At 42.1% G+C, this 72089-nt stretch overlaps 1 long non-coding RNA gene across 1 annotated transcript; it reads left to right on the forward strand.

Annotated features, from left to right (window-relative positions):
• The first annotated feature begins 6766 nt into the window (after positions 1-6766).
• LOC309531361 lies at positions 6767-56383 on the forward strand. The gene is made up of 5 exons (XR_014219249.1): positions 6767-6876; positions 23376-23479; positions 52583-52693; positions 54782-54845; positions 56008-56383. It is a non-coding gene; the product is annotated as an uncharacterized lncRNA (long non-coding RNA).
• Positions 56384-72089: the final 15706 nt, after the last annotated feature.

Here is a 72089-nt window from a genome sequence, read left to right on the forward strand (position 1 = left end):
TGCATCCTGAAATCTTCTAAGGGGGTGGGGTAGGTGGGGAGAAGCACATGATAAAAAAGACCTTGGTCAGAATGAACAGTCGTGGTTTGTTTGCAAGCTGCAAAATGGGCAAAGAACATAGTCTGAGAGTTTTCTGTATATCCTAACTCTGCATCTGCATACACAGAGCTTAGTCTTCTCCCACTGCACAAGAACTGTATTCTGTAAAGCAGGACTGGACAGACTTCAAGCTTGTCAATCTAATAGGTTTTCCCCTAGAAACCTGAAATATATCAGCAGGAATCAAATGTGAAACAGTGACTTAGAAAGTTGAATGGCCGTGGAATTAGAGCATGGCACCATATACATACCAGTTGCCTCTTACAGGAGCCTGGCAAATATGACCAAGGTGGCTTTATGGGTGAGATCCCATGGGGTCTTTAGATTTTGTCCCCACTTGAGTATCACCTTCCAGTACTACAAAGCAAACTGATTTTGAAACCCAGAATGATTTCGAAACTAGTTTATAAAATGGCATAATATTAGTTGTTCTGGTTTTTTTATTCAACACAGCAATTTGTATTCATTGTGAGCAGCAATTCATCTTAATACCAGTTTCTGGAGGCCACAGGAGGGGAGAGTGCTATTGTGCTTCAGTGCAAGTTTTCCACAGGTATGTGGCTGGCCACTGTGAGAATAGGATGCTGGACTAGATGGGACATTGGCCTGACCCAGCAGGCTCCTCTTATATTCTCATGTTAAAAACAATACTAACAGCAACTGAAAAAAGCATGTCAGCTCCTTTCGTTTTTAGCCACTATTATCTACAGATCTCCACAAATTTTCACATTTTATAAAATATATGTCAACAACACAAATGTCCCTTTGAGGTGTTATTTGGTCTGTGAATATGAAAGTTGTGTTTTCTGCTTGAATTATACAAACTGAACCGTAAAACCTAACACCGTTGATTTTTAGAAAGCTAATATATTGGGGGGGGGGGGAGTTGAGGAGCGGGAATGCTGCTCAATACCAAACTGAAATCTTTCAAGCTCAAGATTTTTGGTCTGAAACAACATTCAAAGATGTCCAGTGACCTGAAGCTAAATCGTGCTGATGTGTTGCAAAATTCCTGATCGCTGTAACCGGCAACTAAGGAACTGACAGTCACAACTCTAAAGATATAGCAAGTTGCTCCTAAATCACTAGGGCAACAGGTTGGAAACTGCCAACTGCGGTGCTGCTATGTGTTACTTGCTCATTTCATCACATTGCTAGATTAGTTCAGACCACTGCACCTGTTTGGTTTCCCTTTGTTCATTCACTTCACTGCAGGAGCTATAAAGTTGTTAAAATACCAAGAAAGATAATGGGCTTCAGCAAGTTGGGTAGGAGGGGGGTGAAAAATGTTGCTGTATTGTCGTATTTTTTAAAAAGCGCTTTTAAAAAATGGGCTAAAAATCTTTACTTAAGCAATTCCCAGAAAAGGCCCCAGAAGATTCCTGTACCAGTCAGGAATGTACATGGCAACTGGGAAGTCAATGGATGACTTCTATCATGTGACATTATGCTATTTTGTAGAATGACACAAGAGAGTTTTATGATATGCAGAGTATCAGCATACTGAATCCCTTTGAGGAATTTCTTTTTCAACATGAGAGGGCCTTTTGGGTTAGACCAACAGCTCATCTAGTCAAGCTTCCTGTTCCCACAGAAGCCAACCAGAAGCCTATGAGAAACCTGCACGCAGGATCTTAGCAAGGGAGTCCTTCCCTTTCTGTGGCTTCCAGCAGCTGGTAGTCAGGTGCATTTCTGCTTCCAACTGTGGAAGCAGCTGTAGGTATAATGGCTAGTATTGCTATTTTCTAAGTGGGCATTTGAGTACACAAAGTCAAAGGAACAGTTTTCAGAGGTTATGTGGCTCTCTCACAGGAACTTGTTACAATCTTTACAAAGTCCTCCACTGCATAATGTGGGGGCACCATTCATCAGAGTGAGGCGGTCAACTCTGGAAGCAAATACCTGGTGACAGTGAGGAGCAGAAAGGTATTTGAGAGAAAAAAACTGTTCCACACAGCCTGCCTTAGAGTAATATTCGACTGCCACCAGTCTGGTTGGCTTCTGTCTGTGGAATTGGAAAGGAGAGAAACTTGTCCTCCACCTCAGGCAACAAAATGCCTTTGGCAGGTTTTGTGTGGCACAAAGATTTATGGAGAAACATAGAGAAGGATACAGTGGTAACTTGGGTTAAGAACTTAATTCATTCTAGAGGTCTGTTCTTAACCTGAAACTGTTCTTAACCTGAGGTACCACTTTAGCTAATGGGGCCTCCTGCTGCTACCGCCACCACGTGATTTCTGTTCTCATCCTGAAGCAAAGTTCTTAACCCGAGGTACTATTTCTGGGTTAGCAGAGTCTGTAACCTGAAGCGTCTGTAACCTGAAGCGTCTGTAACCCAAGGTACCACTGTATTCATTTTCCTGCCTGCAGTTTCACCCCGGACTTTGCTTAGCCAACCAGGCCTCAGGATGCAAAGATGATTCTAAGTATTCTCATTCTAAATAATGCTGATATGTCTCAGATTGTTGGCGTGTCTGTTTATAGTAAATGTAGAAGCAGGGGGTTCTGATGGGATATCAATACCTTTGTATTGGCAAGGGAAATAAATTCTCTGCGGTATGTTCCCCACTTTTTGGCACAGGAGAATAGAATGAAAACATTTTATGAGCCCTAGCCATTCTTTTCTCTGCCCCTGCTTGTCAGTCAAGCATCATTTTTCACACATGCTTTCTAACTAACCTATGGAATGAACTATCATATGACGTGTTGGTGACAAATGGCACTGGTGGCATTGGAAGAGGGTTAGACCAGTAGCAGAGGAGGTGGTGGGGATCTTATCAGTGTGGTGTAGTGGTTAAGAGCGGTAGATTCATAATCTAGGGAACCAGGTTCGTGTCTCCGCTCCTCCACATGCAGCTGCTGGGTGACCTTGGGCCAGTCACACTTATTTGAAGTCTCTCAGCTTCACTCACTTGACAGAGTGTTTGTTGTGGGGGAGGAAGGGAAAGGAGAATGTTAGCCACTTTGAGACTCCTTAGGGTAGTGATAAAGTGGGATATCAAATCCAAACTCTTCTTCTCTTCTTCTAATTTGTCAGACCCAGCACCAGATGACACGATGGGGCAGCACTGCTTACCTGAGTCACTGTTGTGTCCCATGATGGGGAGGAGCTGGAGCAAAGCAGCAGTGAAGTCTGCATGGTGCAAACATATCTTCAGAAGCACTAGATTGGCTCCACTGCTGTGCTTGCAACAACCTTACCTTCTGCCTTACCTGGAGGAGGGCCAGGTAAGTGGCACAGCCCCACTGGGCCATCCACTCCTGGGTTAGCCAAATTAATGATAAGAGCTTCCATATTCAGATGCAGTATACTGTTAATTACCAGAAGCTGAATATAAACAATAGGAATGTTAATCCCTTGTTTACAAGCCTTCAAAAGCATCTTAGCCGATCACTCTTGGAAATAAAATGTGAAACATTGGCTCTGATCTTGCTGGCCAGTCTTTATCCAGAGCCCTTTACAAAATATTATAGAACCAGGCTTGTGTTACCACTCTACAAGAACTATTTTATTTATACTTAACAACCTCTTTACACTAGCTACAAAGGACTCCCAAACCTAAGAGCTGCTTGAGTTTTCATTTTAGAATAACACATACCAGGGGTGCCAACTTGCAACGGTGATGGGAGGGCAATGGCAGGAGCTGGAGGTGCAGCTGAATGTGGCAGATGTGCAACTTCAGTGGCCAGTGGCTCCTCCTCCTCCTGCTGGTTCCACCACTGCTTTGACCATCCTTCCCCTCCATGGCAGGAGGAAGAGAAGGAGCCAACTACTGGAGCTACGCCACACTTAGCTCCGTCCTTTGCCTCCATGCTTTTGGTTCAAAAATATTGAGGAGGTCCAAAAGTGCTCAGCCCCCAGGAGTTGGTGCCCCTGACACGTACAATGTGAATGTGTTTATGAAGATCAACCTGTACCTGCAAGGTGCTTTCCGTATCAAAAAGGGAGAAGATTGTATTGTGTCTTTCAGCTGTGTTTATGCAAGTGGTTTATTAGACTACATGTTGCATATTAACTAAAAATGCCTGCCATTTCATAGCTTATCCTCTAGTTAAAATAATAATAATCAGCATTAAAAATGGAGATTATTGTATCTCTTACATGACCACTTGAATTTAATTAAGCATTCAGTCCTAATTCGTTCCAATTCACTTTTTCTGGAAAAGAATCAAAATGTTTGTGTATTTTACATGTATATTTTTGCTTTGGATGAATAATCAGCCCAACCAGCTACTGATAACAAATTTCAATTTACATAAATTTGAGGAAATTCTAACCTAATATATCAACCAGTATCACAATGGTAATGCATCTGTCATTATACTTCCACATTTTTAGATCTGAAAGTGAAAGCAGGAAGCAGTGTCAGAATCTAGTTCCAGAGAAGGCAAGTGTCTCAATGGGCATTGGCCAACTCAGCCGGAATCTTTATTTCAGATCTATATAACGACCACTTAAGAATAATCTCTAAGTGATGTGCATAAAATAATGTAAAATAATGTCCATTATTACACAGATCAAATAAGCAAAAACTAATAGAAAATACTGAATTATATATATGATGGGCTTGTTAAAATAAAAAAAAACACCAAGTTTTTAGCAGATGTCTTAAACAATGTAGTAAGACTGCTTGCTTAATGTTAATAGCTAGGGAATTTCAAAGTATCGGTGTTGTCACCCTGAAACTTTAACTTCTAACAAATGTGGAACAAATACTACATGCTATTTTTAAAAGCGCAAGTCCTGCAAATGAAGTGGTTGACTGGCTACTTATGGGGCAAGACTATCATTTGGATGAACTTGATCCAAGCTCCTAAGGGCTTTATTAGGGATGGGTGGAATGGTCTTAATCTAATTTGAGCCCAATGGACACAACTTGAATGATAAGTCCTTTCTGTCAAAAATCTGTGCGTGGAATATTAAGGTAAAATTTTAAACAAAACAAAGCATGCTAATAAAATGATATTAATTATATAACTAACAAGGTGGTCCAAGGACTTTCTATCTCTTCTCATACTTTCTTCTTTGGATAGCTTGGAAATAAAGTGTTTCTCAGAGTCATTTAAATGCTTTGCAGAAAAAGCCCCTGGAAGTGACAGTATGTTGCTACGTGGTGCCCTTCCTAGTTAACTGTATGGAGAGAAAGAGGCAGCCGTGTCCCGTCCCGTCCCGTCCCGTCCCCCCATGCAATGTCCTTAGTAACTTTACAGTGACTTAACTGGAACTTCCCTTGTCCCATTCTTGATAAAGGTAATCCATCAGGACAGCCAAGGCCATTTCCGTCTTGTGAACAGATTGAACACAGAGTGGAATGGATCTAGATAATCCGTATCATCCATGAATGCCTATAGTGTGCTGCCACAACCCACTCTAACATCTTCCTTATAAAGGAGCTTTTTGTGGCTGATCAAAATCACTGGGTCCAGAATTGGCTTTTTAGGAGTGGCTCTACCATGCTCACAACTCAACCAGTGAACCCTTCTGTTAACTTTAATAAGGGTGATCAAGGGGGTACATAATCAAGTATAGAGATGCAAGCAACTGGGCTGAATGAACTGAAAGTGATCCAACAACACGTCCCAAGCTGTGGCATTGAGCTCTTTGATTGGAATGGTACCAACTGTGCAGTTAGTTTTCCCCACGTTGAACAACTTTAGCCTTGAAATGTGAAGCCTGTTTGTCACAGCAGGTCACTGAGTGCTCTCTGGGTCATTCCCCCAAAAGGTCAGCAACCTCCAGACCACTTGAAAGAGCTCTGCTGGCCAGCTGCTTGAGGATACAAGGTAGGCTGCAAAGAGCACCTTCCTTGAAGTATACTTCCACATGGTAGACATGACTATCTTTCTTCATATGGAGGAACATGAGGTGGAGGGGTCATGTGAACCCCATTATAATTCAGGATATTATTTATTTATTTTTATTTGACAAAAATTATATGCTGCTTGGGGGGGGGGAGACACCCTCTAAGATGTTTATAAACATACAAATGTTTTTGTATAAATATTCATATACTGTCTTCCATATGAGAATTGGGTGGAAGAAAATGGTAAGCCAGGAATGAGGTACTGAGGTCCTCCAGATGTTGCTGGAGTCCATCACCCCAACAAGTATGGCTAGTGGCCCAGGATCATTCAACCTGTGGAGAGCTACAGGATCCTTGCCCCCATCACAGACGGACAGATCACAACTACAATGCTGGCAGGTTTGTTCTTTTCCAACAAACACAAGGTAGTTCCACAGTCAGAGAACAGCACTTGTTATCTACACTCCCTTTGAGAATAATACCTTTTATCTATATTCTAAGGACAGTTTGCTTTTGCATTATTTTACTGAGTTCTGCTTCCTAGGAAACAAGCTGCTATGCTGCCCTATAATAAGAAAGAGAAAATAATTGGATCCATATCCTGTGAGGAGTTGGCTGAGGTGAGATGTAGGTGAAATTGTTGTGTAGAAAACAGAGGTGTGCTTCCTGGAGGGGTGAGAGCATTCCTCTGTCATACACACGGCTCTTTCACCTGTGAGGAACAGTATTGTATGCCATTCAGCAGAAGGGACAACTCTGAAGAAAGTTGTGCATGTGTTAAGTCTATGTAAGAAGCTTGCAGCCTAATTAGCATAAAGTTCTATTCAGGGGGAAGGACCTTGTAATTTTGAAGTTGGTTGACAGTTGAAGTGACAGTTGAATGGATTTGCTGAATGCTGAGACACTGTAAGTGAGGATTTCCCTACCTCACCTAAGTATATCTGAAGACTAAAGAATGCCTTCATTCTGTCTGGTGAGGGAAGAGATCTCTTAAGTGATCTGAAAGTTGTGTTATCTCAGGAGAACGAGGTCCACTTCTATGAGGGAAATCTCAGGGGGAAGCTGAGTAATAATTTGGAAGCTGTTACCTGCCTAACTTTAATCTAAAGTTACTTGAATCCCACAATAGCAGCCACTGCTAAGTGTTATGAATGCAGGTGAAGAGATGGAGTTTTATCCAGTGGTAGTCATACTCAGGAGGGAAACACTTCCATTTCCACAAGGCAAGAAAACAGAATTTCACTGATACAGCTACCCACTGCAGCACCACATGTCCAGAAGTGACTGGTGTGGTATGGAGAGGTGCTGAGGAATCACTCTCCCAACAGTGGTATCACTGCAGCTTACATTAAATGGTGCAGGGGTAGGGCAGGATAGCAGCAATAGCTGCTGCCCCTGTCCAGCCCCGATCTCATTGCCACTGTGCCCTGACCTATTATCATCCAGGTGAACTGCAACAATGCTGGTTGTGTCCCTTGAAAAACTGAAAAACGGGTGCTTTGTCTTGCATGAAAAGAACCATCAGCTATAACCCATGGAAGAAATGCATAATGGGTGGTGATGGTTGTATATACAGATTGTATAGGCATGGTGGTACTAATTTTCACAATCTTTTGAAACCTATTTGGACTTATCTATTTCATATTTACTGGATATTTATTTCATATATACTGGATACTTTATTTGAGAATAGGGAAGGGTCATAGTTCATTGGTGAAGCACCTGCCTTCATGTTAGCAGGCCCCAGGTTGATTCCTCAGCATCTCCAGATAGGCCCAGGGAAGTCTTTTGTCTGAAACCCTAGAGCAGCTTTCCACAACCTCTTAAGTGCTATATTTTGCTGGACTACAACTCCCATCATCCTTGACTATTGACCATGCTGGGTAGGGCAGGTGGAAGTTGGAGTCTAAAACATCTTGAGGTTACCAGGTTGAGAAAAGCCAAAAAGCTGCTGCCAATCACTGTATAAATGGACAAATAATCTGATTCTGTATAAGGCAGCTTCCATACACTCAATACTGCCATATCTTAATTTGAATTAAAAATTTGTATGACTGCTCCAATGTGAGATTTAGTTTAGCTTTGCTTTTTGTCACACATGTGAAGCAGTGATTTAACATGCTTAAGACACATTTTAATCCTCATTTGAACTTCTCATTTGAACTTGGCCCACATTGTTCGTGATGCATCTTTCACAGAATCTGGGTTGCATTTGGATGTATATTGTGAAATGTGGGGTGAGTTTTATAAAATGCACTTTGGAATCATCTTTTAATTTCATAGATAAGTACAACCATGGGATCAGATTTCCTTGAGGAAATGTCAGTTCTTGGAAAATGAGAATTACACTCTAAATTATCTGCCAAGCTTGATAGATCTCCCACCAAATATTTTCTCCCTAAATACTTCTGAGCCCTCTAAAGCATGGGCAGAGATTTAGGACCAAGTACAGGGGAATATTCTGCAGCCCCAATGAGGTAAGTCGATCCTGTATCACAATTTACTCCTTTTCTCTGGAAATACAGTAGGAAGGCCTTCCAGTAAAAAAATAGTTTTGACACTTGATTTAAGCACGTCACATAAATGATGAATGAGTGGCAGATGCCTGAAACAGAAAAAAGAAAGTGATTTGTGGAAAGCCTCAGAGATCCTACATTAGACTCCCTTTCTTTCTTTACTACTGATTCCAAAGTCATTATAACTGGATGCCTTGTTGTATTGTAGAACACATTCAGGAGCACAGAATATGTGGAGAATGTTTAACATCTATGGTGTAATATGAAGCAGAACTTTAAGGCTATAGACTCGGCCAGTTGGTTGTTGCAAAAAGGGCAAAAAGGGCAGTGAGCTGTGAACGTATGGATCAAATTACAGTGGCTCAAATTGCTCAGGAATCTTTATGATGAACTGCTGTTAATTAAATTGAGAGTCAAAGAATGACAGTATAGCTCTTCTGATTACTCTCTGTTGATAAGAGAGATGAATCAGGGAAGAAGTGAATCAGGGCTAATTGGGGACTAATTCAAGTTATTATTTAAAGTACTGGCAAGCATGTAAATTGTCAGTGTTTGAGAAGCTATTCTGAGGAGAAAATGACAGATGGCAATAGGAGTTGGGATGAGCCATAGTGGCCATGGGGTATTAGAGACTTCGGGAAACCCTAGATCCATTAGATATGTGTGTAAGGCAAACACTGACAAAAGAAAGAAGGAATATATCTCATGGATCTCAAGAAGGGTAGCTTCTTTTTTTTTAAAAAAAAAAAATACAATATGCACAAAGTATGAAATATTTCAAATGCTATCAGGCTTTATATCTACCCCTTTCTCCCTGCCATACCCATTCAGGTGTGGAAGTAGGTTTTCCTGATTAATGCTGCTTCAAGGCCGCACAACTCCAAGCGAGTGACACAGGTTAAATCTCCAAAGTGATCCATACCCTGTCTCATAAGTCACAAAGCACTGCATGAAAGTCCCACCTGACAGTGCCTTGGGGACTCACCATCTCTTCCCTTTACCACACACATATACTATGTGACCAAAACCTATTGACCTAGTTATATACATCACCCACCACTAAATGCACCTACCCAACACTAAAATGTGGAATGGGGGGAGGGGGTTCCTGCCTTCCAGCCAGTTGTTGGAGGAAACAAAGTGGAAAAAGAAAGGAACAGAGAGGGAACTTTTATGTCTATAAATGCAAGGAGGTGTTGGTGGAGAAATGGGCTTAAATGTCAGTTGCATCAACATGAATGAGCACATCTACATACCACTTTGTCTGCCCACCTCCTGCATTCTTGGCTTTTTCTACAAAAGCGACTTCAGCTAACCACTGCAGCACAGGCTTTAAAGTCGCAAATTGGGAACAAAACTTTGCAAGATCTTCATTATTTATTGGTGGAATTGTTCAGCCAATGAACTGCGCTGTCACAGAAGCTCTGTAACAAAATATTTTACACACACAAGCACAGTAGTGTCGTGTTCCTGGTTCAGAGGCAGCTGGGAAACTCTAGGGAATGCATCCAAGCATTAGGTTTTGCCTTTTGTACTCCTTTGGCAATTTCCTGTGCTATGAAAGTATCTGGGGGTTGCTGTCTACCTAATCACTCTTGCTTTTGTCTTGGTTTGCTTGCCACCGTGATGTTACAGCAAAATAAAATGGTTGCGGAGTCTTTCATGTCTCTCCCTCCTGCAGGTCCCGCATCTGTAAAGGTCAGCGTTCCACTGGATTTTCACTTACCTCCAAAAATAGGATGGATTCATCATAACTGTAGCTGTCCAGGCATTCAAAGTCCTTTAACAATACAAGCTTCCCTCCCCAACCCCATATAAATGTTTTATAGATCTATAGCAGTATTAGTTTTCTCAGTTTCAGGTGAGGTTTTTTCCTTTGTTTCTTTCTGTCAAGACAACTGGTATAACTTTTTTTTTTTTTTTTAGCTATGCAGGTTGAAATTTCCCTCACAGTATTCAATCCTAATGTACCATTTCTTTCTCCTGCAGTAAGCTCTGAAAGAAAAGGAAGGGGAGGGAATTAAAGCTTTTCAAAGTACTTTTTCACGAATGGAGAAAAGTTTGGATTGGCACCTGTGAAATCACTAACATTAAAGATAAGTTCTCCCCCCTCCCCCCCCCAAAAAAAATCAGGGCAGAGGCTATTGATTGTATATCATCTTCCAGTTATGGAAAAAGTTTTCAACTTAAAATAAAATACTGCATTTCTGTGTTAAATATAGTAAAATATACCTATATTTGGCACTGAGGGGTGAGTCATGCTTTCGTGCATGCCTGCTTTCCCAACTGTAAGTCAGACACCAAGGCCACCATTTTAATGCAGGCAGCAACCATTTTGTGCAGTGCTTCTGTTCCCAGCCCCCATTCATGTCAGCAGTGTATAAGTGCACCCCACCCCGTTATTCCCCACCCCGTTTACCCCCATTTCAACTTATTCTGGGTCCAAAAGGACCCATGTGCTGGTGATAATTGCCTGTATTATGTCTTCTTTCCTCCCTCCTTTTCTCCCATTCATGTTGTGTCATGGACTGATAACAGTTAGTTAACATTATCAGCCTCTTCCCTTTTTTAAGTCTCTGTCCATTCTACAATCTTTCTTCTCTGAGGCAGGTCTGTCCACCATCCTATATACTCTAAGATATTATCTGAATGCACTATATGTGGGGGTACTACTGAAGATTATATTGCAGTGATGCAGTATTCTTCATCTTGTTCCCATCTCCAGGCAGGTTGCTCATATAACATACCGTATTTTTTGCTCTAGCCTATAGGACTCACTTTTTCCCTCCTAAAAAGTAAGGGGAAATGTGTGTGCGTCTTATGGAGCGAATGCAGGCTGTGCAGCTATCCCAGAAGCCAGAACAGCAAGAGGGATTGCTGCTTTCACTGCACAGTGATCCCTCTTGCTGTTCTGGCTTCTGAGATTCAGAATATTTTTTTTCTTGTTTTCCTCCTCCCAAAACTAGGTGCTTCTTGTGGTCTGGTGCGTCTTATAGAGTGAAAAATACAGTACATCTTTAATTCGGCTAAATTGGCTGCCATAGGTTTCTGAGCCCAGTTTCCTCAAGGGAGTGCTTTATTCCATATTGCCCCTTTGCACTTTAAGATCTGTAGGGGAGATGCTGTGCTGTATACCACCATTAAATTTGTGAAAGTGAGGAGAAGCACGACTTAGTGGTGGCACCCACCTTGGACAACTTGTTTCAAAGAATAACATCTCAGTCTTACTGACCAACTTTGGGCAGCAAATAACAGCTTTCTTTAATATGGGCTAGGAGTGAGCCTGGAATTAGAATTTGTGTTGCTTACTTTTTGATAGATTTTAAGGATATATTTTATTTTAGCCATTTTATTGTGGTTTTGACATTTCAAGTGTTAGTTTTAAAGGAGCTTTAACTGTGGTAGAAGAATGAACATACCAAATAAACCTGGGGTGGAGATTAAGTTTTGACCTACAGGCCAACCTTCCAGGGGCTCCATTGTCATGGTGCACAACAAGTGTGTGATCTTTCTTAATTTGATGTATTTTCCGTACAGTTTATGTATGTTACGTTCATACCTAAATGGCCTTGGCCCAGTATACCTGAAGGAGCATCTCCACCCCCATCGTTCAGCCCTGACACAGAGATCTAGCACTGAGGGCCTTCTGGTGGTTCCCTCAAAGCATGAAGTGAAGCTACAGGAACCAGCCAGAGGGCCTTCTTGGTAGTGGCACCCACCCTGTGGAACACCCTCCAATCAGATGTCAAGGAAATAAACAACTATCTGACTTTTAGAAGACATCTGAAGGCAGCCCTGCTTAGGGAAGTTTTTAATGTTTGATGCTTTAGCGCTTTTCATTATTATTAATATTTGGTTGGGAGCCGCCAGGAGTGGCTGGGGAAACCCAGCCAGATGGGCAGGGTATAAATTATATTTATTTGTTTGTTTGTTTGCTTATATCAATATCCCATTAGAATTGTGTGAACTATACAGATTTTTTTAGTCTAACACAGGCATAGGCAAACTTGGCGCTCCAAATGATTTGGGACTACAACTCCCATCATCACTAGCTAACAGGACCAGTGGTCAGGGATGTTGGGAGTTGTAGTCCCAAAACATCTGGAGGGCCGAGTTTGCCTATGCCTGGTCTAACACTAGGAAAACTGCAGAGAATTATAGAGCAGGTTGAAATGATTAACAGGTGACATCAAATGATGTCACATGGTTGGAGATTGGGTGGAGCTTGCTAGAAATGGACTTGTGGCCATTTTGGAGGGAATTGGTGAGCCAAATTAGGTCCATAGGCTGGAGTTCCCCCACTGATGAAATAAGCAATAAATGTGAGAATACTGGCACCCCTATTTTACCCACTGGTAATATAATATATAAGAAATAACTACCCTGTAGATCTTATCCAAATCCATAACCCTGTGGTATAGGACTTAATTTCAAGGACAGGAATGTGACCAAATTCCTTTAATAGCAATTCAGTTAAGGAATGAGCAATTCTCTAATTTGCTGCTGCTTCTTCCTTAGGTAGTTGTTTCTGTGAAAATATGTCTAATCCATTTCATACACACAAGCACTAGTTGATACATTAGTTGTGCCTATGGTAGATACTGGCTTCTTTACAGAATTACCTAAATCAGTATTCCTGCCACTTGCTTTTGCTTGCAGCTTAGTTCAAGCAATTCCTTTTGAGTCAGTTATGACCCATACAGGTCCTTACCAAGCTTAAAAGATGAATTAGCAATTTACGTAAATAGCAGGGATATTTAATTACAATCTTTGTAGCTGTCAAATTTTAGAAGGCATATCAACCCTTATGTTCAAGGACTTATAAGTAAATAATTATTAAAGACGGGGATAAATTGCTACCAAGAAATGTGTGTATACCTAATCTTCTTTATTGGTAGTGCTTCTATCTCTACCTGAAGCATATGCAAGTATGGACCATCCTTTGTGTAAATATGAAACAACGGATGTACCTAGCAGTTAACATAATAAAAGAGACAGAACCATGGGGGGTTGGAAATAACCTTGTCAGCACTGAGCCCAATTCCCCTGCTTGATTCAAATAATTCAGACTAGAGCACAGATGGCTGTCTAGCCTCTACCTGAATACCTCCAGCATGGAACTGACCACCATCCTTCAAGGAAATTGGTTCCTTGTCAAATGGGTCTCCTAATATTCAGTCAACAGCTACCCCCTTGTAACAAGTTAGTTCTTTCCAAAAATGCCATGGAATGAGAGAAATTAATGAGGATTTGCTGGAATGTGGAAGAAAATGTGTGTGTGTGTGTGTGTGTGTGTGTGTGTGTGTGTGTGTGTGTAAGGGGGAACATAAATCTTGTGTGCTGCTAAAGTTGGAGATAACTCAGTTAAGAACAATATTCAGTAAAATATATTGGCCCAAACGATGCAGAAGTTTGTTGTGATAAAGTTCCACTGAAAGCAATGAGGCTTAATTGTGTTATGAGCAGTGCTTTTTTCCAGGGGTACGTAGGAGTACGCATACCACTAAACATTTTGTGAATTTTTGTACTTTTGTCCATTTACAGTATTTATTTTCCCCGATTTGAACTATAAAATGGTGGTTTTCTTGAGTCAAAATGAGAGTACCCCTAAACATTTATTTTTTAGAAAAAAGCACTGGTTATGAGTAACCTGTTTTATTAGTTTCAGTGGAACTTAGCCATTACGTGTTAGCTGCAGTGCAGTGTGATAATTTTGAGTTGTTGCTCCTGTTTTCATGCTGCTGCCGTAATGCTTGAAAAAGAAGCTTGTACCTATGTCTCCTAACCCAGTATTAGGATCATTTGTGCTTCTTCCCAGAAGTATATGCAAGGGTGGGTTTTTTGAATTATATAGAAAAAAGCTGTGAAAATGGAAAGCACAATTCATGGAATGTGTGAAAGAGCTCATGCAATACTAGGAAACATCTGTAAATTCATAATGGTCATTAACTTTATTGCAAGTATTTTACAAAGTACATTTCTAGCTGAACTTGAATTTGCATTCCCCATACCATCCTGCAAAGCACCTATTAAAACATAATAATCTAATAAATTAAGCTCATCTTTTTTTGTCCAACTGAAATCCAGCCAACAAACACCTGAGACATCTTACAGCACTTCAGGATGATGGTTAGACTGGTAGGTGAATCAGGTGAAGGGAGCTGGAAGAGCAAACACTGAAAATGCTTTTTTGCCATTCAAATGTGGCACATGGATGGTATAGATGCTCTCAGTTGATTGTAGAGGTCATAATGATACAGTTGGAAGGAGAAATTTTCTAAAGAAGGTGGTTCACAAAATGTGAGGCAAAGCCTCCAAAATGTCTCTTGATTGGGATCGAAATCAGAGTATCTTCTGTTGATTGCCAGTTACTGGAGATCATTGGGACCGTCACCTCCTTTTCCTAAGCTTTTTGCATTGTCAACTTAAAGTGTGTTATGCCCTTCTCTTCCATAAAATTGCAACCCTTTCTTTTTCCATCCATCTTCTTGCTTCTAAGCTGAGAACAAAAGTGAATTGTAAACTGAAGAACATTCTGTCCACTGGTTTTACATCTGAAGAAACTGCAGAAGTGGTGTTTCTGTTTCCCTCCTTGTTTGTTTGTTTTGTGGTGTGGAAACACTCTAAGACAAACTTTGAGTACACAGGGTTCAGAGGTGGGATAGAGAAATGTTTAAATCATTCAAAGACGATTTATGAGGGGTTTGATTAAAGGGGTAGTGAAAACAGGAAAAGGGGATGGTGGCTCCCTCAGTGTTCCCCTCACCCACCCCAGAAGTCTTACAAAGACATTGCATGTGCAAAAAAGATGGCTGTCCTCACAGATTGATGGGGGCAACCTGATTTTCTCCATACAATTACCCAGGAAGGGACTGTACATTATGAGGTGTATGGGAGCATTATTATTTTTTAACCTTTTGAACATAGAGGAGAATTTAGCTGTTCTAAGGAGGTTAACATGCTAAAGAGGGAGATAGTCCTTGGACCACCTTGTAAGTCCATGGACAGATCAGTTTGTTGATTATGCAACTTAATCCACATATATATGTTCATATCTATGTGTGAGGTTGAAATGAATAGGTTCATCCCAGAACCCTGAATAAATAGGAATCCTCACCCCTATTCCTTTGGAATTAAGGAATAGGAAACTGCTAACTGCAGGAAATTGAAACATGGGTTTTGATCTCTTTAATATAAAGAAAGAACACTTCTACAACCAAGGAGTTCCCTAGAAAATGCAAGTGGTTGATACAGTAGCTAGAACATACTTGGTGATAAGTAGGAATGAACAAATCTGGCAGTTTTGATTCTCTGGTTGCCATTTTTCCAATATTAAATCCATTTATCCATATTTCTGCATTAATTTGTGATTATTATTTTCTTTAAAAAAACACCTTATGAAAATTATTCTGCATTTTAATGTGAATTTCTCTTAATACACACATTGACACTAATACGTCCATGTGGAATTCCTTCTAATATATTCATTTTTGAAAACATTGTTTAGCTGAAGAACTGCGTCACAAATTTGGATAAGTGTAGATTTTTAAGGATAGTTGTGTTTTGGTTTATGGTTTGAGAAATGTAAATTAGGTAGTTTCCCATTAAAATGCAAACAGAATCAAATTTCTCCCCATCTCAGAGTATGTTAGCTGATCCAAAAGTGACTATACATATTACTCTTGGTGGAATCAATCTTATTTTACAGCCAATGATAATTTTCTTCATATTCCAGAGAAAGTATATTTTATGGATTTTGGTCTATTGAAAGTTTTTCTGTAGTCTATACAAGATTGCAGATTTATCCTGAGGTAGCCACTGCCCTAACCAATACAACTGAGCAGCTTCATAATACAGTGGTACCTTGGGTTAAGAACTTAAATCATTCTGGAGGTCCGTTCTTAACCTGAAACTGTTCTTAACCTGAGGTACCACTTTAACTAATGAGGCCTCCTGCTGCCACCGCACCACCGCCACACAATTTCTGTTCTCATCCTGAAGCAAAGTTCTTAACCCGAGATACTATTTATGGGTTAGCAGAGTCTGTAACCTGAAGCATCTGTAACTTGAAGCGTCTGTAACCCGAGGTACCACTGTACCACCGAAGATTAGGAAGTCTTAATCCTCCATTATAAACTGGTTTCTGCATAGCTGATGTCTTGACCCTCAGGCTACCTGCCCATATAACATTATCTAACATTTTCTGCCAACCACACAGAAGTCAATTGAAAAGGGAGGATTAGCAGTTTCTAATCTTCTATGGTATTATAAAGCTCCTCAAATATATTGGTTAGGACAGTAGCTATCTCAGTATAAGTCTGAAATCTGGTGTAAATTAGAGCAAAAATTGATTCATATTTCATTAGGCACACTAGCATGGACAAGATGCCCTTCTTGGGCAGGAGCTTATTCCATCTCAAATCCAAGAAAAGGTCTTGGAGTATCTCCCTTGGCATTAGCTATAAGCAATCAAAACTTTGACATGGAAAGTACATTGCTTTTTCCCTACCAAGAATAATCTCTAATGTTACTAAATTAGGTTAATATAATTAATTACTTGGGAAAACAATAGGGCAAAACACAAGGATGTGTTCCCCTGTGGTTTTAAAAAAACCAGGCACAATATTCATAATTTAAGAATCAGGGATTGTAGGACAATTGAAGTTATAATCCTGGGAATTACCTTTGTGCAAGCACCATTGAACTCAATGTGACTTACTTCTTTGTTGGTACCTAGAGGACTGCCTTGTAATGAAAACTGTAAGCCTTGTGGATGGGTTTTTTGTTTTTGTTTTTAAAGAATTGGGTAGAAGTAGAATACTATCACAAGTTTATTTTAGTTCATTCATAACTGGGTGCTATGAGATGTTCCATCTCAGTAGAACTAGATCTAAATTCATAGATCAATTAGATCTATGTCTATCACTGAGAGAAACATTTATGCATTTATAAAATCTATATTCCATTTTGAATGTAAAAAACATAAATTGCCTTTCAAGGCAATTTTAAACCATCAAATTAAAATAAAAAATGATAAAATTGAAATAAAACAGTAAATGCAGAATAATAGAAGTACAAAGAACAGAAAAAAATAGTAAAAAAAACAAAAGCCAGCTATGGCATAAATAAATATGTCATCTGTTAAAACCTGAATAGAGTCAAGCTGATTTTTCTGGTACTTAAAAGTTAACAGAGAAGGCACCAACTGAGTGTTCCTGGGAAGTATATTCCACAACCAGACACGATTACTCAGAAGGCCCTGACCAACACCTGCCTAATCCCTCAGAGATGGTCCTCTGATGAAGATCTTAGAGTAGATAGGTTCTCATGGGTACAGGCAGTTCTTCAGCCATAATGAGCTTTAAAGGTCAAAGCAAGCACCTTGAATTGTGCCTGGAAACATATCAAAAGATTAATTTTGGACAGGTGATTGCAGCACCATGGAAAGATCCAAGTAAACAACTTCCTCTAACAAAGGCTACAGGTGGGGTGAGGCCACACAAGTCCCTCCAAAAAGTTTCACTCTCCTAAGTCCTACCAACTTGCCTTAGGAGTGTGAATTATAGGGTTGCCACCCCACCCCACCAATTCCTGGCCAGAAGAAGAAGAAGAAGAAGAAGAAGAAGAAGAAGAAGAAGAAGAAGAAGAAGAAATAAAAGAAATAAATACATTTTTATTTATACCCCACCCTACCCAGCCAGGGCCAGGTATAGGGCGGCTAACACCAAATATAAATTGCAATAAAGCGTAATGGGGGGGCAAAAAAACAACAATTAAAATACGGCTTAAAATACAGCTTAAAATGCAGCCTCATTTTAGTAGTAGTCCATAGATCAAGACCATAAAGGGAGGAAACATCATATATTCACCCGAGTCAGCTATCCATGGGAAGATTTATATAACAAATCCCATATAAGGGGTCAGAGTGATTTTAAGCCGAAGGCCAAGCGGAACAGCTCTGTCTTGCAGGCCCTGCGGAAAGATGTCAAATCCCACAGAGCCCTAGTCTCTTGTGACAGAGCGTTCCACCAAGTCAGGGCCAGTGCTGAAAAGGCCCTGGCCCTAGCTGAGACCAATCTAACCACCTTGCAGCTTGGGACCTCCAAAGTGTTATTTATGGACCTTAAGGTCCTCCGTGGGACATACCAGGAGAGGCAGTCCCATAGGTACGTGGGTCCTAGGCCGCATAGGGCTTTAAAGGTCAAAACCAGCACCTTAAACCTGACGCTGTACTCCACCGCGAGGCAGTGTTGCTGGTAAAGCACTGGATGAATGTGGTCACGCAGCAAGGACCCCATAAGGAGTCTCGCCGCAGCATTCTGCACCTGCTGGAGTTTCTGGGTGAGCTTCAAGGGCAGCCCCGCATAGAGCGAGTTACAATAAGCAAGCCTGCAGGTGACTGTTGCATGGATCATTGTGGCCAGATCAGGGCGAGAAAGGTAAGGGACCAAATGCTTAATACGGCTTTCTTCTGTGTTCTTCTGTGGCCTCCTGCCTAGTGCACTTCTTGTGCTCTTGGGCAGCCACAGTGAAAACAGAGGCAGGTGACAAGTCAGATAAAGTGTGCTTGGGATAGGTGTCTGCAAGGCTCATGGCTTTTATTTCACAGAAGCCACAGGTGCCATATCAGCAACATAGTTTAGCTCTTCTGCCAATGGTAGTCAGCCCCAGATTCAAGTAGGTCACCTTCCTCTGTCTCTTGAGCATCAGTCTGGGGTTGCAACACCCCAGACATTCATTTATTTAAGCTATTTATTAACGGCATTAGCCTAATTGGTGAAAGCTACTGCATCACACATGCCTTCAGAGTAAGGAGCAGCTCTCTCCCGATACTCGATCGGCGATACTCTCCCCGATGCTTTTTAACATCTTTATGCGCCCCCTCACCCAGCTTGTCCGGAGTTTTGGGCTGGGCTGCCATCAGTATGCTGATGACACCCAACTCTATCTGTTGATGGATGGCCATCCTGACTCGGCCCCAGACACACTGATCAGATGCTTGGAAGCTGTGGCTGGATGGTTACGTGGGAGCCGGTTGAAGTTAAATCCTTCGAAGACAGAGGTCCTCTGGCTGGGACGATATGGGATTGAGGGGGCAACTCCCATCTCTTGCGGGGGTGCAATTAGTGCCAGCACCTTCCGTTAAGAGTTTGGGTGTAATCTTTGACACCTCCCTTTCCATGGAGGTGCAGATTGCAGCTATAACAAAGGCGGCATTTTTTCATCTCCGCCAAGCTAAGCAGTTGGCTCCTTACCTCTCTCGCCCTGACCTAGCCACTGTGATCCACGTGACAGTCACCTCCAGACTGGATTATTGTAACTCGCTCTACGTGGGGCTGCCCTTGAGACTGACCCAGAAACTCCAGCAGGTGCAGAATGCTGCGGAGAGACTACTTACGGGGTCATCGCTGCGAGATCACATTCATCCGGTGCTATACCAGCTGCACTGGCTCCCGGTGGAGTACAGGATCAGGTTTGAGGTGCTGGTTTTAACCTTCAAAGCCCTATACGGCCTAGGACCCTCATACCTACGGGACCGCCTCTCCTGGTATGCCCCACAGAGGAACTTACGGTCTTCAAATAAAAACATCTTGAAGGTCCCAGGCCACAGAGAGGTTAGGCTGGCCTCAACTAGAGCCAGGGCTTTTTTGGCTGCGGCTCCAACCTGGTGGAACGCTCTGTCACAAGAGACCAGGGCCCTGCGGGACTTGACATCTTTCCGCAGGGCCTGCAAGACAGAGCTGTTCCACCAGGCCTTTGGTCAGGGCGCAGCCTGACTCCCTCCTTTGGCAATCTTTACAGAACTTTAGTTCCCATCAATTTTGATTTTAATTGATTTTTATAATGTTTTTATAATGTTGCACTATTTTAGTGTTGTTAGCCGCCCTGAGCCCGGCTTCGGCTGGGGAGGGCAGGATATAAATAAAATTTATTATTATTATTATTATTATTATTATTATTATTATTATTATTATTGCACCTCTGCTTTCTGAATTTGATCCCTAAGTGGAAGTGCAACTGCAGCCTCATCCCAAACAGGTCAAATGCTGCCTCACAGGTTCATTGAACTACTTCCCAACACTGTCTTTTTCTTGTGGGGAATTAGTACTTTCAGAACTGAACCTGGACCAAAAGATGGACTGAAATGGATCCAGATAATCTGTAGTGTCTTAAGAGTGGCTGGCATTGAGAAGCATATATTCAAAGTTGGGCCACCCCACCCTAGTACATCACTTCCATTGAACTACAACTGCTATTGTAGCACCCCATTGATTAAGGTATTGCTGAGATAACTAAATCGACTGATAGTGCTAATAAAAGACATTAATTTACAATCATAGAACAATCCAGTTTGAAAATGATCTCACTTGTGTGTGTGTTTTAAAAATCATAATACACATTGTAACTCCATTTGTTGAATCAGAAAGTTTCTTTTCTCTCCTAAGAGCAGATTTAGTTGCTATGTGCTGATAGGACTGTAGCCAAAACAAGAGGGATGCTCTTAGGGATGCTGATGTTTGCAGAAAGGCAAACAAAACAAAACAAAACCCTGGGGGAGGGAATGCAAGGGGAAATCATCCCAAAGAACCCAATAAAAACTGAACATACTCAATAGTCACAGAAGGCTCAATGTCTTCTTTGGTGGGATGGAAAATGAGGAATGGAATCAAGTTCCCATAAGAGGCCATGGCTTGCCTGTTTGGAATTGTGGACCGGAGTCCTGCTTTTTGAAGGGTGAGGATACAATGCAACACTTAGTTACAGGCTCCCTTATATGTTGTAATTATACCCTTTTAAATCAGAAAAGGTTTAGACCTGAGCTGAGGCAATTTTCATTCCAAGCAAGTGTAGAAAAAAATAGAACCATTCCAAAATCCCCCTTAAAAAAAAAATCCAGGCAAATTTCCAGAGCAGTGAAGGAGAACAACAAAAGCCTGATATGCAGATAGCAGACACAGGGTGTCTGTTCAGACTCTAGATTGATTGATTTATTACACATTTCCAGCATTCACATCTTGAGAGAATGTCCATCCCCATCAATCATTTAAGAGGATTTATTCTGAGAGGTGCACAGATATGCAGGCTACTGTAAAATATGTCTCAAAGCCTGGTTAGTGTGACTGTGACTCAGCCCATTTGTGCAGCCCACCCTCTGCAGCTTCATTTTGATTTATGTACTGTGGCAGATTATCTCCCTCGTAAATACTAAATTCCATCAATTTATTTGCATTATGCAAAGAGGAGAGCATTTTAGTACCAAAGGGAGCACACCCCATGTTGTGTAATCATGTTGCTTTATGGGGTTTCAGGGATATTGTTGCTGCTGCTGATGTAATAAAAGTCTGCTTCATGCTATCTGATGCACTGCAACCCCCTTCTTTAATTTTATCACTGAAGTGATGGGCCAGGCTGAGGTCAGATGATAAAGGACATGATATTAACAAGTCATAAAGTTTCACTTTAGATAATGCAAACTTAAAGAATGCTAATGATGCATAATTTACCACTAGCAACCCTTTCTGTACACTGCACAGCATCTAGCAATGTTAGTAAGGTACTAGGTAATTACAAGCTGCTACCATGTGTCCTCCACAAATATGAGTGAGCTAATTGCTATTAATTTAAAGAAACCTGTGGAGTTTAAATAGAGTAAGCTGCTGTCTGAAAATTATTGGGCTATAATTCTTCTGCCTTCTGGCTGTAGAGATAGTATAAATCTGCAAAGAATGTGCCAGGTTAGATATGTAGTCAGCAGAACCCTGAGATGAAATTAAAGACCCATAAGTCATAAGTTTAAAAAACATTTTCTATAATATGTATACTCAAGTTTTGCTCAGGGAATACCACTGTGTATATAGACACAGACTACAAGTGTAATTAAAACCAAAGTGTTTATTCAGTCACTCTGTAGTTTATCACACCACTGGGAATGGAAATCATCATGAGAAGATGCAGCAGTGGTTCAATGTACAGTCATTAACATTTGATTTCTTTTAAGGGGGTAAGGAAAGGGAAGTCCTAGATTTTGCCATTAACACTATACCCACAAATCAGAAACAAATGTGCATCTAACTGCAACATAATTTTGTCATAATTCCAAACTTATACTTTCCTAGATATAATAATCTAGTGGAAGAAAAGAGTTCAAGAAAGTACTTCAAGGAAACCATTCTGTGTCTACTCTACCCCTCCATGCAAATATTATATGATCTCCGGTAATCTGCTCCTACACATTGTGACAGCTAACCACCTCCCAAATTGCTATCTGTTATATGTCCTGTTCTGTGAATCATTCTGATTGATTGGAAAAGACAGAGACTTTTACCAGATTTAGAGTTGTTGACTGATTCTGGGCCTCATGTATATAAATAGTAAATACTACTCTTGGCAATGAAATAGCACTGGTTGCTTTATTCTTCATTTATGACATAGACACCAATAGAGAAATATATTTCAGACAAGATCGCATCAAAATAACAAAATGGCAACCATTGGCTTACTACAAAGCTACTAATCAGGTGTCAATAATACAGGTTGTTTAACACTGGTGTTAACCGGTACTGTCATAATAAACAAGGTTAATAGCTACAATGAGGCCTCTGGTGGTGAACCACTCTATTCATTATTAACATTTAGAAGGAATTTACAAACATTAATGCTCACCAGGGCATTTGATGGCTTAAATATACAAAAAGAAAATGCAATTCACTGTGGTATCTGATCCTGCACCTGCATGCGAAGCCTCTGCTCTACCGCTGAGATTTTGGCATGCAAAACATGTGCTCTTTCACATAGCTACGTGGCTTCAGTTGTCTTCAGTTGAAATAAATAGTATAGAATTAAATATAAATCCTGAGCTCCTGCTATGATGACATGTGAAATGCACCCAGCTATATAGTTAGGCACACAGTAGACACACAGTAAAACCTGTCTATTTTGAAATTTTATTATTCAGTGGGAGTTGCCAGGATGAAAAGCAGTGACAGACTCAACTACTACATCAGCATGCGGGCATCTTGTATTAATTGATGAAACAACAGTGAATCTCACAGCTTCAAGGTAAACTCTGTCTGCCAAAACTACCTGAAGTTCATAAGAGTAATTAAGATCTAAACCCAGAAGAATAATTAAAATATGCAAAACACTTATTGATCTTCAGCATCTGGTGACTTGTCAGTTACCACAGACATACAGACACAAAAGCAAGCTTGATTTAACATACTGTTAATTTGCTTTCTTTGATTAAGCAAATTTTTGGAAAATATTCATATCTTTACCTAGTACGTAAAGAATTCTGCTGCTCATACTAGTGTTTCCTAGAAATTTCTCTGGCATTTGGAAGCCAGTTGAGATGCTGTGAAGAGTAAAAATGCTGAACTGAATATATATATATGTAATGAACCAGGTATTTATTTGGATCTACAAGAGATTATGCCATAAGAAATTTGATAGTCTTTAAGATATTAGGGAGTTGGACTAGATGCCCCTTCTAACTCTGCAATTCTTTGATTCTTTGATTCTATTACTTCTGCCCAGAAGTCATCTTCCAAATGCCAATGAAATGTTCAATGTTAGTCCCTACACAATGAACACAAGAGCTTTGAGGACTTAATGTTATGGTGTTGAAAACCATTTGGTGGGAAAAGAAGAGGAGAGCAGATTGCTATTCCCGTGCCTCTGAACTGAATATCTAGAACCAACAACTCTTGTCACCACAAAACATTTTCAAAAGAGTGAGGTAGTATAACAGGTCTGAATTTCCACCTAGAAATATAGGAAGCTGCCTTTGTTCTTCTGGCTCGCTGTTATTCGTAAGTCCTGCAATAATTCACCAGAATTTCAGGCAGGTATCTCTCCAGGTCCTGCCCGGAGATGCTAAGGATGGAACCAGGGACTTATTATTGATAATAATATCTATTAAATGTCTATACTGCCATTAATCCAAGGATCATAGGGCAGTTTTCCATAGAGAAACACAAAAATACATAATATAGTAAGAAACAAAAACAATACTCCCTCACAGTTTAAAAGGCCAGGGTGTTTAATTAGTCAAAGTCCTGGGAAACAAGGAATGATTTTGCTTGGCAGCGAAAGATATGTACAGTGGTACCTCAGGTTACAGACGCTTCAGGTTACAGACTCCGCTAACCCAGAAATAGTACCTCGGGTTAAGAACTTTGCTTCAGGATGAGAACAGAAATCGCGTGGCGGCAGCGGGAGGCCCCATTAGCTAAAGTGGTACCTCAGGTTAAGAACAGTTTCAGGTTAAGAATGGACCTCCAGAATGAATTACAGTAAGTTCTTAACCCAAGGTACTACTGTAATGAAAGCACCAGGTGAGCCTCCCTGGGGAGAGCTTGCAAAAAATGGGGAGCCACAGCAAAAAAAGGCCTGCTCTCATGTTGCTACGCTCGTGGAGGGGGCACACAGTTGGTAATTGCAGGGTCCGGGTCAGTTATTTGAGGTATGGCAGTCCTGAGCCATTTAAACATTACTATTTTTCTAGAAAAAAGGGTGCTGGAGCTTACCATGAATGCCTCCCTTGGTGTCTTATAATGCCAATGGAGTCTACCAGAGAGGTTCTGGAACTTGTTATGATACCTGTGATGTGATTTATACCTCTTTGAGGGGTGGGTGTTTTTATCTTTACAACTAATGTTACTGCGTACGAAATAAATACAGCAACATATTTTATGTATGTTGTGTGGACAATAGCCTGCAGCCCTATGAGTAAAAATTATGCTAGTAAAAGAAATGGGGGGGGATTGAAACCACTGTTCTCTTCCCAGTAATGTGACCATGTAGTCTCCATGTTTAAAATGTGTTCCTATAACAGAGTTTGACTGGAATATATGGAATAACTCTTGATGTGAAAAAAGAAATGGCCCCAAGACACACTGCATGCTGGGAAATGTTATTGTCATCAGACTCTTTTTGCTTTCTGTTTTCTTACATGCTTTACTTACCTCATTCTATGAACACACACATTCCTTCCTAGTCTTCTTGTCTGAGATCACTCATCTCTTACCTTCATTGCCAAACAACTAGAGCACTTGATGTTTATATCTATGACTTTTGTTTCATTTCATAAACCAAGAGGCTCCCTGTACTGATGTTCACCCATTTCATTTTACCAAATATAATGGCTTTTTTTTTTTCACTTTCTGCTGCCTGTAATACTACCAGCTGGGTTATGCACCTTGATTGTCTTCTTCCTTGAGTTTCTAACATTCCGCAACACTATTGATTCTTCTCTGTCTATTATTATGATCCCCTCTCACACACTTCATCTCCAGTAATATCAGTTTATTGCAAGACTTCTACTATTCTCACATGACATATTGGTGATTCTATCTTCTAAGAAACAGCATTTATCCCTTTGACTTCTAAATCATTTTTTTTTTCTAAACGCAAAACTTTCTGTCTGATCCTGTAACATCTTCTTGGGCATCTATCTAACATCCTGGCTTAAGCCAGTGAAGAAGAACAGAGACCATATAGTGAAACCACATGTTAGCTGCTATTTTAGCATTTTTGCTAGCAATATCAGAGGAGATTTCACCAGCCACAATTTCAGCAAAACTGTGCTTCCCAAAGCAAAATGACTGCTAACATTTTGTACTTTCGCATGGAGGATAGCAATTTGTATTTTAATCCATAACCATCTCTAATTCAAAGCAACTTTATCAGCGCTCCATATAGCAGTCTTCTTGGCTGCAATTACAGCATTAACGTTTAGCTTTTCAGTCTTGATAACACAGTCTAATTTTATCCCATCTGGTTTATTGTGCAAAGTTTTTTTTCATGCCTGGAGGTGGCATTTCCTTAATCATTTCTTCTGCATGGAATTGCTGGTTGGAGCTTAAAAGGTTTTGTTAGCTACAAGGACCAACTGCAGGTTTCTTCTCCATGAGGACAATGTGTCAGCAGTTCTCTGCAAGAATTGTCTAGAAGGCAATCATTTGGAAGCTCTCGCTGTACTAGGGAGGTCATCAAACCAAACTGAATAAGCTTTTGATCTCGCTTTATTTTTTTAATGACTGTAATGTTAGAGTGACATTTCCTTTCTAATGATTAGCTTTCAGGGAGGTAGGATTACAGACTGCCAGTTTATTAATAGCTGGTGGGAAACAGGTGACCTTAGATTTGCATATTAAACCCATGCCAAAATCAATGTGGAGATATGAAGGTGGAGAAGGATCTTCTCAGCAACAATGTGGAAAGTGTTTGGAAATCGGCATGCAATCAGTCATTTTCCCTTTTGATGGCCATATGCTTCAATTAGTTCCTGTATTGTACATTTGTGCAAGATGACACCATACCAAACCACTTTAGGCATTTCCAAATAGATGCTTGTGTTCTGTTTCTAGGAATATCATGCCAAACATTTTCTCAAACAGGAAAAAAGGCTCAGATACTTTGCTTCGCTTTGGCGAAAATGGGATATTTTACCAGTAATATAAAATCTTGAATAGAGATGCCAGGAAATACATTCTGTGCTTCATAAAAAAATAGGCCCCCAAACAAGAGGTGACCATTTCAAGCCTCAATCTTTTGCATTAAGATTCCTGGCTCCCCCCCCCGCCAACCTATCACTGCTCTTCCCTTCCTTTCTAAGTGGAAAGAGCAGCAGCAACATCACAAAAAGAGAGAAAATAAGTCTCTCTCTCTCTCTCTCTCTCTCTCTCTCTCTCCATTGCTTCATTACATTGGCTAATAGTGTAATGGGATTCGCTCCCTAGAGATCCTGCAATTATAGCTCCTTTGGGTAAAGCTACAGCTCCCATAGTCTTTTATGCCCTCCCATGTCCTTTAAACTGAACACAAGTACAAGTAATCTCTATACATTTGTGTGAAGGTGTGTACAGCTCATTTGTTGTGTATTCAAATGGACAGACTGTACAGTCACTGAACATTACATATAAATAACTGTGCAAGTGTATGGTTCAAGTATTTGGGTACACAGACTGCACAGTCATTGAATGTACTATTAGCTAGCGTACTGTGGCAATGGAGTGGGGGAAACTGTGTTCCTCTCTTTTCCATGTCTGTCTCATCACTGCTGCAGAGGAAAAGGAGGTGGGTATTTGGGAGGAGCTGGCAAGTCAATGCAGAAGGGATGCTGGTGATTTTCTTTCAAGCCCTCAGTGTGGTCTATTTTTATTTCTGGGAAAGTTGGGGAAAGCCCAGCCCAAAAGAACTTTGGAGAGTTTAAACAACTCTGTTTCTTACATACTGTATGCAAGCAAGTGGAAAAATCAGAAAGATAAGCTGGACTGGCCTATCCGTTTCCACCCTTTGTCCTCGCTCATATTTTGCTCTTCACACCCATTCTCTGTTATCCATAGTCAGAGGAGACAGAACATAACAAAATTGTAGTCGACATACCTAGGGATGAGGGAGAAATTCAGTCTAGTTTGCATATAAAGGTGAAGTGACCAGATTTGCACTTTCCAAAACAATGTGCAAAATGAAACACAACCATCTTTTGAAATTCAAACCTCTCCGAATTTTGCAATGCAGTTTGCTACCCAAGCAATGTGTACAAAAATGTTTATCCTTGGGGAAAGTGTATACAAAAGCACATATATCAATGGAATCAACATATATATTCACTGTATGTTGTGAACACAGAATAATTTTACTTTTTTTTTAACACTGATGAATTTTCATGATGAGCTTTTATTTATTTATTTTTAAAAAATCCCAAGCTGATGTGGAAATCTGAAAAGCTGAATTTAAGATTGGATAAATTTGAAACAGAGAGACACCAGAATTGACAGATTTGCTCATCCTTAGTTATATTTCTGTTTTCTTCAGTACCTTTGTCTTCTTGCTTTTTTTCTGTGTTTGTTTCCCCTATTTCTTTTTCTTCTAGTACCATCATCCAACTCTGTTTTATATCCTTTTTTTGCATGGGTCACTCTAGACAATGACTTGTATCTCTGTTGCTAAGCTTGTTTCACATTTGGAAAATGTTGGTTGACTGCATTTCCACCTCCCACCCCCCATGACTGCAGTTATATGAAGAGGCCAGGGATTTTTTTCCTGTATTCCTTTAGCATCTCAAAATTCATTTCTGGATTATGTATTTAATCATACAAACTGATTTGCTGTTTAGAACTTCTGACATTAGAGTTTCCACTATCAGCTTCCCAAATATCATTTGAAGTATTTCCCCCATATTAATCAGCGTGACATTTTCACTGCTAACACCTGTAGCTATTTCTGTGTTTAATCTCTGAGTCTTTTCTGTTCTCTTTTAATATGGTCACTGTATAGAGAAAGAAAATACACAATCCAAATCACAGTTAAGCACATTCATTAAAATCAGTTAGAATTCAAGAATGTAAGTATTTCTTTCCAGGACTGGTGCTACTATTAGGTTGAGGAGGTTGCTGTCTAATGCAGCTGATTGTGGGTCTCACAAAAGGGCAGGAACTGGTTTGTTTAATATTGTATTTTTATTCTGAAGGAAAGGCACTTCTGGGATCTTTTTTCTTTGGTGTTTGTTGTTTATTTGTCTTTTTCTTTTTTTGTTGGTTGGTTATAGAAAATGAATAAAAAGAAGTAAACAAAAAACAAAAAACAAAATAGAAATGGGTGTGGGAATTGTCACTGTTCACCTATTTGCTCATTATCAGGACTGGATTGATGTCATGCAAATGAAAGCAGGCTATTTTTGACACTGAATTTCAATGCTGTGGATGTCTATCACCAAACTATATGCCTTTACTTGGCAGGAAGGATTTAAGGTAAAGGGACTCCTGACCATTAGGTCCAGTCGTGGCCGACTCTGGGGTTGCGATGCTCATCTCGCTTTATTGGCCAAGGGAGCCAGCGTACAGCTTCCGGGTCATGTGACCAGCATGACTAACCCGCTTCTGGCGAACCAGAGCAGCGCACGGCAACACTGTTTACCTTCCTGCTGGAGTGGTACTTATTTATCTACTTGCACTTTGACATGCTTTCAAACTGCTAGGTGGGCAGGAGCTGGGACTGAGCAACAGGCGCTCACGCCGTCGCGGGGATTCAAACCGCCAACCTTCTGATCGGCAAGCCTTAGGCTCTGTGGTTTAACCCACAGCACCACTCAGCCAGTAAAATGGCCTGGCACAGCGCTATCCTCAACCTTCTCCCATTGGAATGTGACAAACTTAAACGTACTTTACTTTGTCTGGATCATGCCCATAATATCAGTCCTCCTCCCTAACTTGACAGTGGAAAAGCCTATTAAGTGTGGATTGAGAATCCTATAGGGATGTGGTGGCAGCTGACTAATCTCTCTCCCCGCCCCCAAACTCTCCTCTTCAGCTCACCTATCCAGAGAAACTTTCTCTTGCCAATAAATGAGAGGGGAAAGTGCAGGCCCATTTTCCTTTGCAAAGAATGGGTATTGCACCTGTGGCAACTGCATTAAATGGGTACAAATTAGGATGCAGAGGTCTTGTACACACTTTGTGATGCATCAAAACCATTAGCCCTGCTGTTGGTATATATAATAATGAGATCTGTAAAACTGAGAACATGCTGGTTAATGCTGGCTACTTCACTTTCAGATTATCCATTACACAACAAGCACCCTTTCAATAATATGGTAAACACAGCCTAGAAATGTGAATTTCTGATATCACTCTACTTTCCTCTCTCCATGTTGTTCTATTACATTCTGAGCCAGAATTGATTGAATTAATTTATTCAAGTACACTGTTGAGTGGCCCATAGCTTTGAGAAGTCTAGGTAGGGTGCATTTACCAACTCTCCTTCATCAACAGTTATCAGCTGGTATTGTGCTTCATCACTATCATCTTCCTGCAATTCTGGGAGTCCCTGCCTCTTCAAAGAAATTAAACGGAAGATCCTTATCTGTTGAAGATAACAAATGTGCATTAAACATTTCAGTATTATGAACAGGTGGTCAAGCACAGAAGAATGAAGATGTTTTGAGTTGGAAACAATATGAGAAGTAATCGCTGCCATCCCAATTGACTCCAAATGGCAATAGGCCATTTCAGAAGTAGGAGATATTCAATGTGGTCACATGAACTAATTGGATTGTAAGCTAGTGCAGTCCAGGCTTTTCTGTTTCTTTTTATGTTTATGCTCAAACATTGTTATCTATGCAGTAGGAACCACGATGCTTTTCTTCTGTTCAGTGAGCAAATGCCAGTTCTCATTAGACCTGCAATTTGGGTTTCATAAAAGCTCTAGCTTGCAAAACTAAAAATAAAGAGTGAGAAACAAAATTTGTTTTCTTTCTTTCTAAAAAAAGAAGTTTTTAGGAGCAATGGACAAAAGAACAGCTTAAAAATAAGTGTTGGGATGAAATGTGAAAGCAGTTAGTTCTAAATAAGTGTGGCTGCACTTATCCTAAGTTTAACACTGGGAGCCAGGAAAGACTGTGGTCCATAGAGGGAGAACGTGAAGGGACTAAACCCTACACACACCAATGTTGTTTACCTGGTGAAAATTCCCCCATTCTGCAATTTGCATATGCATTTTTCTAGTGTAGCAAATAACAGCTTAAGAGGAGCTTTTATTTGAACATGCAAGGGTGTAAACTGCGGGGGGGGGAGTGTGCATGCAATTCCCCACACCCCATTGTCCCCCTTCAGAGCTTTGTGCTGTATGGACAAAGGTCTAACAGAAGCCAAGAACCTTGCAAGGATTTGTGGGGTGGGGGGCTTGCATGCAATTTTAATGCTCATGTGTTCAGGAAAATGCTTGAAAAGTGTCTGTCATGATTATAACAGAAGAAAGTGTCTGGGTAGGCAGTTCATCAGGATCAGAGTACATGCTTTTGGCACATACACATTCTCTCTCTCTCTCACACACACACACGCAGAGAGAGAGAGAGAGAGAGAGAATATTTACATTGAAAAACATAGGTTGAATTGGGCCTTGATTAGCGAAATATTGCTTGGAAAAATTCCCAAGGAAAGTAGCTCCCATAATCCCCTCATCCAGTCAGATTCACACACATACCGTATTTTTCGCACTATAGGACGCACTTTTTCCCCTCCAAAAATGAAGGGGAAATGTGTGTGCGTCCTATGGTGCGAATGCAGGCTTTTGCTGAAGCCTGGAGAGCGAGAGGGGTCCGTGCGCACCAACCCCTCTCGCTCTCCAGGCTTCAGGAAGCTATCCCAAGTCTTGCAAGCCCGGCGGGATGTCCCGCGGGCTCGCAAGGCTTGCGGGCAGCAGCCTGCACCCAAAAGCTGGGGACAGCGGGGAGGCGCAGAGCCGCCACCCCGCTATTCCCCGACCTGATCTGGAGGCTGGCGGGGGGAGAAGCAAGCCTGCTTCTCCCCCCCACCATCCCCACAACCTCCAGATCAGGTCGGGGAAAAGCGGGATGGCGGCGCTCCGCCATCCCGCTATTCCCCGACCTGATCTGGAGGCTGGGGGAGGGAGAAGCAAGCCTGCTTGTCCCCCCCACCATCCCCACAACCTCCAGATCAGGTCGGGGAAAAGCGGGATGGCGGCGCTCCGCCATCCCGCTATTCCCCGACCTGATCTGGAGGCTGGGGGGGGGAGAAGCAAGCCTGCTTCTCCCCCCCACCATCCCCACAACCTCCAGATCAGGTCGGGGAAAAGCGGGATGGCGGCGCTCCGCCATCCCGCTATTCCCCGACCTGATCTGGAGGCTGGGGGAGGGAGAAGCAAGCCTGCTTCTCCCCCCCACCATCCCCACAACCTCCAGATCAGGTCGGGGAAAAGCGGGATGGCGGCGCTCCGCCATCCCGCTATTCCCCGACCTGATCTGGAGGCTGGGGGGGGGGAGAAGCAAGCCTGCTTCTCCCCCCCACCATCCCCACAACCTCCAGATCAGGTCGGGGAAAAGCGGGATGGCGGCGCTCCGCCATCCCGCTATTCCCCGACCTGATCTGGAGGCTGGGGGAGGGAGAAGCAAGCCTGCTTCTCCCCCCCACCATCCCCACAACCTCCAGATCAGGTCGGGGAAAAGCGGGATGGCGGCGCTCCGCCATCCCGCTATTCCCCGACCTGATCTGGAGGCTGGGGGGGGAGCCTCCAGGCTTCAGGAGAGCCCCACAAGCTCGGGGGACAGCGGGAGAGGCGCAGCGCGCCCTTCCCGCTGTCCCCCGACTTGTCTAGAAGGCTGGCGGGGGGAGAAGCCTGCTCCTCCCCGTCGCCAGCCCCGCAAACTCGGGGGACAGCGGGAGAGGCGCAGCGCGCCTTTGCCGCTGTCCCCCGACTTGTCTAGAAGACTGGCGGGGGGAGAAGCCTGCTCCTCCCCGTCGCCAGCCCCGCAAACTCGGGGGACAGCGGGAGAGGCGCAGCGCGCCTTTGCCGCTGTCCCCCGACTTGTCTAGAAGACTGGCGGGGGGAGAAGCCTGCTCCTCCCCATCGCCAGCCCCGCAAACTCGGGGGACAGCGGGAGAGGCGCAGCGCGCCTTTGCCGCTGTACCCCGACTTGTCTAGAAGGCTGGCGGGGGAAGAAGCCTGCTCCTCCCCGTCGCCAGCCCCGCAAACTCGGGGGACAGCGGGAGAGGCGCAGCGCGCCATCCCGCTGTCTCCCGACATGGTTTGGAGGCTGGCAGAAGGCTTCCTCCTCCCCCAGCCCCGCAAGCTCCCAGAGCGATGCCAAAGCTGCGCGCAGCTTCGGCATGGCTCTGGGTCCCGTTCTGGGGGAGGGGGAAGCTTGGGCTTCCCCGCCCCAGCCCCGCGCCTGGCGGGGGGGGATAAATTTTTTTTTGCCTTTATTCCCCCCCCCCCACATCTAGGTGCGTCCTATGGACCGGTGCGTCCAATAGTCCGAAAAATACGGTAATCTGCATTTCAATGTTGTTGGTTTCAAAGCCAAGACTGATCATATGTCTACTGGTATCTCAGTTTAGGCTCTTAACCTAAATTGCAGGGATAGGACTTTTCACCATTCTATGATTTTTCATATACCTTCCTTCCTCTTCCTACTCTTTCTCTTGGTTCTTCTGAACTGTCATCTATAAGCTCATATCAGAAGCATTTTAAAATTCTCAAGGTTTCCACAGTCACTTTCTTAAAGTCAATGGAGATTCTCGTTTAAGATTAGTCATTTGAAGTTTTCATGTTCTCAATTATGCTCTAAGGTGCTTTTTAAGGGCATTTAGCAGGACTGTTTAGAGGGCTCTTTGAATGTATTCAGTCTTTCCCACCATCCCAATAAGTTTTGTAATATGTCTCCTGTTACAGGTAAGGAACAGCAAAAGAATCATTAAGATGCTCCACTGTACATTAGGGAAGTGATTTGTGGGTATATTAACCCCTTGAGTGTCCTAATGACCGATAGAATTATACATTTCAAAGAAAGTGAAAACCCTGCGTTTTCCTCATGAGAAACACTTTATCCTTCTGCTGTACCCAAGTTCAGGAACTGTAAAAATGGTTTCCCTTTGTGTTAGCAGAACTCCAGAAAATTAATACAGTTTATGTAGATAACTATGTGGTTCAGAACATTTCACACTAGCAAAATAGCCATTCATCTCTCACATTTTTTGTACTGACAATATTCAGTTTATCATATAGACTATCCTTGAACAACAAAGAAGTGCAGTTCTGAAGTTTATGCCTTGACTGTTGGCAAAATGACAAAAACTTTCTAAGGGACGCATGGGAATATGTTAAATTGGATGCAGTGACTCAGATGTGTGACATAGATTTGCACCATAATAAATTCATAGTTCACTTTTGGTCTCAATGGGAGCCGAACACTGGATTTCCAAATTAATGTCCTTAGATATTGGTATGAAAATTTGAAGCATATTGCCTTAGAGAAACTTGCACAAAACTTGAAAACTGCTAGGGCACAAAGTTCAGAGGACAAGCTTGTGGCTGTGTGATATTGTTTTACTGTATGCAGTACAGGAGTCAGTGTGTGAGAGATTGTTCACCACCTGCAACGTATTTTCACTTGGGATTACAGTAATAACTTCAGCCTTGGGAGTACAGTGGGACCTCGGGTTAAGAACTTAATTTGTTCTGGAAGTCTGTTCTTAACCTGAAACTGTTCTTAACCTGAGGTACCACTTTAGCTAATGGGGCCTCCCGCTGCCGCCACACCGCCGGCGCACAATTACTGTTCTCATCCTGCAGCAAAGTTCTTAATCCGAGGTACTATTTCTGGATTAGAGGAGTCTGTAACCTGAAGCATCTGTAACCTGAGGTACCACTGTAATAGGGCAACCTGGAACTTGAAAGAAAGATACTTATGAATTTGAAACTGGATGGAGTTTCCAGACAAATGGCTGTTCATACAGAGGCTGTGGCTCATGCAAGAGGTCATCTGTGCGATGGAAGAGCTCATACAGTGGTGCCCCGCAAGACGAATGCCTCGCAAGACGAAAAACCCGCTAGACGAAAGGGTTTTCCATTTTTTGAGCTGCTTCACAAGACGAATTTCCCTATGGGCTTGCTTCGCAAGATGAAAACGTCTTGCGAGTCTTGCGATTTTTTTCGCTCCCCCCCTTTTTCTAAGCCGCTAAGCCTTTAATAGCCGCTAAACCGCTAATAGCGCTAATCCGCTAAGCCGCTAATAGGGTTGCTTCGCAAGACGAAAAAATCGCTAGACGAAGAGACTCGTGGAACGGATTATTTTCGTCTTGCGAGGCACCACTGTACCATTTTCCTGCTGTGCTGTTCCAGTGTTACCTTTCAGTGAATATCAGAACCAAGGAAAAAAGATGCAGGGCACTTGTCTGACAAGGGTTAAATCAGAGATAGAATTTCCACCACATGTAACTTTTACATCAGCTATAAAGTGATAGCTGAATGATGAGAGAATCCATAGATTGATATTTTTTTTTTAAAAAAAAAAGCTGTTTCCCATCAAGAAGGAAAACAATTTGCACAATGCTAATCAGAACTTGCTCTTACATTCTTTTTAAAAAAGGATGTTTCTCTTAACAAAGGAAAATGTCACACTTTAATATCCAGCGTACGAAGATCAGCATGGGTGGGTGGGTGGGTGTTTGATCACCTTGTGTCTCAACGCATATTTAACACAACAGTAATGATTGCCAAAAGAATGCCTTCTGGATAGTACCTTAAAAATATGCATTGAGACAAGATATAGTATTTAAATGCCTCTTTATCATAAAACAGCTTGGAAGTTCTGTGAAAGAATAATACCAACTAGAGGATAGTTTAAAGACCATAATTGGACTTTATCCCAGAAAAGGCTAAATAAATATGTTTTATATCATTATGCATATTTTCCTGTGATAAAAATAGATTTATATTTCATAGTAGCACAAGAAATTGTACAACAGGGGAATAATAATGGAAAGGAAAGGAAGCAATCAAGAAAGAAAGCAGAATATTCCTTATATCCCTTTAGAAAGGAAGCAATAAATTACTTTTGTGAATAATTTCAAAGACTCAAATATGGTCCATGTATATCCCAGGTGACATTTTTTAAAGAAAAAACAGTCTCAGCCCCCTGTTCATATAAAAAAGGTATAAAACAATCATTGGGTTTTTAATCCAGAGAAAAAAAATGACTACTGAAATATTTACTGTACAAAGTCCTCTTAGAGAGGCCTCTTATTGAATAAAGGAACAGTTTCTGATCAAAAAAAATTCATGGTCCACCAGTAAATTCAAAATTCCAGCTAATATATAAGTTTCTTTCTCAGAAGGGAAACTGTGTTACACCTCTTTAGATCAATGGATCATGCTTAATTAATAAGAGTCATATGTTGCAAAATAATGGAATCTGTGAATAAATTCCTTTTTCTTCTGCTGAAAGAGTTATATGCTCTAATTTCAAAGGCGATGGTGCTGAGTGCTGGAACATCACATAATTCTGTATGGCGAGATCTGGGGAAAGCAAAAGAGCAGCTCATTGTTAGCTTTTAGACCTGGAATCAGCTACTGCCATACAGGGCTGCCTTTTCATTTGTACTTAAAATTTAAGTGGAAAATTAAATAACAGTCCTTTGTTGATGCAGCCATTTTAAAGGAACAGATAGATGGTCAGACAGACACAATGGTGCTGTGAATTAAAACTTTGCAGCTTTGACCTGTGATGACTTATCATGCAGGCATACTGATATCCACAGGTATTTAGAGAAAGATTTTTTTAATAATAAAAAACCCCACCACCCTTATTGATTTTAATTTCCATTTTTTGAAATTGATTTTGGGGATGGGAAAAATCTGCACTGTTTTCCCCAGCAGAGGAAACATAATTTCCTGTTTGGGTCATCTTTATATCTTGTTTTTGAAAAGCACAGACCTATCCCATCATGTTTTCTCCTCCTTTTTTTTGTAATAAGATCAATAGTTTGAAAACTATTTTTCCTTCTCTGAGTGTGCCTTTAGGGCCCAAAGAGTCGACCTTGTGAAAACGGTTATTGCTGTTCTTTAGGCTGCTTTCATAGGTTTCTTTCTTTATGTGAGAGGGAGTGGGAAGTAGCTTTAAGTACAGGTTTTTAACAGTATCAAAGGTAAAAAACCTCCACAGCCAAGTTCACTGAAAGTTTCGCTGAGGCTTGTGAACTTAGGCCAATTTATGGCATCTGCTGGAAATCAGCCAATAAATAATAGCTTCTGCTGAGGCAGGCATAGAGATTCCTATGTAGTTTATAAAAGGAAAATTATAGGGATGGCAGATTGGGCCAGAAACTGCAGATGAACAACTCATTATGTCTTCATAAGACATGAATGATTGTAAGGGGGTAGGGATGTGGATTCACGCTCATATTGGCAACCCATTTTATTTCATAGACCAAGAAGGATCATTTTTACTTCCTAGCTTTCTCCTGGTTTGCCTGCATCTATTCAGACTCCATTTCTATATTATTATTATTATTATTATTATTATTATTATTATTATTATTATTATTATTATTATTATTATTATTGTGCTGGTTATTAGTACATCAAAAGCATATGCAAGTGTGAGTTAAGGTGGTCACCTAACTACCTTCTCTCTCTCTCTCTCTCTCTCTCTCTCTCTCTCTCTGTCTCTCTCTCTCTCTCTCTCCCTTCCTTCCTTTCTTCGGGGTTGAGGGGCTTCTTATCATTTTGCTTTGGTAATGTAAGGAGTTCTGAGTATTGTGGGATGTTGTCCCCAACCCCCCACAACAGCAGCCTTCTTGGAAACAGGGGCATTCCTGGGGTGTAGTAGATTCCTCTCAAGTTTTATCTAGAGCACTGTAAGGAGCTATTCTGGGTGGCAAAATACTAAGGTGCATAAGAGGTTTGCTTCCCCTCCCCCCACCTTGCAGTACAGTCCTTATGGAGAGCAGTTCAATTAGTTTTTCTGGAATTGCTGGGAATAGCTACTTAGTATAGTACCAATTCATCTACAAAATAAGGAACAGAATATGTTAAATTTTTTTGGAAAGCTAAACCATAAGCAACTGGAGAGGCTTAATAAGAAATAATTGGGAATTTTAAGATATGAATAAGTAAAAAATCAGGTTTCATGCTAAGGAAAGCTAAGACAAGGGCATAATGAATGCTGGGTAAATTAGAGCACAATCTTACCTCACCTGTGCTCCAAGCAGGGCTTGGTGGAGCTGTGGGGCCACCGCTGAACTAGCAGACCTGCTGATTACACTGGCTACAGTGGAAGCAGGACAATTGGGCATGCAGTTGACTCAATGCTATCATATTACAGCTATGAGAACAGCCCAAGATCCAGTGGTTCCCAGGCTGGTCCAGCTTTAGCCCCACTCTCAGGCCCATTTCTGGGCCTTCCACTAGCTCCATTCAGTAAGGATCCTCCCATTGGGTCTCTTGCCTGACCACACCTTTGTTGGGGTTGGCACCAGTTGAGTGATGCTTGCACTTGTGTGTGTTTTGATGATGATTCTTCTCACAAAGGAAAATGTCTCTGTTATACATTCCTTAATATCCACTGCACAGATACCTTTTTAAAAAAAAGCACCTTGCAAATGAGCAGTAATGACTGCCAAAATAATGCCTTCCAGTCAGTACCCTTAAAAATAAGCATTGAGACAAGATACAATATTTAAATGCCACTTTAAAAAAAAAAGTTCCAGGGAAATATTATATTAACTAGAGGACATTTTAATGACCATAACTGGACTTTAAATTTCAACACAAGAACATATGAAGAGTCCGTCTAGTTCAGTGGTTCCCAACCCCTTTTGGCCATGCCCCACCTAAGCATCTCTAATATCCTGATCCCCCCGTACCCCCCCCCCGTGACATAGTGAACACCTATTCACAAGGAGAAAGCCTAAGAGGCCATTCACTGTTAAAAACTCATTATCAAGACAAGTAGACATTGTTAGTTTTATCCTCCATAAATTTACCTAATCCACTTCTGAAGTCATCCAAGTTGGTGGCCATCACTACATCTTATGAGAGCAAATTCCATATTTCATTCTCCAAAGAACAAAGAAGAACATATATTTGTACAGAGAAATGTAATTATCTGCATCATGACTAGATGAACTCATATCTTGCATCAACTGCACAAGTTGTGCTGGTGCTGTAGCTACTAACCTCTTTTTATAGTTGCATGTGTGTCTGTTATCATCTATATATCTATCTATCATCTATCTATCATCTATCTAAATTGCTAGATGGCTAAAATTTTAAAGTTAGCATTTTTCTTACTTTCTGCCATGTCTAGAGACAATACAGGTAATTACCAGATGATAGAGAGAGCAACAGGGCATAACATGCCCTGACCTATTGTCGTCTATTGGAAACAAGTTACAAGTTATGATTTCTGAGTCTCATCCACTACATTCAAAATTTTTAGGAAAGTTTGATAAATATATGTTATATATAACCACACTTGCCGAAAGTGTTTTCCCTGCTTTTCTAGACTATTTGAAAAATGAGAACAACATACAGTGGTGCCTCGCAAGACGAAATTAATTGGTTCCGCAAGTTTTTTCTTCTTGCGAGTTTTTTGTCTTGCGAAGCACGGTTTCCCATAGGAATGCATTGAAAATCAATTAATGCGTTCCTAGGGAAACCGCTTGCCAGGCTGGCGGTGCGGAGAAGGGCTTTTCTCCCCACCGCAAGCCTTCAGGACAGGTACGGGAACAGAGGGGAAGGCGCGCAGCGCTTCTCCTCTGTTCCCGGGGCTTGCGTGGGAGGAGGGTTTTTCCTCCGCACCGCCAACATTCAGAACAACATTCTGAATGTTGGCGGTGGGAAGGAAAACCCTCCTCCCACCCCAAGTCTTCAGGAAAGCCATCCGATGCCGGGCGGGGGAAGGAGGCTTTCCCCCCCCCACCGCCCGGCATCGGAGCTTCGTTCAGATGCCGGGCGGGGGAAGGAGGCTTCCCCCCCCCGCCTGGCATCGGAGCTTCGTTCAGATGCCGGGCGGGGGAAGGAGGCTTCCCCCCCCCCCCGCCCGGCATCGGAGCTTCGTTCAGATGCCGGGCGGGGGAAGGAGGCTTCCCCCCCCCGCCTGGCATCGGAGCTTCGTTCAGATGCCGGGCGGGGGAAGGAGGCTTCCCCCCCCCCGCCCGGCATCGGAGCTTCGTTCAGATGCCGGGCGGGGGAAGGAGGCTTCCCCCCCCGCCCGGCATCGGAGCTTCATTCAGATGCCGGGCGGGGGAAGGAGGCTTCCCCCCCCCCGCCCGGCATCGGAGCTTCATTCAGATGCCGGGCGGGGGAAGGAGGCTTCCCCCCCCCCCGCCCGGCATCGGAGCTTCGTTCTGATGCCGGGCGGGGGGAGGAGGCTTTCCCCCCCGCCCGGCATCGGAGCTTCATTCAGATGCCGGGCGGGGGAAGGAGGCTTCCCCCCCCCCGCCCGGCATCGGAGCTTCATTCAGATGCCGGGCGGGGGAAGGAGGCTTCCCCCCCCCCCGCCCGGCATCGGAGCTTCGTTCAGATGCCGGGCGGGGGGAGGAGGCTTTTCCCCCCCACCGCCCGGCATCGGAGCTTCGTTCCGATGCCGGGCGGGGGGGAGGCGTCCCCCCCCGCGATCGGCATCGGAGCTAGGTTCCGATGCCGGGCGGGGGGAGGAGACGTTCCCCCCCCTGCCCGGCATCGGAGCTTCGTTCCAATGCCGGGCGGGGGGGGAGGAGGTCTGAGGACAGTGGGGAAGACGCGCTGCGCTTCCCCGCTGTCCCGGAGATTTCCCTATGGGCTGTCGTCTTGCGAAGCAAGCCCATAGGGAAATTCGTTTTGCGAAGCGCCTCCAAAACGGAAAACCCTTTCGTCTAGCGGGTTTTCCGTCTTGCGAGGCGTTCGTCTTGCGGGGTACCACTGTATTATGTAATGTATCACACAATAATAGCAACTAACAGAGTTGATAAACTGAAGAAGATAGTTCAGTATTCTTTTGCAAGCTGACACATATGTACACAAAATCATTCAAACTGGGGTAAAAAAAATAAAATTTGATTCTTCAAATTAAATGTGTAAAGAATATCATTTCATGGTGATAATTTGCCAACAGAAAAGAGAGATAATTTGCAAAATATTGCACAGCTTAATCAAGATGAAGCCTTTTTATAGGCTACTTGTTCCCCTTTATGCTCATGGGACAAATATATTTTGAAACGTACTTGACAGCACAATCTTGTGCATGTTTACTTAGAACTAGGTTCCACTGTGGTCAATGAGGCTCACTTTCAGGTAAGTGTGCAGAGAATTGCAGTCTCAGTCATTCACATAATACTAATACTATGTCTAGTTTAGAGTTTAGTTTAGAGGTCCTAAGGAAGACAGACTATCCTCCACCAGGGCCAGGGCCTTTTCAGTGATGGTTCCGACCTGGTGGAATGCTCTGTCCCATGAGACCAGGGCCCTGCAGGATTTAACTTCCTTCCGTAGGGCCTGTAAGACAGAGCTATTTCGCCTGGCTTTCAATTTGAACTTAGCCTGATCTTTTATTCCCCTCCCTTCCCTCCCTCTCCCCTTTTTATGAAGATTACCCACTCTGGGATCCCACAGCTAATTCTCCCCTGGTCTCCTCGCTGGCCCAAATAGGACTAACTTAGTCAGCTAGCCCTGGTGATCATCTAATGTTTATTGGATGGATTTTCCCCCTAAATTGATTTTTGAATTCTGAATTTATTGTTATTCACGTTTTATATGGTATTTTATGCTGTTTTTCGTTGCATCAATTAAGTGTTTTAAATTTGTTGTTATCCACCCTGAGCCTGGTTTTCTGAACCGGGAAGGGTGGGGTATAAATAAAAATTTATTTATTTAGTATTTATTTATTTAGTTTGAAGTTGCCATACAGCTAATTTGTATATATATGATACTAGTTTGGAAGAGCCTGTTGGGTTACAGGATGTAGTGATGGTCACCAATTTGTATGGCTTTAAAAGAGGATTCGACAATTCATGGAGGACAAAATTATCCATGACAGCTAGTCCTTATGGCCATGTTCTGCCTCCACTGTTAGAGATAGTGAGCCTCTGAATACAAGCTGGAAGCAACCAAACGGGTCATCTAGTCCAACCCCCTGCAATGCAGGATTTTTTTGCCCAAGGTTGGGCTTGAACCCATGACCCTGAGATTAAACGTCTCATGCTCTACCAATTGAGCTACCCCAGCATGAATATGGATGAGAGTGAAGGGTGGGGAGTATGTGGCTGGCTGGCTGGTTTAGTGTGAATCCTGGTGCAGTGTGTAGATCAGGCTTCCTCAGCCTTGACCCTCCAGATGTTTTGAAACTACAGTTCCCATTATCCATGACCACTGGTCCTGCTAGCTAGGGATCATGAGAGTTGTAGGCCAAAAACATCTGGAGGGCCGAGGTTGAGGAAGCCTGGTGTAGATGGACTGATGTGGACTCACCTGCTTTGAATTTGGTCTTGTCCACTGATGGTTTGTGCCCCTCAGAATATTACACAGGAGGGAAAAGAGCACCCTCCTGAGTTCACCACCCTTGTGGTAAATACAAAATATCCTAGGCCTTAAACACCGAGAGCTTTCCTAAAATGTTTCCCCTTTTCCAGACAGTAGCAAATTCTTTTCTAGTACTACAGAAAATTAAACTCCTTTCAGGTCACTGTGGTGCCAATAATAGCTTTACTTTAAAATATTTTTGAATAATTCATAAGCACAAGAATAACATTCTGACATTTACCTGATCTATCCTAAAGATTAGACTCTAATGGGAAACTTGATCATATTCACTAGCAGTTTCTAGGGAACAGTGTGTGAGGGAGGGAGACTCAAGTAGGTCTGAATGGCAGATTGAGGCTGAACATAGAGCTACCACCTCTTTAGTAAGTTTTAATGCCAATGCAGGTGCTTAGGATCAAACATGATGTGCCCCCCTACATATTAGTGGCCAGAAATTATGAGTTGCTCCTTTCTGCATTAGTTCTGCCTGAACAGAACACAGATCTGAGGCTGATGCACATGTGAGAGAGCCTATCGCTTGGCAGATATTTCCACAGACAAGGTACTGCAGCACAATATTTGGAGTTTCCTGTTAACATGCTATATGCCTTTGAAGACACTGCAGGTGGCTCAAAATTCAGCAACTAGATAAACTAGACTGGGACAAAGCAAATGGAATTATGCTGGCTCCCAGCAAGGCCATCTCAAAATGGAACTCCTTGTCTCAGACAATCATTGCCTCCTGTCCCCAGCCTGTCCACTTCTGCTTCTGTCCATCTAAAGAGCTACCTGTCACTGTTTCATAGCCCATGAAACAGTGACAGGTAGCTCTTTAGATGGACAGAAGCAGAAGTGGACAGGCTGGGGACACAACTGCCACCACAAGCCAGTCATTCACCACCCTGACCCAGCAGATCTGCCGAGGATCTGCCTAGGCATTGCCACTTTGCTCCTGACACAACCTGGCAACAGCATATCTATGCAGGTACCTGGAGAGCCAGGTAGCTGTGATCTGAAGAAAAAGCCTTCCTTGGGGAGAGGCACTGTGGCAATGCGGCCAACATTTCATTCTAGTAATGGTGGAGAGGTGAAGAATATTTATGTAAAGTTTTGCACATTACCAATATGAAACTTTAAATAGGATTTGGCTCTGCAAAGAGGGGTGGTCTCTCTCTGTGCCAGCTCGCCCACAACGCCTCCACCAAGGAAGGCATTCCTCAGAGTAAAACGTGGGCAACCTGTCCCCAGAGAGCCTTAGAGGGGCCTGCGCTGCCAACCCTGATGTGCAGGAAAAAAAGAAAGAAAAAGAGGTAAGTGGGGAGGATGTAAGAGGTGGTGTTGGAGGAAGTTGGCACTCGGGGAGGCAGTGGCGACTGGCCCACTTCACTTCAGGTGCAACCATGTTCTGGTCCTATTTCAAAGCACAATTCAAAAGGTTGGTATTGACCTATAAAGTCCTAAATGACTTATGACCCAAGTGCTAGAATCACCTCTTCTTAGCATCAAACTACTTGTACATTAAAATTTGTCTGAGAGGCTCTTTTCTTGTTTCAAGCACCGTTAGACACGAGAGGATGGAAACAAGGAATAGGGCCTTCCATGCAGTGGTGCCCTGGTTTGGGAATCTTTCTCAGTGAATTTTGCCAGAAAACAGGTCTGTGAGTTCACAGTTTTGAACCCACCAGTGTCACAACACAATGCCCTAGTTGTATTTCACAGCAGTGGTTTCCCCCCGCCTGTCCATCTGGCACCTCTGCTGTGTAGTCCCACTACCCAAAGGCCATCCTATAATACCTTTCCCCTAAAAATACAAATAGTAATCCCCCTCCACACAGAGATATGGATTTGAGAGACAAGCTGACAAAGTGCTTTTTTATATCGTCTTTCCCCTTCTTTTCTGAGGAAGAGTTTTATCATAGTGTCTCCTTCAGTTTATTTTTCTCAAGCAAATATGCTAACCTAAGTAATCTTATGAAAGGCAAACAGATAAAGCTTGAGAATGTAGTGCTTATGAAAAGTCTATAAGCTCTGTCAAGGAAGTTATTTGTATTGACTGGCTAGAGAAATTATTGAAACCAAACTAAATTTGGAACAAAAGATGCACTGTTGTTGTTGAGTTTGCAAACAACACAACATTTAAGGGGATCCATAAACTAATGAAATAGCTCTTTGACAGAAGAGTGTGCTGGCAGTATATCATGAACCACATTTCAAAGGCTCAGCCAACACAATCCTTCTAGTTATGGCGAACAGCTTCTGACTAGCACGGCACCTTCATAAATATAGTCAGGTATCTAAAATCATTATTTGGACTTTTCCTTCCCTATAGTGTTGAATCTAATAATGTAGAGCTGTTCAGTTCCTGATGTCCCCAATACATCTTCATGTTTGCAAAAACCAAGTGGTAAAAAAAGGGGGATGGGGGGAACCAACACACAAACATTCACCAGAGAAGCACCAAGGGAAAATTGTTGTTAAAAACGCAATCCCTTCTGCTAAACATGCTTATCCATGAGTAAGTCTCAGAATGATAGCACTAACAATGTGTGTGTTTAGGAGCAGAGCCAAATAAATAAAGAAGTTAATCCATAATTGTTATCAGTCCAAATGAATGGAACTAAATCCAACACCCCAAAGGTTTATATGGATGTTTATTAGAGGCTTGGATTTGTGTGTTTATTACTTAAGTTTATCCAGTGGAGAAGCTGAAAAACAAAGGTTAAGTCAAGGCTACCTCCACATTCCATGAATAATAGTGGATATGCAGAAATGAATATCTTCTTGGAGAATACGGGAATGTGCCTGGGCAGGGGGTTATACTGAAGGAGCTGGTGCATTAGTGGATGCTCTTTGCTTCATCTCTGTCATTGGAAACCCAAGTAGCCTCTGTGGCAGAGGTCACCCAATACCAACTTAGGCTGGTACTGTTCGGAGTGAAGCAACAACATTTGCAACGTTTGGGGGATGATAAACAGAAAAGCAATCTGTTCTTCCTGCTCAGTGATTTCTTTTATTCTAGTAACTATTTGTTGGTAAATTCCTTTAAGACTATACTTCCTGTTCCTTCTCAAGCCAATACAAGTAAGCATTACCATGTGCTGGTGTTAACTTCCTGGCTCCATCTTGGCCATATGTCTCTTTGCTCTTCTAGGGCAAGTGCCTTTGTGGGCTGGCCCCAAGGCCGCTCTTGTGAACCAGCGAATGGTAGGCCGGATCATCCCCTGTGGGCATTCCTCTGGGCACAGGATCAACTGCCCAGTGGTGGCACTTGGCCCCACACCAAGGGCCAAGATAAATTGCAGCCTGCCAGGCCATTCAGCCTACACTTAGAATAGCTTTGTTTGCCAAGAGTAATAATCCTCACTTTTTCATTATCCCTTCAACTAGTAGTCTTTCCAGACTACCATTTCTTTCTGCACACTTATTCTTATGCTGGTTTTATAAGGTATGATCCTGAGAAGCAGGAGGCAGTGTGCATGATGGATGAAATAGCTGTGGACCCAGTGAACTGTTTGCCCTGGGCTGACTAGTTTGCCTTCTGATCCAGGTTTCATGCAGGAGAATGCCAGGCACTGAACCTGGGACTCTGCCACTGCGCTCCAGCTCCTCTTCATATAGTAATTTGGGGCATGACAATTAAATATATGAATTACAGTTTGGGGAATGCCATCTGGGAACAGCCACATCCTAATTGGTATAAGTATATATACTTCCCATGTGTATGGAATGCAAGGGAAAAAATGGGAGATATTTTCATGATGATGTTTAACAGTTTAAAACTGAGCTATAATTATTTTTTTGAGTATACATGTTTATGTACAATGATGATATAATTATAACAACAATACTATTGCTTTATTATTTTCCTAAAAGAGGTAGAAATTATTTCCCACAGTCACCCTTTGTTTTCTTTCTATGTTCTTTTTTGGGCTCCCCCTCCCCCCAAAAAAAAATTCACTTCAAAATTTGCTTTAGGTGATGTTACGCATTAAAAGAAAATATGATGAAAATTACCCACAGATGGTACTTAACACCTGCCAAACTAGCAAAAAAAGAAAAAGGAAAATGTTGGAAATCCAATGAAGTAGAGGGATCTTTTTTCCCACATGTGGTAATCAGGGAATTCTGGGAAGTAATTTACAATGAATTAAAAAATATATTCAGAAATCCAAAAAAAACCTTCCCCCCAAAACCTGAAATATTACTCTTGGGAATGGTGACAACAAAAGAATTTATTATTATATGCCACCACTGTGAATCAAATCTTATTGGTGGAGAACAAGTATGGTACCCACTAAGGAAGAGTGGCAGTTTAAAATGCTTGAATATGCTGAATTGGCAGGTAAAACAAATAGGGTAAGAAAAAAGGTTGATAAAGAATATAGGGAGGATTGGAAAAAGTTTATTGAATATGTTAAGAACCAGTGTAAACAAGTAATGAACCTAGCAGGTCTTGAGCAAATCCAGCAGAATAGGAGCTAATAGAAATTTGAAGAAATAGAAATAGGAAGACATTTGAAGATTAAAAATTTGGAATATGCGATTTAGTAGAAAAGTAAAGAAACCAGGAAAAGGGTGGAAGGGGAGTCACTAGGTAGTAGTTGTATGTTGTGATTGGTATGAAAGTTGTATAATTGGTGGGTGGAGGGAAGGGGATGTGGGATATGTGTTGTTGTTTGTTGAAATAAAAATGCAAATAATTTTTTTTGTAAAGAAAGAAGTAGGCAACAATATAGTGATAATATAGTAATAAGACAGACACGTGGAAAATTTTGCTAGACCTATCAAAGCTGTATTAGCTTCCATTACAAATCCTCAGAAATTCTGCCTTGGTAGGAAGTATTCTGATTTCACTTGAACTTCACTTCAGGCAGAATTCAGTGCCACTTCTATGCAGCAAAAGTTTACAAAAGAAAACCAGAACTTTAATTCACTTTGTTTGAGACATGAAGTGAAATTTGTGTTTGTAAATGTATCTGCAGAACAGAAAACCTGAAAGCAGTCCTTGAAATTTGTGTTTCAGCAGATTATTTCACATGTCAATTTCAACTCTACCACTATGGATTTCAAAAAGAAACGTAGTAATTAATCTCTCCAGAACAACAAAGGAGATTGCTGTTGATAAAATGACAGGATAATGACAAAAATATTTTCCCAGCTTGTTCACTTGTAATATCTGTTCTGTGTGCCAAATTCATTTTCAATATTATTTTACCTCTTAATTTCATACCTAAAGATATTGCATAAATCAAGCATAAAGGTCAAACTGTGGGCATAATAATACACTATTTTTGAGAAGTGGCAATGTTGAGACCTTAATGAGATGGCAATTTGTTTTAATTGATCCAATTTCTGCATAAATTACAGGAATAGTTGTCTACCCTTGGCCTCATATTTATTACTTGACCCAAACAACTCTAGGGGGCCATTCACTGGGTTCTCAGTGTTTGCGCTTTAAGTACCACAACAGTAACTATAAATCCAAACAAACACACATGTGCAATACCCTGGTAAAAATACATTTTTTTAAAAAAAACCAAAACTGTCATTGTTGAATTGCTCCCAGATTACTTGGGGTAAAAGTATTCATATGAATGGGGTATTTAATGAGCCATACCACAAGGTCTCAGGTTCAGTCCGCATCATTTCCAGATAGGTAGCCTCTTCTTTGAAATTGCTGAACTCTCTGTGAGTTCTCTTACCTTGAGTAAGCAGCTCTGACAGTGGAAGTCAAGGCTGCCCCAATTGTCTGCTGAACTTCTGTTCCCCAGCATAGCTAGCATCCTATTGGGCTCTGGTACTCACCTAGAAACCAAGTCTCGAAATCCCTGCATCTGAAAGCAAGGCCAAGGCATCAGCAATACCATTTCATAGTCATAGCTCATTTAGGGCCACAAATGAAATATATTCCTTCTGAAACTGCATTATGGAAGCATGAGCAAGTCATATCACATGGAAAGTCCAGGGAAGTCTGGGTATTGCTCTCCGGTACCATAGACCGGCTATCACTCCAAAAAATTAACTGTGCAGTTATGAAACAACCCTGACCAGAATTGAACAGTTACAGTAGTCAGAAAGAAAATTTTGTTACTGTGATTGTAATTGCCCACTCTTCCCCACTTGGTGTGCTGACCACAGAATGCCCATTCCGAACTTCAGGAGGAGGGGGGGTTGCGGGCTCACGACCCCGCCCACACATAAGGGATTCCCTTATTTGCATCCCCTGCAGTGCCAGCCAATCGGCTGGCGGCAGGGGCGGGCCTTCCAGAGGCCACATAAGGTCGGGACAGCCCTCTGCTCGCCCCTTTTCTTCCTAGCTGCTGACGCGGTTTCCCACCCACCCGCCCTTTAGGTTTTGCCACTGACCTTGCTATGGGCTTCGGCTGGTTGCTGCAAGGGGCCTGGTAGGAGTTTTTCCATTTGGCTAATTGGCTGGTTTTCGGAGCCACTTGGTTTTTTCGCCTACCTCGTAGCAATTCGTCACAACTCCCTCGGTTTTGGCGGTAGGCATTGGCCGGGGTATTGTTATGCAAATGAGGTTGGGGGGAGGAACGCCATCACCTCCCCCAATGCTTGAAGGGTAGTTCGTTAAAGGACTCCGAGGGGCGACGCCTCGTCCGAAACCTACGGAGGCTAGGGCCTAAAGCGCGCCCCCGAGCGGTAACCCCCTCGGGGAGCGCCTAGGGATATGCATCTCGGGTGGCTCCCCCTGTTGGTGTTTAACCCTTCCCGGTTAGACCGGATAGTCGGTTAGGGGCCAATGCCTAAAGCCAATACCCTTCTTACCTGTAATCAATAAAGTTGTGGCCATTTACGCCCATTAACCTAAATTTCTGTGTCCGTTGTCTTTATTTATTCCACCTGTGGGGGGGGGAGGGAATAGCCACGCAACTACACAAAACCTGTCTTTGTTTATTCCTCTCATTTTATTGTTTGCAATGCCTGCCATTGTATACTTACAATGCAATAAAATAAACACTAATAAAGAAGCTAGGTCTCTAATAATATTGGCTGTGAGTCCTGGAACACTGGCTCCCTGCTCTGCAGGCCTGTTTTCACCCAGCCTGGGAGGGGAGGACCCTGACTGACTTCAGCTACAAAAGCTGAGGCTGCTGAACAGTCTCTTGGGCTTGAGCATTGTTTAGGGGTTTTTGTCAGGGGGCGGGGCTGTTGTTATTAATATTATTTTTTATTTTTTTCCCTTTTGGATCTCATGGATCTATGTGGAAATGGTTCTGTTTGGTTGTGTAATTTTTGATGCTTTATTTATTGTTTATGACTACTTTTGGTATGTTGCAATTATGCATTATTTCATTTTGTAAGCTTCCCTGAGCATGGTTTGAACTATGAAAAGGTGTCATGCAGATAAAATTATGCATGTATATATGTATGTATATGGGTACACACAGAGAGAGAGGGGAAGAGAAAACAAATATGACCTTATATAAGAAATTTAGTTAAAATTAAGTTAAGGGAGCATCATAAAGAGAGTTGTGTATATCCCCCCCCCTGAGTCTTGTAGAGGGCACAACTGAACCCTGCAATTATTTTATTTGAAATTGTACATATCTGGTGCCTCTAACTAGGACAAACATATGGATTTTTCTTGTCTGTAGAAATTTCGTTGTGACTTCTCTCCAATACAGCAGTCTCAGAAAGATTTTAGGAACCTATTTGTCACCACACTAGGTGACAACAACCCAAAACTATTTCTCACAGCATGACAAATAATATCTACCATTGGAGACGCAGAGGTTCTATCTCATTTGTAAATGTAACAACTATAAGACAACAGAGCTGAAATTTCCCACTGAAAGAGCAAAGGGCTTGCTGTACAATTTCTTTTACACTGCACTATGCAAATCTTGTAACGGAAGTGTTGGTAATTACAAGCAGTATGTTTTAAGATTTATTTTATATGTGCTGTGTGTCAGTGTTGTTTATCAATTGTCTTCACAAGCCTGCCAAGAGACATATGGGCTTCTTTGGGGTTTTGATTGTAAGGTGTGTATGTGTGTGTGTTAATAGACAGATATAAAAGGATCATACAACAGTTCACACAGGCTTGCTCTTAGGCCCTTTAAAGGATTCAGTTGAACACTAATTTATCAGTTGCTCTAATAAAAATGAAATTGGCAGGGGGTTGGACTCGATGGCCCTTGTGGTCTCTTCCAACTCTATGATTCTATGTTGTTTCCAAGGTGGCAGTTACAGAGCTTTGAGGTTTGGAAGCTCAGAAGTTCTTCATTTGCCAAAGCTACACAATGGTATCCTCTGATAAGTCTGATGGCTTCTGGGTCTCAGAACTAAAGTGTTTAGCAACAGGTCAATCGCCTTTTTTTTTTGTCAGACTTGCCAATTTGTGGTTTCTAAAACACATGCATAGTTTGGCCATTTATTATTGTGAGCCAGTGAAAGACATCACTCATATTGCATTGCACTCATGGGAACCTTTTCTGAGTAAAGATGTTTTGGTTTGGGTTTGACTTAATGTGATAACACACCTGTATTATTAATGACCTGTTTAAACCGATCCATAAATGATATTGTAACTATAAATTATTTGTCCTGTCTACAAAGGAACTTGTGCCTGCCCAGACAATTTGGTTGCCAGTATATCCCTCTGCTGTTCAGACACCTATTGATATCCACATAAGACCAAGAAATGCAAAAAGGGATCTCATGGAAGGTGTGGGGAGGTTGAGATATGGGAGGAGGATGGGGTGTAAACAGAAGCCAAAGAGAGCTCTTGAGAGAAATAAATCTTCCATGTAATCATTAACATTCCAGTGCTCCTGGATACTAATATGCACTGGAAGAAAACAACACATTCTGTTTTCACTATTTACTTTACAGTGTTCTTGAAATACAAAGGAGAAATTAAAAATTTGTAGATGCTGGTTGCATTTTCCACAAAAACACTATTTCTCTTGATAAGCTGCAGGTGACTGGTGACAGAAAGAATGAGTTTTTGTTTCAGAGTGCTAACTTCAATTTCCTAACTATTCAGGCATATTTATATTTTATTTTATTTTATTTATATCTCACCTTTCACTTGACAGGGACTCAAAGAGGCTTACAGATAAAATGAGAACAGCTAAAAACTTCCACCTGTTGCCTCCACATCTGTTTCCCCTTTTCTTAGAAGCTCAGGCCAATGCATCTGAAACCAGGATGTAGCTCCACTGCCCACTTATTCTTTCCATTTACCAGACTCAATAGCCTCTCAGGTCAACTCCTGAGCTTTATTGACTTACCAAGTGAAAACAATTGTTTGTGGCTCAGGCTGAAACAAAACTGAGTGGTCCTAGCAGTGGGCAGGCATATGCCAGCTGCATAAGATCGTCCCTTATGTGCCATCCCATAGCCAGTGGGGTTGTCATACATTTAGGCCACAGTGTGCAAAATCCTATGAGCCGCAGCCTCAGTCTAGTGGCACAGGAGATTAGGCTGTGTTGAATCACAGGTTTTTAGTTAGCATATTATTCGGCGAGGTATACTTTTGTTTCTGCTGCTAAAATTCAACTGCAAAATTGCCATCAGCAGGCCTTCCTTATCATCTCAGGATGAAACTGAACAATGTTGCGTATAAGAAGCCAGGAAGAAAAGAAATCAAAGACCTAGGAGTTCAAACAAAAGCTGTTTCCCAAATTTCAGCAAGATCTTTGTGTCTTCTGTTCTCATATATATTTGCTTGCTGATCAGTGTCTAAATATTTCTGTTAAATATCAGGTGATATCAGTTATTACAGCCTGAACATGTAGCAACCGCGGATGGCAGACAGACTAGATGGATTTGTAAAACAAATGCAACCTTTTGTCATTATGAAAATGCATGCCATTTGTAAAACAAACACATCAAATTGCTTTTATGCTTACAATACTGTAAGTCAGAACTTATAGATGTTCAACAGCATCATAAATGTGACTTACTTGTTTCAAGAACATGGAACAATAGTACATATTGAAAATTGCAAAAGGCAAACTAGATTGAATAGGGCAGGTGTGGGGAGGGAATACAGGGCAAGATCCAGTAAAAGATAACATTTTAACTCTAATTAACCTTAATGAGGCATATGCAGGCATATGCTTAAATCTTCCGCTGAAAGTGAAGGGACTTTATTGCATAGTTTTGGCTAGATTGTGGAAACAGTTCTCATCAACTCCTATGCTTATTTCTGAAAATCATAACTGTTCTTAAACATAAAAATATTTCACCCATCACAGTCTTCATATCTATTAACACATACAATGAATACATCAGAGATGGAGAGATGGTGACTCTCCTGATGTTGTTGAAGCCCAACTCTCATCATCCCTGCTCTGCTGCCGTTGCCACAGCACACTGATGCTTCCATTTCAGCCTCAGCAGTGTCAGGAGAAGGGAAGAACCAGCAGGGCAGGACTGCTCTGCTGGAGAGTTGTCCTTCCCTGTCCCAGTTGTTCCTCTGCAGCTAACCTGGATTCAATTTAGGTGAGCTGTAAGGGGGAAGTGTGTAGTTTGGGTGACAATGTTAAGGGAAGGGGGTGGATTTGGTGAGGTGTAAAAGGTGGGTGAGGCGGTTTGGTGAGGGGGTGAGGATCTGGCAGAGCTTTGGCAATGCAACATGTCAGCATTGTCAGGCTTAAGCTGATAAGCCTCAATATGACAATAATGACAGGGCCTCCTCTGTACATCATTCTGGCATGTGGGCAGTAAAAAGCAAACAGCAACATCATTAATCTGAACCTTGGGAGTCAGGGTTATGTTGCCCATTCAAGAAGACTGGTCCTCAGTGTGGTACCAAGCACATACCTACTGAGTTTGGGAGGGATGACTATAACCAGTCCTGGGATGGGGAACTTGAGGCCCCAATATGTTTTTGATCTATACAGTGGTGCCCCGCAAGACGAATGCCTCGCAAGACGGAAAACTCGCTAGACGAAAGAGTTTTCCGTTTTGGAGGTGCTTCGCAAAACAAATTTCCTATGGGCTTGCTTCGCAAGACGACAATGTCTTGCGAGTTCCTGCTAGTTTTTTCCCTTCCCCCCCCCTTTTCTAAGCCGCTAAGCCACTTATCAGATGATCCGATCAGCAGATAAGCCGCTAAAAGCCGCTAATAGCGCTAATCCGCTAATCCGTCAATGGGCTTGCTTCGCAAGACGAAAAAACCGCTAGACGAAGAGAATCACAGAACGGATTCTTTTCGTCTTGCGAGGCACCACTGTAGCTCCCATCATCCCTAACCATGGACCATGCTGATGGGAGTTGGAGTCCAACAACATAAGGTTCTTCATAATGTTGCATATCAGATAGACACATTGCAAAAGCTGTGACCTATTTTTCAACCTTTTCACAGTGATGTGGGCACAATATATAAGCGTAATCTGCAGGAACTATTTTACTCATCTCAATATATTCTTGCATAGGATTAAAATTATATGTGAAAAGAGCTTCTATCTTCCCTCTGTTCTTAAGAATTAACCTCTAACTACTATTCACCCTCCTGCATCAGTCACATCATTGTTTTATAAATCATCAATGTTCTGCAACATGCATCTCAAGAAGGCATCATCAATTGCTTTTTATTTTGACCGTTGTTACACATTTATTTTCTCTTCATTGTTTGCAGTACTTTGAAGCTGGAAAATGCAATTTCTTGAGTATTGATTTTGTCCTTTTCCATTTAGTAAGCTAAGACCCTAAATACACAAATATCTATGCACGTTTCTTCCCATCAGTAATCTGAGAATATATCTTACAAATGGAGACATGCAAAAAGATGCAGATGGTTTTCTCTCACTTTCTCGGCACTTTTGCTCTCATTTCTAGTGATGTTGCCAAAATTTTCATTTACCTGGTTTGGAATGCATATTTTCCTAGCTGATGATTCCTGGATATGCAATACCAATCAAACGTTATTTTCCTCAGAAGCTCTAATATGACTCAGAATACAAAACAAGCATCCTCATACACAGAGCCATACACTGCTTTTATAATCTGTGGTGGCAATCCTATGGCCCTTCAGAGGACATCCCAGGGACTATAATATATATTGGTTCTTCTTTCCCAATGATATACATACATAGAGAGCAAGAAAGTGAGAACATTGTTATCAGAAAGGAAGATCCAGTGTGAAACAAGGAGATACAGTATTGGATTCCCCCTGCTTGCCACAATGGGAACTTGCAATGCTGTGGCCCAGTTGATATTGGAGCTCTGATGTTGGTACAGGCAAAAGGAGAAGGGGTGTCAGGGTCATTTGGGTCATACCAGTGAAAGATCAGGAAACAACTTTGATCCAAAGACTCCAAAGCCACCTCTGTCAGCTGACAACTTCAAACCAACCAAAGGTTTATACCCAAGTTGTCTCTGGTTACCCTTGCATTGCTCTCAATTGGGAGGAAAAGTATTTTATTAAAAATGGATGGAAAACTGCAAGAATGGTCCTCTAACCTCAGTAATGTGTTTCAAATATGATGTCAGCAGAGCTTAGGATATGATGATTGAACCATTTTCCTTTCCTCATTGCTAATATTGGGATTACAGTTGTATGGGGTTTGGTTTTGTTTTTTGGTCCAGACAACATCTGCTGCTTTGACAGGGTTAAGGAACCACAACCAAAGGAGGACTTTTGAGATTCAAGGTAGGAAGAGTTTCTAACCACAGGAAAGGGCTTTTCAGGTGCCACTACTCCACATTAATAAGCATACACCCTGGACATTTTAAAAAAATTCCTCTGAAGAGCATCAGTGTGTTGATTCTGTTGGGGAGGGGTCCTCAACTTTTTCATAACCATAATATGACTGTACATAATTTGCACACACTGTAGTTTAGGCAAGACACATAACTGGTGCACAGCTATATTATCTATCCTACATGGAACTTGACCCCGGGATGTGATTTTCAGCTGCAAGGGAAACATTATCTCTTTCTCTTTCTTTCTTTCTCTCGTTCTCTCTCATATTGCATAATTATGACTGCATTATTTAAAATTATATGAGCAAGGGGTAGGCTAAAGGCTGCATTTTAAATACTTGCATGTGCATCTTTAAAACTTTACTAACAGATTTTGTACATTTCAATTAAGATGTATTGTGGAAATGGCTAAGTGTCACAGATGGTAATACTGCTGGGGCTACTTCAGCGTTTTGATTACAGTTTGCACAATATGCTACTTTTTATGCATTTAAAAGTCATAAAATTTTATTAAAAGAAAGTGAAACAGAGATATGTTTTGATCTGCAAAAATGCAAAAGCTGCTCAGCTGATTACTGTACACTTCTAGGTTTCATGTAAATAAAGGCCATGATTAACTAGATGCAGAAAGATTGGAAGCAACATTCAGTACAAATAGGAAAAACTGTTATGTCTTCTTGCACCCCCCCCCCCCAAGAAAGAAATGTATTGGAGACCTGTCATGTATTGTGCTGGCTGGCAAGGAAAAAAACCTTATACTGCTAAGTCCATGAGTAGGCAAACTAAGGCCCAGGGGCTGGATCCAGTCGAATCGCCTTCTAAATCCAGCCCGCAGACGGTCCGGGAATCAGCGTGTTTTTACATGAGTAGAATGTGTCCTTTTATTTAAAATGCATCTCTGGGTTATTTGTGGGGCATAGGAATTCGTTCATTTTTTCCCCTTCAAAATATAGTCCGGCCCCCCACAAGGTCTGAGGGACAGTGGACCGGCCCCCTGCTGAAAAGGTTTGCTGACCCCTGGCTAAGTCCATAGTAGAATTAGAATTCAGTAGTTACCCCTTCTTCTCTGCCTCTTTTGTCTTCTCTTCCACCTCTTTTTTCTTCACTAGCATCCTGCACAAAATAAGAGAAAATTATGTTGGAAGACGTATTATCCATTGTTAAACCCACAATGTACAAGAAGGTTCTAAAAAGCAGCTCATCCCAACTGCATGTTCCACAACAGGAAAGAAAAAAAAGAATGTAACCTCTTCTTGCTCAACTGAGAGTGAGCAACAATATACAATGGAAACTGGTTGCCATTGCTACACAACTGGACAGAATCTGAGATCTTTACAGAAGTCTACAATGACTGGGAGTCATGGAGGACCAAGATTTGTAAAGTATAATCTGAATGAATCCAGTTCAGAGATGACCACTTGTTAGCCTCCACTCTCCTGTGGCATTCCATTGGCTAAAATAAATGGAGAGTTTTAGTTTACCCAATCCCCTTACTGCAGTTTTCAGGTGGGAAAGGAAATTGCCCAAATACATATCCCTGTGGAGAAGAGAAGATAACTTACACCTCCTTCCAGTACAGATAATTTTCTTCTTGACTACGCTTTCCCCCTTTTTTTAAAAAAGTAAATGACACCAATTTCCACATCAATGCTATCATCCTTACTTGCTATGGTGACTACATATCCAAAAGTGCTAACTGCATCTTCCCAAAACCTCCCATCAAGGCAGCTTCTCAGTCAGGGATAGAAGCCTGTGCATCAATATTCATCCTGACAGTAACAAGATGGTAAGAGAAGAGTTGAAAGAAACATGGCTGTTCACCTTGGACCAAGCGAAGAGCAGTAGAAATAAAAGAAGGGAAAAGAAGTGTAGAAGTAGAAGGGAAAAAGAGGCAAATTCCAAAATGATGCTGGGGGGAAATGAAGTTAATAAAATCATAAAAATATGCTTATAAAATAGTGAAATGGCTAATGTGTTTCACTGAAGATATTCAGAAACAAAAAAATACAGTTTTCCTATTAAGTCAAGAGATATCACTATCCTACTCCCTTACACCAGCCAGTAAAACAATATTTTGCTGTGACTAAATAGCTTTCTACTTTAGCTTTTTCTGCTGGTGTGTATTACAGTTATTTATTTATTTTTAGAAATCAAGAATATTTTAGTAAGCCAGCCACCACTTTGTATACCACACTGGATGTGCATGTAGGACAGTGGTCATATCTTTTTTTAAAAGTAAAGATAATAGTTATCTACACACATCCTTTTGGGTGTAGAAACATTTGATGATTGGATGGCTAGGGAGGAAAGCCATGCTGGATTGCAATTATGACTAATGAAGACACCAGGCAACAGTTGAGATCAGAGGGTCACATTTATTACTATTGAGTCAAGGATCTGCAGTGGGCTGGACAATAATTATTTTTCTGTGGTGATAATTAACAGGGGGAAACACTGAGGAAGCCCCATGTTTTCTCCCTTGGGTGACACCACACTAGTTCCACGTTAACCACAAACTGGTTCCAGTTAACCATCAGGTAAGGTTAACTGATGGATGCCTTTCATTGATGGCCCAATTTAATTGCACATTGAGTGCCTACTGGCTGCTCCATCTTATTCCCACTGTCCAGCATTCACAGGGAATAAGACTACCAGACCCAAGTCATGCTCCCCTCCCTTTCCCTCTCAAGCCAGCTGGGAGAAAAAGCTACAATGGGAAGTATCGCTTTACCCATGGGATGCTCACCAGAGCATATACAACTCTCCTTTCCTGACCATACCATCTGTCCAAGTGTGCCCAAACCTTTCTTTTTAAAAAAGCAAAAAACAATTACTCCACATCCTGGCCAATTACACATACATCTTAACCAAATCAAGCAGTGTGCAGTAGGTGAAAAAAGGTAGTCCCAGAAAGCCAATTGTGAGATCAACCAAAGAAGAAGAAAGTGGTTCACCAGAAGGTGACTCACTAACTCCTTAAGTTCCTTTATTCCACACCTAGTAGGAGGTGGTCCCCAAATAAATCCATTCTATACATAATGTGGGTGGACGAGGAATGGAAAGGAGAGAAGATGGCTCCTCACCATGTGGGGAGAGATCAAAGGCCCTGTTCTTAATACAGTGGTACCTCGGGTTACAGACGCTTCAGGTTACAGACGCTTCAGGTTACAGACTCCGCTAACCCAGAAATAGTACCTCGGGTTAAGAACTTTGCTTCCGGATGAGAACAGAAATTGTGCGGTGGTGGCGCGGCAGCAGCAGGAGGCCCCATTAGCTAAAGTGGTACCTCAGGTTAAGAACAGTTTCAGGTTAAAAACAGACCTCCGGAACGAATTAAGTTCTTAACCCGAGGTAGCACTGCATTTGGATGGTCATGATCAGTGCTCCCCCCCCAGGGGGTACTCAAGGATACACAGTACCGGCATCTCTCTTTTGTTGTTGTTAAAAAGTGTGGCACTTACTGCAACAACTTCATGGTGAGTTCTGGCACCTATTTTTTGGGGGGGGGCACTGGTCATGATCATGTTTACCACCTTAAAAACCAGGATACAGAATAAAGCATGCTCACCTGAAGAAATCAGACCCTTTCAAATGGTCAGAACTAAGTTGCTCTGAAGAATGTAATCTCAGCAGAGGAAAAGATAGAGCTGTCCGAGTAGAATAGTAGCAACCAGAGCCATTGAGCAGGATACAATGAGGCGAAAGGATGGAGCTGTTAACAAGAACTGTTATGAAGTGTCGGGTAAGTTCATGTCAGTTTTTCTGTAATTTAAATTGAAGATTGTAAAGTGCTATAGGTTACAAGAGGTCAGGTATTTCTACCCAAACTGGGAACCAGCCTGATTGCTACTTTGCAGCTGGAGGTCCCAAATGTGATAGTATAACAGAAAAAGAACAAGTATTCCAGAAAATTACCCTTGTAATATATATCCCACAGCAAAAAATACAAAAGATCATTTGAAAATGTAGTCACTATGTATTTTTAGAGAGTCTGATGAGGATAGTATTGAGGTGGAACTTGGTTTGATTTACTTTTTTTTTTACTTCCCCCAAATTTAGTCAGGGAGAAAATGATCTCTGCTGGAAGGAAAGAAGAATTTATTTTCCACTGAGAGTTATCTTATATATTCTGCATAGACAGAAATGCTGTTGTTCATTATCGAGTCACGATTAAACAAGACTAAAAATTGCTTTAATTAAGTGTCCTAAAAAGCAATCAAGAGATGGGTGGGTGTTTTTTGTTTTGTTTTTAATAATAAAAAAAAGCAAACTGTTTTTCTCTCTCAAAAGCTCTAGGCATATGAGGCATTGTTTGGATTATGAGAAATCTCATTGATTAGACTTGATTTGTTTTTAGAGCCAATGAAAGTATTTTTCAAGGGTTTAAGCATGTAAGAAACACCATTCTCAATGGAATATCATTTAAGTAGGACAGTCTAGTCCAACAGGGTGGTCCAATGCACAGCTCTCAAGGCTTTTTTTGGTGATCTTCGGCAACACTTTACTTCTCCCCCCTTCAGCCTCTCCTCACCTGGGTAAGCGCGGCACTGGGCTTTGAGAAGGAGGTGTGAGGGCTCTGACAGGGTCCTAGAGTCCTGTCTCCTCCATCCCAAAGCCTAATTAGTGCTTTCACAGCTATGGGACAAAGGAAGGAGGACTCTAGGACCCTGCCAGATCCTCACAGAATCATAGAATAGAATCACAGAGTTGGAATAGACCACAAGGGCCATTGAGTCCAACCCCCTGCCAAGCAGGAAACACCGTCAGAACACTCCTGACATATGGTTGTCAAGCCTCTGCTTAAAGACCTCCAAAGTAGGAGACTCCACCACACTCCTTGGCAGCAAATTCCACTGTCAAACAGCTCTTACTGTCAGGAAGTTCTTCCTAATGTTTAGGTGGAATCTTCTTCCTTGTAGTTTGGATCCATTGCTCCGTGTCTGCTTCCCTGGAGCAGCAGAAAACAACCTTTCTCCCTCCTCTATATGACATCCTTTTATATATTTGAACATGGCTATCATATCACCCCTTAATCTCCTCTTCTCCAGGCTAAACATGCCCAGCTCCCTTAGCCGTTCCTCATAAGGCATCGTTTCCAGGCCTTTGACCATTTTGGTTGCCCTCCTCTGGACACGTTCCAGTTTGTCTGTGTCCTTCTTGAACTGTGGTGCCCAGAACTGGACACAGTACTCCAGGTGAGGTCTGACCAGAGCAGAATACAGTGGCACTATTACTTCCCTTGATCTAGATGCTATACTCCTATTGATGCAGCCCAGAATTGCATTGGCTTTTTTAGCTGCCGCGTCACACTGTTGGCTCATGTCAAGTTTGTGGTCAACCAAGACTCCTAGATCCTTTTCACATGTACTGCTCTCAAGCCAGGTGTCACCCATCTTGTATTTGTGCCTCTCATATTTTTTTTGCCCAAGTGCAATACTTTACATTTCTCCCTGTTAAAATTCATCTTGTTTGTTTTGGCCCAGTTCTCTAATCTGTCAAGGTCATTTTGAAGTGTGATCCTGTCCTCTGGGGTGTTAGCCACCCCTCCCAGTTTGGTGTCATCTGCAAAATTGATTAGGATGCCCTTGAGTCCATCATCCAAGTCGTTGATAAAGATGTTGAATAAGACCGGGCCCAAGACAGAACCCTGTGGCACCCCACTAGTCACTCTTCTCCAGGATGAAGAGGAACCATTGATGAGCACCCTTTGGGTTCGGTCAGCCAGCCAGTTACAAATCCACTGAGTGGTAGCAGAGTCAAGACCGCATTTTACCAGCTTCTTTACAAGAATATCATGGGGCACCTTGTCAAATGCCTTGCTGAAATCAAGGTAGGCTACATCCACTGCGTTCCCTTCATCTACCAGGCTTGTAATTCTGTCAAAAAACGAGATCAGGTTAGTCTGAAATGACTTATTTTTCAGAAATCCATGCTGACTATTGGTGATCACAGATTGTTTGCTTAAGGATCTGCTCCAGAATCTTCCCTGGTATTGATGTCAGACTGACTGGGCGATAATTATTTGGGTCCTCTCTTTTCCCCTTTTTGAAAATAGGGACAACATTTGCCGGGACTTCGCCTGTTCTCCAGGAATTCTCAAAGATGACCGCCAGTGGTTCTGAGATCACATCTGCCAGTTCTTTTAATACTCCTGGATGCAGTTCATCTGGCCCTGGAGACTTGAATACATCTAAACTAGCCAAGTATTCTTGTACTATCTCCTTAGTTATTCTAGGCTGTGTTTCCTCTGTTGAATCATTTGCTCCAAATTCTTCAGGTCGGGCATTGTTTTCTTTATCGGAGAAGACTGAGGCAAAGAAGGCATTGAGGAGTTCAGCCCTTTCTGTGTCCCCTGTTTGCATTTCACCATCTTCTCCTCTGAGTGACCCCACTGTTTCTTTGTTCTTCCTTTTGCTACAGACATACCCATAAAAGCCTTTTTTGTTGCTTTTAACCTCTCTAGCAAGCCTGAGTTCATTCCGTGCTTTAGCTTTTCTGACTTTGTGTCTACATGTGCTGGCTATTTGTATGAATTCCTCTTTGGTGGTTTCCCCTCTTTTCCATTTTTTGTACACATCCTTTTTTAATCTTAACTCAGTTAAAAGTTCTTTAGATAGTCACCCTGGCTTCTTTAGGCACCTTCCATGTTTCCGTCTCATTAGTATTGGCTGAAGTTGTGCTTTTACTGTCTTCCTCTTAACAAACTCCCAGCCATCATGAACTCCCTTTCCTTTTAGTATTACTCTCCATGGGATCTCACCCAGCACTTCCCTAAGTTTGATGAAGTCGGCTTTCTTAAAGTCAAGAAATTGAGTCCTAGTATGCTTGGCTGCTCCTTTCCGCTGTATAGTAAACTTCAGAAGAGCATGATCACTCACGCCTAATGATCCTTCCACTTCTACCCCACTAAGCAGGTCATCAACATTGGTTAGGACCAGATCTAAAATGGCTGTTCCTCTTGTTGCTTTTCCCACTTTTTGGACAATGAAGTTGTCTGCAAGGCCAGTGAGGAATCTGTTTGACCTTATGCTCTTGGCTGAGTTTGACATCCAACAAATATCCGGGTAATTGAAGTCCCCCATTACTACTATCTCCCTTCCTTTTGCATACTTGGCCATCTGTTCCAGGAAGGTATCATCTATGTCCTCCGTTTGGCTTGGGGATCTATAGTAAACTCCCCAATGAGGTCTCTGTTATTCTTCTCTCCCTTAATTTTGACCCAAATGCTCTCACTTTGGCTTTGAGGTTCTAAATCTTGGATCTCTTCACAGGTATACACATCCCTGACATATAACGCCACTCCTCCTCCTTTCTTGTCTGGTCTGTTTCTCTGAAATAGATTGTATCCCTCCATTATTACATTCCAATCGTGGGACTTATCCCACCAGGTTTCAGTGATGCCTATTATGTCATATTTAGTTTGCTGTACCAAGAGCTCAAGCTCATCTTGTTTATTTCCCATGCTTTGCGCATTAGTGTAGAGACATTGAAGTCCATTAATCATTCCCCGTGTCTCTTATTTAAGGATTTTTTCCTCCCACCACTAGGTCTGCGTGCTGTTTGCTCCATTTGGTCTATGACATTTGGATGATCATCTTCATCAATTGATAGACTCCTACCTTCAGGAGCACTGTCTCCCTCCCCCACATTAGTCAGTTTAAAGCCCTCCTGATGAGGTTTCTGAGATTTTTGGCAAAAACATTCCTCCCAACCATTGTGAGGTGCAGCCCATCGTTGCCAGAAGTCCATCTTCAAGAAACTGCAGTCCGTGATCTAAGAATCCAAACCGTTCCTGTTTACACCATTTGCTAAGCCAGCTGTTCACTTCCACTATTTTTCCCTCTCTCCCTGGGCCACGTCGTTCAACTGGGAGGACAGATGAGATGACAATTTGTGCATTTAATTGCTTCAATTTCCTGCCCAGAGCCTCGTAGTCTCTTTTGATCTTCTGGAGGCTATTGCTTGCAGTGTCATTGGTTCCCACATGAACCAAGAGGAAGGGGTATTTGTCAGTGGGTTTTATGATTCCTTGCAGTCGTTCAGTTACATCTTGGATCTTAGCCCCGGGGAGACAGCACACCTCCCGAGACATCTTGTCAGGCCCACAGATCACTGCTTCTGTTCCCCTCAGTAGGGAATCCCCTATCACCACTACACACCTCCTCTTGGGTTTGGTCGGGGTTCTTCCGTGAGCTGTCCGTTCCAAGGTCGCCTGCACATTCCCTGAGGACTGACTTTGCTGCTCGTCTTCATATACCTGATCGACTGTAATGAGGGAGAGATCCTCAAATGAAGTCTGTTCTTTGTCTTCCATGCTAGGGGAGAGGACTTCAAAGCGATTGTGTATTTCTAAACAAACAGAGCGAACCCTGGGCCTCCTACTTCTTTGAGTCACGTTTCTCCATATATCTGGCTCCTGTGTTGGTGAACTAGCCTCCTTCTCAGGGGTGTCCCCTGTCTCCTCCTTGGTGGAGACGGTGTTCTCTGTTGCTTCCAATAAGAGCTCCAGCTCTCTAATTCTTTGGAGCGTAGCTACACGTTCCTCCAGTTGCTGGACTTTGTCTTTTAAGAGGGCAATCAACATACAATTGCTGCAGGTAGGTAAAGCTGCCTGCAACCTTTGGCAAGATGGCAAACATTGCGCAGGAACCACAGGTGACTGCAGCTGTTCCCTCACCCTCCATCTTGAAAACGTGTCATTGGGGGTGGCTACAGTGGTCCTCCATCTTAAAAAGCGTGAAGACAGGACAAATACCCCCCCCAAATAAAACCTAGGTCTCCCCCAACAAACGTTTGAGACTAGCTCCCCTAAATCTAAAAGCTAGATCAAACTGTGTGCGCCACGAGGCGCGCGCCGCTGCCCTGCAAGCTCTGATAAGCTCCTCCCACAACTAATCACCTGACTCAACAGAAACCCTGCCCCCTCTGACCTTTGCACAGGGAGAGCAGCTAATCCAGTGCCTCCTTCCCAAGCCTGTCCTCACCTAGCCAGCTTTGGAAAGGCAGCATAAGGGCATCAAAATTTGGCCTTGCTTCTCTCCACCCACAACACAACAAGGCAGTGTGTGGCCTGCGAGTTTTATGTCAAAGTGGCCCATTTGGTATGAAAAGTTGGACCACCCTGGTCTAGAGGGTTTTAAAAGCAACTACCACCAAGTTGTCATAATCAGCCAGGAAAAGCCAATGTGGTACCTTCCAGACTGTGGGACTATAATGCCCACTAGCCCATGGTGATGATGGAAGTTTTAGCCTAACAGGATCTGTGGGACACCACGTTGGTTCTCCCTGTGCTATGTTTAACTACACTGGAGAATTTTTATTTTTGTTGTGAATTAGCATATCATAAAAATAAAAAATAAGTAAATGTGTAGAAAGTTTCAGACACACAATACATTCCTCTATGTAAACAGCAACTGGCATCCAGATTTGTCTTTTGCATATACAGCTATCTATAGGTGTGTATATTTATTATGCCACCCCCAGGGTAGACTGTTTTTCATCAATCCACATTAGCTCCCATATATTGAGATTGTTGCATATTAGAGAAAGATACTGGGGGGGGGGTATGCATCTATTTATTGTGCAAGTGAATAGTGAATTGACGTGTGAGGTCTTCAGGCTTGGAGATGCCAGCTGCCAGAGATTCTGGCAGTGAGGCTCGGATGAGATGACAGGATGTGAACTGTTGATGAAATAAATAAATAAAATGCAGTTAACGTTTTTCACTATTCTCTCTGCATGCCTTTCTGCACCTGTGTATTTCAGAGAAATAGCTTGGCAAGGAAGCTCAGCTCTTCTTTCATAAATATAGCCAGAGATGACTTAGAATGAGACCCCCAAACAGCCATAGCCAATATGGTGCTGTCCAGGTGTTGAAGTCTATAATTTTCATCAGCTGTGTGGATGGCCAATTTCAGAGACCATGGGAGTTGAAGCCCAACATATTTGGAGGGAACGATGAAACCTTTGAGCTCCCCGACCCTAAAAGGACATTGGGAAAATCCTTTGTTTGTATAAAAGGTAGTAAACCAATGATAAGCAATTGGAGGGCCATGACTCAAATTCAGCCTGTGTTTGACCACCAGATGCACTCCATCACTCAGCTGTTCCACTTATAGTGACTTAGTCAGAATTCGGGTATTACCGTAAATAGGTATGTTTTTGCACTCCTATGTCATTGTTTAAATATCTAAGTTTTCTGCCTCAAAAACTTTTGAGTCTGTATATTACATTGGCAGTTCTACTGAAATCCTTGTGTGACTGGAATGGCAGAAGATGCGTGGCATGAAGGAAACCATGCTTCTCCACGAAAATTCATGTAGTTGTGGATTATGTTGGCTAGAATAATAGTAGCAAAGGTGTGAGCATGTCTAAGCATAGGTAAGAAACCCATTTGATATGAAGCAGCAATGATTCTTCTGTACCTTTCAGTGCCATTTGATGTTAGTTTCTGCTCTCTTCACTGTGCAGCGAAGTGCTTGTCACAAGACAATGTTTACATTCCACAGTCAGAGTAATGTTGGGTTTTCCCACGGGAATGGGAAGCTGGATGTGACGTACACTGGTTTCCTGTTTTTCATTCCGAGGAGAAGGACGGTTGCTTCTCTGCTCCCGCAGAGGCAAGATGCATGTTTGTAATTTCTCCACTTTGAACTGAAAATAAAGCAACATTAAGCATGTGGCACGTACTGTTCGTCATTCCGTTGTGCAAAGGACTCTGCAATAACAACATTTTGGTTATCGGGCCCAGAAAGACGTAAATCAAGCTGAGTCGGAATGCCGGCAGAGGTACAGAGGAACGGATCGCGTTATCTGCTCTGCGCGTCAAGTTTGATTGATGAAGGTATGTGCTCATGCTCCGAGCAGCCTGCCAGTTTCTAATTTATGGCTTTAATGGCTGGACTTTGTACTTTTAAAGCCGCGTTTTGCCGCGATACAGGCTTTAAGGCACAAGCTCACAGGCTTGGATGGCTGGGGAAAACGAAAGTACTTTTTACAAGTGCTTTTGGAAGTTGCTATACAGTGACGCAGCTTGATTAAAGTAGCAGAGATGGCTAAGGCAAAGCTGGTTGAAGCTTTTGGGATTCCTAAGCTCAATAAGAAAAATTACACGGAGTGGGTACTTTATGCAGAGGCTGTTCTGCGGAAAGAAGGTCTGTTTAATGTTATTACAGACAACCCCCCAGCTCCAATTACAGCTGAATGGGCTGCTAAGAATTCCAAAGCACGGGGAACGCTTACGTTGATAGTATCCCCAGAAGAGCTCTGTTTGTTGCGTGGAAAGACCACAGCCAAAGAAATTTGGAACTCTTTAAGAGAGGCTCACTTGAGGACAGAAGCTGGTTCCTCAATGTACTACTATGCCAAGCTGCATGGTATGGCTCTTGCTGAAGGTGGAGATGTGCGTAAACACCTGATGGAGATGCAGAATCTGAGACATGAGTTGCAACAGAGAGGACTCAACTTTCCAGAGGCTGTGTATTCCTTCATGATACTACATTCTTTGGGACCAAGTTGGGAGTCCGTTGCCACTCAGATTGCTGTTCAACCAACTGCTCAGCTCACAGTAGCCTATGTTACTGCCGTGATCCAGAATGAAGCAGATCGCCGGGGTGCTAGCTGCATGGGTAAGGGGGAGTCTTCACAGACGTCATCCCAGAGTGCAGTGGAACCACCAGAGGGCGCCAAAGCTTTGAAGGCAGTGAAATGCTACTCGTGTGGACGTCTAGGCCATATGAAGAGGGAATGCAAATATCCCAAGGCCAAGACAGAGCAGCGCAGCGGAGTCTCAGCGCGTGGAAAAGGCCATAGCAAAGGCAAAGGTCCGGTCTCCAGGACAACGCAGCACAAGGCGATGGTCTCACGTTTCACTCCAAAGGTTGCAAAGGTCCAGAAGACGTCTAGATCTTTCTTCGTTGTTGATTCAGCAGCTACCCACCACATGTGCAACGACAAGAGACTGTTTGTGTCTTTTACACCGCAGGAAGGTGCAATTCACCAGGCGGATGACCACACGATCCCCAGTCAAGGCTACGGAACTGTTGTTCTTCACAGTTTGGACTTATCGATACAGGATGTACTTTACGTTCCAGATGCCACACACAATCTTCTCAGTGTGATGCAGCTGAATCAACGGAACATTGACGTTTCCTTCAAGAACAAGAAATGCACCATCACAAAGAAAGACAATTATGTATTGCATGCTGAATGTGTTGATTGTTTGTTTGTTTTGTATTATGATGATGTTGTGCAGAATGACACTTGTTGCATTGCAGGTTCTAACAAAAGTTTGCATGCAGGATGTATTCATGATTTTCACAGGAAATTTGGTCATTTGCATTTTGAGGCAGTATCTAAAATGCCTGCCTTGGTTGAAGGTATGACTATTAAACGCTGCAGGTACCACATGAAGTGCAAGGCATGCGCAGCAAACAAGGTGAAAATGGCTGCGAAAGGTAAGGTGTCTAGTAGGCAAGCTACAGAACCATACCAGATTGTTCATGCTGATTTAGTTGGTCCACTATCGCCCTCTTTGGTGGAAATAGGTTCTTCATGGTTCTCATTGATGCATTTTCTAGGTATATTTATGTGTACAATCTCAAGCAGAAATCAGAGGCTTTTCCAAGGTTCAAGGAATTCTGTGCTTGGTTGGAAAATGTGCATGGTAAGAAGATAAAAATTCTTTTCACAGATCGCGGGGGAGAATTCACTTCTCAGCAGTTTGAAGCTTTTCTGACTGAGAAAGGAATTCAACACGATTTGTCCAGTCCTCGCTCGCCATGGCAGAATGGACTTTGCGAAAGGGCAAATCAAACATTGCTTCAAGGGTTAAAAACCTTGCTGCATGATGCCAATCTTCCAGAGAGTTATTGGGCCGAAGCTCTCTCGTGTTTTGTTTACAGTTACAATCGCAGGTTATCTTCAGCGATTGGTTTGTACCCCGTATGAGAAGATGTTTGGCAAGAAGCCGTACATCAAACACATGAAAATTTTTGGTTCTGACATGTGGATTCACTCGCCACAAAGCTCCAAGTTAGGCAAGCGTGATTTGCATGGTATCTTTCTAGGTTATCAGAAAGGTTCTTACAGAATAATGATGACTGACTCTAAGACAATTAGGCTCAGAAGAAGTGTTGAGTACAATGCCAAGTGGGGGGAGAATGTGGGAATTTTTCAATGTTATCCTGATGACAGTGATGAGACTGAGGATAAGCAACAACAACCCACACCCACTGATGATGGTTCTGATTCTGAGTCTGAAACTGTATCGGGTGATTCAGAGGATTTCAAGAGTGCGAAAGCCTCTATGCGACCCTCTGAAAGCTCTGATCAGGAATTGGAAGAACCATTGTTCACAATAGGTCACTTTTCTCCTAAGAAGGAAGAGGAGAGTGTTGAAGACCAAAGGCTAATTCGCAGGTCACAAAGAGCCACAAAAGGCAGACCTCCAAAGAGATTTGCTGATGAATTTGCTAAGACAGCAGTAGCAGCTGTTAAAAGCTCCAAGAAGGTATTTGAACCTTCAAGTTTCCAAGAAATCCTGGATTTGGATTCTAAGGAAGCTGAGCCATGGTTAAATGCTATGAAGGCTGAGCTTGATTCCTTAGAAAGGAACAAAACTTGGGAGCTAGTTCCAGTAGTTCCAGGAATGAAACTGCTTGGAAGCAAATGGGTCTTCAAAGCGAAGACTGATCAAAATGGCAAGATAGTCAGACACAAAGCCAGATTGGTTGCCAGAGGTTTTGCACAGGTACCAGGTGAAGACTATCACGAGACCTACTCACCCACTGTGAGATATGAGAGCATTAGGCTTATGCTCAAGCTAGCTGCAGAGGAGAATCTACACATTAGTCACCACGATGTGAATACAGCATTTTTGTACGGATGTCTAGGTGAATCACTTTATATGCTTCCACCTGATGGCGTACAGGTAAAACAGGGATTTGTTTGTGCTCTAAAGAAGTCCCTTTATGGTCTCAAACAAAGCGCACGGTGCTGGCACACTAAACTCACTGAAGCATTGCTTTCTCTAGGTTTTCAACAAGGGAAAGCTGATCCATGTGTATTTGTCAAAGAGGAAGGGCAAAAGAAGCTGTATTGTTTGTTTTATGTTGATGATATTTTATTCTTTTGGAAAGATGTCACGATGTACAATAACGCCCTAGCTCAACTGAAAGAGCACTTTGACATGAAAGATCTTGGTGAGGTAAACAATTACCTATCTCTGGAAATAGAGAGAGATCAAAGTGGTAACATTCTAGTACACCAGTCACGGAAAATTGCTGATGTGTTAAGCAAACTAAACCTGATGGATGCTAACCCTGTAGACACACCGATGACAACAGGTTATCAGGTAGAAGACACTGAAGAAGCATTTTCTGACACTACACTGTACAGAAGTGTGCTAGGCAAGCTAAACTTCATTGCCAGATGTTCAAGACCTGACATTGCTGTTAGCTGTAATTTGCTAAGCAGACAAGTTAACAATCCTACTGTTAAGGATTGGAAAGCTCTGAAACGCATAGCACGCTATTTGAAAGGCACTATGCATTATAGACTGAGATTTAACAATCAGAAGTCTGGTGGTCTTGAGATTTTTGCAGATGCAAGTTTTGGAAGTGACACTACAGACAGGAAAAGTACGTCTGGAGTTTGCTACATGTACAATCAGGGTCTATTTGATTGGTCATGCAAGAAGCAAACAACAATTAGCTTAAGTACTTGTGAAGCTGAACTGAATGCACTGTCTTATTCACTTAAGGATTGTGAATGGTTGTTACAACTGTGCAAAGACATGAAAATTCCTGTCAAATGTCCAATCCAGGTTTACCAGGACAACAAAGCATGTTTGGCTTTGCTGAATTCGGAAGGTTGTAAGCAAAGCACAAAGCACTTGCAATTGAAGGTGCAACATGCTAGGGAACATATTCAGAAGGGACTCGTAACGGTGTCCTATATGCCAGGTAATGAAATTCCTGCTGATGTATTGTCCAAGATTGTATCAAGGGATCAACACTGTACCTATGTACAGAAGTTGGGTTTGTACTGATATTGTACGAACACGCTGCCCAGTGATGTTCACAGAAAGGGGGAGGATGTTAGTTTCTGCTCTCTTCACTGTGCAGCGAAGTGCTTGTCACAAGACAATGTTTACATTCCACAGTCAGAGTACTGTTGGGTTTTCCCACGGGAATGGGAAGCTGGATGTGACGTACACTGGTTTCCTGTTTTTCATTTCTTGTCTCTCGGTGTTCTTCATTCCGAGGAGAAAGACGGTTGCTTCTCTGCTCCCGCAGAGGCAAGATGCATGTTTGTAATTTCTCCACTTTGAACTGAAAATAAAGCAACATTAAGCATGTGGCACGTACTGTTCGTCATTCCGTTGTGCAAAGGACTCTGCAATAACAACATTTGATGCCATCGCTTATAGTTGCTCAGTTGAGTTGGGAGTTGAAAGCAGATCAAAATACTGATAATAAAATAAAGCTTTAAAAAAATGAAGGAGAAGAAAAGAGTAGTGAGACACAGACCAGCTGTGTAGGATATAGGATTGGGGCACAATCTGATGTTCTCTGCAACAGTGGCCCAAGGACAACACAAGATTTTGCAGATCTCCCTGTTCACAAGAAGAAAGGGAGATCCACCCTCAAAGAGAGAGGAAGAGATGTCCTTGGAAGCCTCCTCCTGACTTGTGTGGAAAGGATTGCTCCTCCACCATTGGTGTTCTGATGGTTGAGGGAGCAATCCAGGGGTGTATCAAGGGCAGATTGATACTTGGAAACTTGGAATCTACTTGACAGGTGGCAGAGGAGATTATGCTGATTCTAGCAATGGTGCACTTATTTCCCCTTCCACTGAGACCAATGGAAGGGGGAAGATAAACACAGTACCCTGACCTTTTACTCTGCTGGTGCAAGCCTGGCAGGTCTTGGATTTGACTGTTCCATGATGGGTTCTCCTCTCCTGGACCCCTTAGTATTGCTCTATTAACTTTTTGTTTTTGTTTTTAAAGAGGAATGGTATTAACTGATAGAGCTCCATAGATAACGTACAATGGGAGAGATAAAGTGAGTGACAGAGGAAGAGGGAGGATAGAGGGAGGGAAAGAGAGAGAGAGATAGAAGATGGATAAGAGAGATTAGAAAAATAACAAAGAAAGGGAAACAAGCACTGAATGGGTAGGAATAAACAGAGAAATTTAGTAATTTGAATTCTCTACATAATATATTCATGTGAATAAATAATTTCTGCTATCAATCTGTCACAGGGAAATCACACTTTATCACTTTTAAATTTCAATTAATCCTGTTTTGCAATAGAAGAGCAAAGGTCTTATTCTGGTTCCCTTGAATGTGGGCCAGCATGGGTTAAGTGATTGACAGCAAATGGCCCTGATCCAGAAAAGTTAGCTGTGTTTAGATGCCACTGTTTTTATTCCTTAAAACTAACTAACTAACTAACTAACAAAAACCCTTTGGTCTGATTGATTTTGACATTATTCAAAGATATTACCTTTCTCTGTATTGGAATCAGTATATTTTTACATTACAGTGTTTTCTGTGAAGTGGCCCCTATTTGCTACTAATAACATACCAAAAATATTCCAAAATAGAAATAATACAAAAATATTACACACCAAAATCATTATTTGGAAAACAGAATCTATCAGGTTTGGTTCAGATCCAGTCATCATAATCATATCTGGACAGTTTTACCAATATATATATATATATTTTTTAAAAAAAAACTAGACTGGGAAAACTCAAGCAGAGAAACCACATCCTTAATTAGTATGAGAATATCTTCAGCATACATATTACTTAACCTATAATTCTTCTAGCCTGCAGAGACAGCTTTCATCTCCAGATGGAATCAGATTATTGTTGGCCAGTGCTTGATAGTAACTTACTGTTCCTGATAAAAATAGATAAAAGATGAAAATGTGCTTTATGCTCCACATGAGATCATTAACATCCTAGAACCTTGGGGTTTGCCTTTTTAATAAAGTACCAGACTGCAGAGTTTAAACAAACCCTGCAAGAGAGGCAACGTATTTAAAGATGTATTGAATCGGCCTTCAGATAACCAACCTTATACCCAAAGTATTCGCATGCGATGTTAATCAGGCTACCAATCATAACCCAGGGAAACACAAATAAACACAGGCAACATTGTGTCTAATTGCCTTTAG

The sequence above is a fragment of the Podarcis vaucheri genome (genome assembly GCF_965113315.1).
Source record: "Podarcis vaucheri genome assembly, chromosome: 4".
Taxonomy (NCBI): Eukaryota; Metazoa; Chordata; class Lepidosauria; order Squamata; family Lacertidae; genus Podarcis; species Podarcis vaucheri.